General features: G+C 40.8%; 1 pseudogene and 1 gene segment (V, D, J or C); both read right to left on the bottom strand.

The window, feature by feature from the left end:
* Positions 1-28469: 28469 nt before the first annotated feature.
* Positions 28470-45928, bottom strand: LOC140456856 (Ig heavy chain C region-like; annotated as a pseudogene).
* Positions 45929-46357: 429 nt separating this feature from the next.
* Positions 46358-46900, bottom strand: LOC140456797 (Ig heavy chain V region-like). The segment is given in 2 exon segments: positions 46358-46664; positions 46793-46900. Coding segments are annotated over 2 exon segments (351 nt in total).
* Positions 46901-72089: the final 25189 nt, after the last annotated feature.

Here is a 72089-nt window from a genome sequence, read left to right as displayed (position 1 = left end):
AGACCTCACCTCATTTTCTACTTATATCGTTGGTGTCCATAAGCACCAAGACATTTGGTTGTTCACCTTCCCCTTTTAGATCGCTCTACAGCTGATCGGTGGCATACCTGACCTGAGCACCTGTGAGGCAACATACCATCCAGAAGTCCCATTCCGGCCACAGAACCGCCTATCTACTCCCTTCACAAGAGAATTCCCTGTGACAATGGTCCTACGAGTCGTTTTACCGCCCTTCTGAACAACAGTGCCTGCCACGATGCCATGAACCATGCAACTGCTGCCCTCCCCTGGTAAGTAATCTCCCCCAACAGCATGCAAAACGGGATACCTGTATTGGAGGGAGATGATGGCAGGGGACACCTGCACTGTCTTCTTACTCTTTTTCTGTCCATTGGTCACCCATTCACTGTCTCCCTCAGCAATTCTAAACTGTGTTGTGACCAACTCACTAAACGTGCTTTCCATGGCATCCTCAGCATTACAGATGCTCCACAGTGAGTCCGTCCCCAGCTCCAGAGACGTCATGCGATTAAACAAGAGCTGCAGCTGGACGCACTTCCTGCAAGTGTAAGAGTCAGGAGCATCAGCCACGTTCCTAAACTCCCACATCAAGCAAGAGGCACAGGTCACGGGTCTGAGTCAACCATTGTTGTTTTGCTAAAAGGTTGACATAGTACAGTGGAAGTTTATAGTATCCATTTGCCTTACAGACATCTTACATTTCATGATTTTCACATATCCATGTTGTGTGTGTGTGTGTGTGTGACAGAGAGAGAGAGTGACAGAGAGAGAGGGGGGCTGACAAGAATCTTATTGTTATTTTCGTATACTCTGATTATATTCAGGGGTTCAGCCTTTTTTACATGAATGTTCATTACTTCGGTGTTTGGAACTGAGAATGAACCGGAGTTCAGAATGGTTAGTATCATATAACTTGAGCAGCTATTTAAAACAAATCTGAATCTGCTCAAATCTTCCAAGTATTGCCTCACAGTCCATGACTCACAAAGGAATTAATATAAAGCTGACATGACAAAAGAAAGGTTAAAAAATAACTTCAGAGGACATTGGAGTGCTATAGAGAAATATGGAGTGCTAAAGAGAAAGTGAGTAGTCAAAGGCCTGACAAATAGAGCTTTACGGTGATAAAAGTGAAGTTGTCCATTTTGACTAGAAGAAAAGCATTTTTTAAAACTAGAGGGAGATTCCATAGCTGTGAGATGCAGTGGGATCAGAGTGTAACATTACCTGAATCACAAAGTGCTAGCAGTACGTAACTCGGAAAGTGAATAAATGTTTTCCTTTTATCGTGGGGCAATTTAAACACAAAAGTAGAGAGCACTGTTGAGCTTGTGTCTTGAATGCTCTAATTCTTATCGGTCACCCTGTTTATGGTAGGAAGTAAATACATTGGAGGCAATTCGGAGAATGCTTACCAGAATAATACTTCCAGAATGACTTGTCATACAAAGGGAATTCGGATAGGCTAGGCTTTTGTCAGTTTGTGAAGCAGAGGAAGAGACAAATTAATTGAAACAAGATGTTTCCTCTTACAGAAGAGACGAGAATGAAGGATTGCTGTCTAAATGTCAGTGGTTGCCCATTTGAAACACATCGAGATGATTTGTTTTCTCTCAAAATGTGGAAACTCTGACACTTTATTAAAGCAGAGCTATGGAATATTTTAAAGGCATAAATAAATAGTTTATTGTTGAGAGAGGGATGGTGAAAGGTTTTCAGGGTAGGCAGGAATGTGGATTTAACATTACAATTAATGAGACATACTCATGTTGAATATCTAATTCATCCCTGTTTGTATGGGATGTGGCAGGTTGATTAAACTGACAAATTGGAGTTTCAATGTAAAGATCCAACAAAGTTTATAATGCTGAAATCCTCCATCTTCAGAGCTTTTTCAATGGTTGAATTTTTCAAGTGTTTGTTTAAAATCACCTAATTTGTGCTGTAACACTAATTGCCGATATGGAAACTGTGAAGAGATTCCAGTAATGAATGCAGTGATCACAAAGAAAGTTTTAGTCCAATGTGTGACTTAATTAAGATTCATCTAGAACACAACAATGTGAAAGAAAATTAATGTCACTTCCCATAAGTTCTATGGAGGGGCTTCTGTCTGAGAACATGCCACAGCAATGCAACAAACGCCAGCTTATGTCAGTCACATTAACAAAGTTGCTTTAATATGTCTATAATGATTGCATTTTTTCTGAGAGATTAGAGATTTTGTTTGCTAAAAAAAAGTTACATCAATAAAAAACCTTCAAAAGTGGTCAGTGGAAAATTGCTTGCCCATTGAATATTGAGATCTCAATTTGTTTTCAAATATTTAGATCGGTGAACTCTGAAGAAAGAATAAATATATTGAACGATTAGGGTTCCTATATCCTCTGATCCCCTCATTCTGCCTGTGGTGTCTTTCAAAGCCCCTAAGAAAGTTTTAAAGAAAAAACTTACTGTTTTCTATTGTCCCACTACCTCTGGAAGTTCATCTACTTAATAAATCCAGTTGATCAAAGAATATACTACAGAATCCCTGAGCATCCAGTAATTTTATACCAGCCATCAGCCAATTGCACCATCAAGACCTAGCTTAAGATGTCTTCTTTCATGACTAATTTCAGCTGCGTATACTGTGGAGAACCAGGAAATCTATATTCTCCAGGGTTTTGAGCTAATAAATCTTGAACCAGTTTTATAAAACCAGCTGTCAATCGCTTGAAATATTTACTCAATTCTTCAGGTTTATTATGATGATTTTATTGTGGATGTAGATGTACGCTTAAAATGCCTGCATAGCACTTTTCTGACTATTTGCAGATCATCTGACAGTCCAAAGTACAAGGTCGATGAAAAACTGTACACTCCAAAATCTATCATGAAAAAAGTAAGTTTGAAAACAATATGTGATTAATGTTTTGCTTCATTCAGAGGACACAAAATAGAAAGTAAATCACTTTCTCTGGACTTTTCAGGAAACATCACACAGCAGCGCAGGGAACACCACTGCAGGCAAGAGCATTTGCATAACTGCCTCTCTGTTATCTGCATTATAATGAGGGATTCAGAATTTTGTTTTAAAAATATTGTATCAGGAGAGAACATCGAAGACACTTCATTGTAAGTTTGCTTACATTTTATTATTGAAATTTCTAAACTCTTAATATGAATACATTCAAGAACTTGCTATCCCATTTTTGTCTCTAATCATTATCACCAGCAACAAAGGTTTTGAAGAACAAATTCATCATTTATTGCTAAACATCACACAACACCAGGTTATAGTCCAACAGGTTTATTTGGAAGCACACTAGCTTTCGCAGTGTCGCTCCTTCATCAGGTGATAGTGGAGGGCTCAATCCTAACACACAGAATTTATAGCAAACGTTTACAGTGTGATGTAACTGAATCATGAACATTTCTTGCAGTCACCCATCTGGAGTGTGGCCAGTTTCACTCAAACGGCTGAATGCAAGCTGCAGTCCTGAATCCCGAATCTTCAGTCTTCCAAACAGCTGGCACACAATTGTAATGGAGGCAAATGCTCATTTAAATAACTTCATGTATCTTTTATCATCAATTGCAGGCATAGTAAGTGTAACAAGCCAAACTGCAATGGAAATGAAACCTATAGTTGTCAGGAACAACTGAAGAAATTGAAGTGTCAGTTTGATCCAAAGTGCAATTTAACTCCTGAATAATATTGTATTTTGAATAAAGGCTATTGCTGCAGAACCAGCAATTCTTGTGAAGTTATGTAGGTATTTCCTTCTGCATACATGCAAGAACAATTTCAAATACGCTGTTCCAGGCCACAGTTAGCACATTGTGGAAACTGCTGGGCTCTGCCTCCCAAGTGTGTATTTTTCCGAGAAGTTGGATTGTGGTGTTTTTTTTAAAATTAAACAAGACTTTTGCAGTAATAATGTTGTGAATTGTGGTGGAGTCCTGCTGCTTGGACTGAGAGCTGGAGCCAGCGCTGCTGTGGTGGATGGCACCACCAAGGGCAGCATGCTGCTGATGTGTCCTGACCAAGAAGATATTGCTGGGTCACTATCCCAAGAATGAAATGTCCCAATCCAAACAGCTGATGGTGAAATCGGAACGATAACAGAGTGACAAATATTTCTGTGCCACCATTAATGTTTGCAATTGCTGAGCCAATACCCATTGATGAGAAAAAGTCAATTCTGTATTAGAACCAGTATCCAAAGCTCTTCACTGGAGAAATTGGACAGTTAGTTGCCCTTCTATAATTGCCCCTAAGCTCTTTATATGAGACTTTTCTGGACTGTGCAACTGTGAAGAAATAGGTTTGTAACATCATTCATTTCCATGTTCCAGCCTGCCTGTCAGTGGCTTGAAATCCTGACACTCCTATTCAAGTTTCTAAAAATGTTTTTATTCTGAATGTAAATGTTTGCGAAACTTGACTTAATGGCACTTGATGACCATTTGCAGCACTGAAAACATCAACTGCTGAAAGTGCAAGGAAGCTGGTGATTCTGGTTCTCCAGAAACTAAGAAGGTCATTGAAAAATAAGCTGAATACAATGTGTGACTGTCTACTAATAGCTAGCAGGTCTGGCTGCATCTGTGGAGTGAAAGCAGAGTTAATGTTTTTAGTTGAATGACTCATGTTCAGAACTTCAGACCTCTCTGAAGAAGAGTCACTTGACTCAAGGTGAACTCTGCTTTCTCTCCACAGATGCTGCAAAATATGTTGAGTTTCTCCAGCAACTTTTGTATTTTTTTCAGATTGTCAACTTCCACAGTTTGTTTTTTTACATTAAAGAAATTATTGACTGTCATATAAACTTTGCTCTATCATTAATCTTGTAAAAAGACATTTTAGGTGGAAGTTTGCAGTGAATGCTGCAGACCTAATGCTGGGACTGAAACCTAGAGTTTTGGCGTATGCTCAGGATGGTATATTGCCAGCGGTGACCAATGAAGAGATTCTTCATTGATGAAGGGCTTTTGCCCGAAATGGTGATTTTCCTGCTCCTCAGATGCTGCCTGACCTGCTGTGCTTTTCCAGCTCCATTCTAATCTGAAATGAAGAGATTCCTGCCAGGGTTACTCATCAGTTGACAGTGCAGCTTAGTTTCAAGAGTTGCTACTCCAGTTAGAGGGACACATTTCTGAGCCCTACTGTTCATACTGATCATTGCTGAGGCTGCAAAGGTGGGCACAATCAGGGATATGAGGGAGGCAGGACTGAGAGATCATGCAGAGTCAAGATGTCAAAGAGAACTGGTCTATGTCAGCATGGCTTAGCAATGAGAAGGTGCCAGACTCCCCACTGTCATTTTCCAAATTCGACCACCTCCCAGTTAAAAGCTCGTGAATAATTGAGTGAATAATGCATTAATACAAAGTCTTTCAATAATCATTTCCAGCCCTTCAATGTTCAGGCCTTCAGTTGTTCACTTCAAAGCACTGGACTGTAGAATGAGGCTAAACATATTGAAAACACATTGACTACCTAACTCACTGCTTCCTGATACGATTACATTGGCCACCTCCCCTCACCCCATCTCCAAAAAGAACAGACTAAGGTGTCCTGCAAACCTCTGTGGAAGTTGAAAAAAAGTCAGCATATATTGCAGTCATATCTTTTGAAAGTGGCCTTTTTTTAACAGAATATATTAGAACATAGAACAACACAGCACAGAACAGGCCCTTTGGTCCACGATGTTGTGCCGAACATTTGCCCTAGCTTAAGTACCTATCCATGTACCTATCCAATTACCGCTTAAAGATCACCAATGATTCTGACTCTGTCGCTCCCACAGGCAGCGCACTCCATGCCCCCACCACTCTCTGGGTAAAGAACCTACCCCTGACATCCCCCCTATACCTTCCACCATTCACCTTAAATTTATGTCCCCACGTAACACTCTTTTGCATCCGGGGAAAAAGTCTCTGACTGTCTACACTATCTATTCTAATGTAAACCGGAATTTCTGAAGAGCATTACCTTCTGTAAGATTTATGGAGGAACATCCTCTTGACAACATCTCCCAATGTTATAGCAAACCCCACCATTCCAGACCACAGCCCCTCCCAATATTTACATTACTCCTGGTTATTAGAGTGATTCCTCTCTTTTTTAAAAATATGCTGTATCAGCTCAATAGAGCCTTTTGATCTTCAGGGTTTATTTTCAAATGTTTGCAAGTCATTGATAAGTGTAAATCCTTTGTTTAATTTGTGCTTCACGATGACTTGTGGCTGGGGCCATTTTGACAGACCAGATTGTCAGGAAGATGGGAATCAAAGTTTGCCAGACATGAAGAAGCAAGTTTGATTTGATCTGATTTTGATGTGGTTTAATTATGCTTCATTTGGAATACAAGAATGTGAAAAGGGAATGTTGGAGAACCATTAATTCCTTCAAAATGTTTTGTGCAATGCAACGAATGCCAGTTCAGACAACAGCAGCTACATTAAAGAGGCTGCTAGACTGCCTCCCAAGGAATTTAAGGTTAGTGACAGAGTTGTCTTAAACAGTAGTACCACCACCCTAAATGCTGAGACGGGAAATTGCTTGCTGACCAATATTGAAGTTCTGTTTCTGGACATCGGAACTATAGTGAAAACACTGAAGAATTGTGTTCCTTTCCTTCACCCCACCTCATCGCTTCTTTTTGTTTCTCTTTCCTCCTCATCCTCACTCCCCACCCTCGATTCCACTCTACCTCCAAAATCATCACCATGGTCTCCAGAATTCGGTGACATTTGATGAAATATGGCTGCATATTTGAAGAAATATGGCTATGGATTGGGACTAGCTCCTGGTCTCCTCACCTTGGTCTATCTCCCATACAATGTTGCGATTGAATGCTTCGCACTTTTTATAATTTAAGTTGGCCAGAGGCCATGTGTATCCACAGAGTCAGGCACATTCCCTAGTAATAGTCATTTGTTTGAATCAAGCTTCTAAAGTGCTTTCATGGTGAATTTAATACATACAGCATCACATCCACACCGTTTCACTGACATCATCAATGAATAGAAGACTAAATACTGAGGTCATTACAGTGCTTTGGGTCAGAGATCTGTAATTACTCCCCGGTTTATTATAGTCAGGTCTTTCAGTAAACTCCAAACGGATGAAGGAGCAGGAAAGGAAAAGGAATAAAATTCTCTTTTCAACAAAACAGCCAATACTGACTAATATGACATGAACATTCAGTGAATTTGAATAATGAGAAATTACTATATTCGGATTCTGAATCAAACATTGAGCTACAAATTGTGCTTGTAAGGGTTAAATTAGCAATAGTGTATAAAGGGCTGGAGTTACTTTTTCAGAGATAAGGAAGTTAAACTTGAAACCTTGCATTTGGGATGTTGTCCCTCTGTCCAAGTGCAGACAAGTCTTGATTTGACCTCTTTACTCCCCACCCACCAACTCCTACCCTCACAGCCAAAACTTTCGATGTTAATAAGAAGTGCCAAACATTAATTTTGTGATCATTCACATATTTAAAATGATTTAACTGGTAATTTATAACCAGTTGCAGCTGGGAAAATGTTGACACCTCACACTGTGAATTAGGTGGAAACCTATGTTTGTCAGAAACTAAAGGGAACAAATTGGCAAGTAAGTTTGGTCTATTGTAAGATTTAAATCTGCTATATTAGGGATCCAATAATGTGAAAAGGAAGTGCTGGCAGTTGTTGCAAGATTATGTCAGGATTGCCTCACGAAGGCATCCCATGGCAGCGTGGTGAACACCAACACAGATGAGAACAATCACAGAAAACAGCTGCTTGACTGGTTCAGAAATGCTTGGTTATTTTGAAAGACCAATCTTGAATCAGCATAAAATATCCAAAGTTTTTCAATGGTCAGTTGAATTTTGCTTGTCTTTCAGTATGAAGGTCTTGCATAGACCAGAAATAGCTATAAACAATGGTGACATACAAAATAAATGGTTTTCTCTTCTTTTCACTCTGTACTGTCTCTTCCACACCCCAACCCCAGCATTCCCTCATTGTATTGTACTGTAGAGATCCTGTGGAAGTCAAAAGAACCCCATAACAACAGGACCAAGATGGTTTATGATGCATCTTGAAAACAAATAAAGTTGCAGCACCATTTTTTAGACCATAGGACAGCATTGTCAATACACTCCAGGGGGATGGGTGGTGAAGGCAGCAATAACTAGTTACATGAGCAAGATTACAAGACTGGGATTCAAGGTATACTGGTCTGTCATTACCCCCTCATTAACTTCACCATTACAAGGCTAAAATCGGGAGCATTGGAATCTTCACTGCTCACCTGGTGATTGGTTTATTTGCAATAATAGTCAAGAAGCTTAATATGATCAAAGAGAGAGCAGTTTGATTGACTGGCAAAAGAACTAATGAACCTAATCTCCACTCCCTTCACCATCACTGAGCTACGATGTTGGGCTACCTAGTACTTACACTCTACGGAATGAACTGCAGCAACTTATTCGCCTCACACTGAAAGGACCTTTCCTGTCTATAATCTCTATTTCTGAACAGAACAACAATCAGCTAAAGGTCTGTTTCACCAGATTCTGACTTTGTATGGATATCTCTGTTCTGTTATTATCGCTATGGCAAAATTATGTGATTTATTAAAATTGCAGTCATTAACTAACTTAAGAAAACTAATCGATCAGGCTTGGAATATTGAATCGCAAGTCTGCGATGTTTTTTGTTAAATTGCTTTGGACTTAATTCTGAATAAGTTTACTGATAGCAAATTACTTAATTTGTGCTCTTCGATGAATTGCAGTTCTGGAAACATTGTCAGTGCAAACAGTGAGGAAAATGGGAATGCAGGTTCTCCTGGATCAAGTGAAGTAATTGCAAAGTCAGTTTAGTTTCATGCATGACTGACGAAGTCAATATTTCAGAAGATGACAAACCATTAGGGAATAACTGGGGAGCTGGGAGTTTGTGTAATGTTATACAACGATCAGTGGGAAGAACTCGGAGGCAATGATTTGATGAGCTCTCAAAGAGGAAATTGCCTATGTTCACTCCCAAGTCCTTTTAGTATGTGATACTGCAAAACCTCTCCGTATGAAAATCGTAGATTCCCTTTGAAGACCTCAGTTGAAGCTGCCTCCACCACTACACTATTAGGCAGAACATTCCAGTTTCCGAACTATGCTGTTTTTTTAAAAAAAAGATTCCTTGTAACCGTTGTTTTATTTTGCTGATCATCTTAAATCGGTGTCCTTTTCTTCTCAAGCCTTTTTAAAATAGAATCCGTACAGTATGGAAACAGGTCACTTGGCCCAACAAGTCCACACCAACCCTCCACAGAGTAACCAATCCAAATGTATTCTCCTCCCCTTTTACTCTACTCTATCCAAATCTCTCATGATTTTGAACACGTGTAAAATGTCTTCTTCATCTTCTGTTCTCCACAAAGAGCAGCCCGAGCTTCTTCAAACTATCCACATAAGTGTCCAGTTGCTCATCTCTGGTACCATTTTTGTGTACCTTTTGTGCACATTCTCAAATCCCTTCCTGAAGCGTGCTGCATAAATACTATACATGTGGGAAAAGCAGAACTGTTTATAACTATTGGTCATAATTTCCTTATTTTGCATGTGACGGTCCTATTTCTAATGTTCAGAATCCTAATGATATCTTCAATCTGCACTGCCAACTTCATAATTTGTGTGCATACACACAATATGTATAAAATGCATTAAATATTAGACAGGAATCATTTCAGAAAGCATTGATCATTGTATCAAAAGATTTTAGCTTGTGTATAAAATGAACAAAGAACAATCCAGAATAATTCTGAGTTGGAGGAGGGCTGAGTTCAATGGGGCAAGAGGGCATTTGTGCAAGGACATTTGAGCACAAATCTGGGCAATGTTCAGCTTCAGCTGTACAGTACAGCTTAACATTTCCACAAGCAGGAAATGGTGGCAAAAACAGTACTCTAATTCCCTGCATGATGTTGTAAAGGACATGGATTATTGTTAACCCCAGTGAGGACCATGCTAAATATAGACTGTTCAGAGGGGAAATAAAGAGTAAGGGAGACTGGCAGCTAACTTTAAAAGGGAACCCAAAAGTCATCATTAGTCACAAACAGTGAAAGGGTAGCAAAGGAATGAGTGGGGCCAATTATCATTCATCTCCTGTTTAAACGTCATAGGGGCAGGGGCCTGACTGAGGTATTATGAAGAGGAAGTTGATGTCCAGTTCATGGTGAAACAAAATGTAGTTGAGACTTGGATGAGATGAAGTTTGACAGAATTTTAGAAAGGCTAAAATAAAACAAAATTGCAGATGCTGGAAATCTGAAACAAAAATGAAACTGCTGGAGAATCTCAGCAGGTCTGCCAGCATCTGTGGAGGGAAAGCAGAGTTTTAGTTTTCGAGTCCTGTGACCCATTGAGTATATCCAGCTCTTTCTTCTTCAATGAGAAAGGCTGATCATCATTGAGTGTTGTAACTGATAACAGCTAAATTGGAGATACCTGAGGATACAGAGGAATGTAACATTGAAGCTGCAGTGGGAATATCCATAACAAACTGAATCCTGTTCAACTAGAGGCATGGAATCAGAGACACCAGAATCACATTTAAAATACTTTTGTTCAAAATTGTCAGGATAAATCCAGCAACCAGATTCATCTTAGTGGTGGGAAAGTTTCTAATGAAGTGTAATCACAGCTCAAGCAACAATACTGGGAGATCATATGGACTAAATTTATATGCTGACTAAAAATCTAATATGTAACCTGTTTACCTAAATCAACTGATGAAGGCTCATAATTCTGAATGTTCAGTTTTCTTGGGTATTTAATCCAGTTTAGAAACGTAGAAAATAGGGCAGGAGCAGGCCATGCAATCCTTCGAGCCTGCTCTGTCATTCATCATGACCATGGCTGATTGGAGTATGATCTTGTTTCATTAAATTAGTTGATCAAGGCTTGAAATGCAGGATTGTGAGACTTCTGCTTTTTTTAATGTCTGGCAATAAATTATAGACCCAGACACCATTTTAGTTTGCTTTTAATTTTGATCAATTGCAAGTTAACAGACAGAGCATTCAAAAAAATTATAGACTCAATTCTACAGAAAAAAAAGTGACGAAAAAGTAAGTTTGATTTGTCACGTGGCTAAATTGTATTTTTAATGTGGAATCTAACACCATGAGAGAAATTGCTGGAGAGTCAGAATATCCTGCAAAATAATGTAGAGACTTTCTCATGAAGACATGCCCCGAAAACCAGTCTATATTGTTTGTCCTTGAATTTTTCCAAAAAACTTTCAAGGATTATGATCAATATGTATGGTTGTCTCAGATACATTACTGGCAAATGTTGTAACGCCAATACCAAACTCAAGGTCTCTTTCTCAACTTTAAACATTCCTCGGAGAAATTGAGGACGGCAGAGTCTGGAGATCAGAGATGAAAAATGTGTTGCTGCAAAAGCACAGCAGGTCAGGCAGCATCCAAGGAGCAGGGGAATCGACGTTTCGGGCATAAGCAATTGTCAGTAATTTCTATCAGTGTCCACCGTTACAGCTACAAAAAATTCTCTAATATCTCTCCTCAATGGGTCATTCTTCCCCCTTGAATGTGGGCAGTGAGCACTCAGCTGTATCTTTTTTTTGGCAGCAAATGGTTGCCCAGGTCATTTCCTCTGCTCTGAAGCTCTTATGCTACTCTCTCCCCACCCCACCCTCCTCTAGCTTATCTCTCCACGCTTCAGGCTCACTGCCTTTATTCCTGATGAAGGGCTTTTGCCCGAAACGTTGATTTCGCTGCTCGTTGGATGCTGCCTGAACTGCTGTGCTCTTCCAGCACCACTAATCCAGTATTTGATTTTCAGCATCTGCAGTCATTGTTTTTACCTTCCTTGCTTCCAGCCTGCTCTCAACAACAGGTTAACTTGCACTGTCAAAGTGTGACAATACTGAGAACAATCCTCCCCATACATGACCCATGCTATGATCTCAAGAGCGGGGCTTATGCCCGAAACGTCGACTCTCCTGCTCCTTGGATGTTGCCTGACCTGTCAAATATTCCTGTTGATGAATGTTTAGCTTCCTTATCCTGAGAAACAATTGATAAGTCTTTTTATCTTCTCGATGCTTTCTGTAAGAGTATAGCACCAACACTTCTATCACTTGCATCGAAAACTACGTTGAATAGCTTTGGGTTATTAGTTGTCGCTAATATTGGGGCAGTAGTTAACACAACTTTCAGGCTGACAAATGCCTTCTGACAGTTTTCCATCCATTGAAACTTCCTGCATTTCTACACAATTCAGTGAGTGAAGCAGCCACACTGCTAAGACTCCCTACAACTTTCTGATAAAACCCACTTGTAGTACTACCAAATTCAGAACAACCTCTGTTATACGAACATCCAAATACGAACATACAATTATCCAAATTTCAGATTATCTGAACAAGATCTCAAGGTCCTTTGTTTGCAATCTGATCAGTTATCTGAGCAATACGTTATCTGAACAATTAGTTATCCGAACAATTAGTTATCCCCACCCGTCTAATGTCGATAATCAAGATTGTTTTGTTGTCATACTGCTCTTTTGGTCGATGAGGACACCTGTCCATGTTCAATAACATGGTCCAGGAGAGTGATTTGTGTTTTCTTGAGTTCGCTGTCAGCCAGGTTTATCACCAAGCCTGCCTCTCAAAGTCGAGTGAATAATTTTGAGAAATTCTGCAAATTTTCCATCCATGTGTTACTAAAAACCAGGTCATCAATGTGTACCACGCAATTGGGGAATGAAGAAATTGCGTCATTGGTTAGTCTTTAAAATGTAGCTGGCACATTCTTCATACCACATGACAGGGCTGTAAACTGTACAGTGCATTTTGGTGTCACGAAAGCCGAAATTGTCTTCACCTTTTTGAATAGAAGTAGCTGAAGGGATCCTTTGAGTAAATCGTACAGAGAAATATAAATTGCTAGTCCCATCTTCTCAATATGGTCTTCCAAACTTGATTTAGGACATGGATCAGATTTAGTAACTGCATGGATTATGCATAGGTCCACACATAATCATTGGATATTATCTGGCTTTGGTACCACTGATGTAGGTGAGCTCTATTCACTACGACAGATTTTGATTATATTGTCTTTCAGCACGTGTTCAGTCTCTTTCTGAAACTGTGCCAACCTTCAAAGGTTAAATCTGTAGGATGTTATTTGATTGGAACTGCATTTCCTCAATCAATATTATGTGTAGTGAGATTAGTAATTCCTAGGTTATTCCCACATATCTCCCCATGTGATTATACTATTTATTTTGGGTCATTTCGATTTTCATCTGGAAGGGAACTCAGCAGTTTATCCCAGTTTCCCAGAACTTCTTCATTGTTCAATTTAATTTGAGGAGACCAATTCACAATCATCTGAAATTATTTCATCACTCTGTGTTGTAACCAGTACCACATTCTCTTTTGTTTTCCTATCAAAATAGCTTTTGAACAAAACACATCTCTTCAAGCCACAGAATGGTCACAGAAGTAAGTGGAGCAGTAAGCCATTCAGCCCCTTAAGCATGCACTGTTGTTCAAAATGACGAGGCTGATTATTCAACTCAGTACCCTGTTCCATCATTCTTTCTGTAAGCTTTGATCACTTTAGCCTGAAAAAAAACTATTACGTTTTGGACTCAGTCAATTTCTATGACAGTGAATTCCAAAGAGTCACCACTGTCAGGGTGAAGAAAGGTTTCCTTATCTCAGTCCAAAATACCCGAGCCAGTATCCTTAGACGGTGAGCCCTGGTTCTGGACTCCCCAGCCGTGGAGAACATCCGTCCTGATTATCTAATTCTGGACATAAACACTGACTTGTGCTACATGTTGTGATCTTAGCCTGGGTCAATATGGGGAGGGTTGTTCTCAGTATTGCCACACTTTGACAGTGCAAGTTAACCTCTTGCTGATAGCAGGTTGGAAGCAAGGTAGCCATTTGTTGCTAAGGAAGAGATAGGACTGAGTGCTCACTGCCCATATTCAAAAGGGAAGAATTACCTATTGAGGAGAGATATTAGAGGACTTTTGTAGCTGTAAGGGTGGACAGTGATAGAAATTACTGACTCCCGTAGAACACACAGGGAATCAGCAAAGGTGACCCAAAGTGCTGATTCCTAATTACACATGTTGCACTTTCCAAATGACAACAGCCCATTGTTTGAAGAAGTTTTCCTTTATTTAAAATTAAAATGCCCATCGATGTATGATACACTTCTGGAGTAGGTGGGACAGGAAGATAAGCCTACTCAGTCTAACCTAGGAACTTAAGCTACTGATCTAGGGTAGGGAGACTACCATTCGACGATAAGAGACCTGTTTGGCATCTCATACAGAATCGATGCAATTGCCCTTAATTGCTTCATTAATCCCTGGGGATGTAAGTAATAAGCCACTTGACAGAGTGTTGTGTTTTGCTCAGGTGTCACTGAGTAGTGTGCTTATCTTTCAGTCGGAACGTTCAGGGTTCAAGATCTACCCTCGGGGTTAAAATAGACTAATTGATACTGCCACAGCAGTGCTGTCCTGAGATAATCCTACACATCAGACATATTTGAGGCATTAAACCAAAGCCACTCTGCCCGCTAAAGGGACTCTTATTGTTTTGAACTAACGTGAGGAGATGATATTTGGTGTCCCGGCCAATATTTATTGCTCAATCCCGATGAGCAGATGATCCAGTCATCATCTCCTTCCTGGTTTTCTCATGGCACACAAATTAAATATCACTTTTCTGACATGTGACGACATGATCAAAAGTACTTCGGTTGTTGTATAGAATGTCTCTGATTTAAAATTGATTTGTCAGAACCTGGATGTATTGTTACTCAACTTTGCTGTTCATTTTTTATTCTCTTCACTCTATGCTGTAAGAAAAAACTCCTTTCCAACTTCCACCAAAGGAGAATGAGACAAAGCTCAGTTCTGTAATATTTCACTTTGTACTAACATATGGATGAATCTAAAATACCATTCAATGCAAATATAAAACGAATTGAACCAGTTTTAAACGTTTAAAGCAAATTATATATTTCACCAAAGGAGTGTATTGAAATATTTCAATAGTTCTCATTGTGTCAAGTACCAGCAAACAGTGGAGTCTGTCCCAATCTATTTTATCTTGTCCAAAGAATAGGCTGAGGAAAAGAACAGTGCATTATGGGCTCCTTCAATTTGGGAACGAGGAAAGGAGTACAGTGTGGATCAGTGATTAACAGCAGGAACAGTATTCTCCAGGTTAGAATAGATGTGCAGTGGAATATACTAAAATGATAGAATGAGAGAAGCTGAAGTGGGATATTGTCAGCTGAATGTTTTATAAGCCTGTTCAAATCGGGTCAGTCAGGATCTTATTGAATGGTGGAGCAGGCTCGAAGAGCCAAGTGACCTATCCTCGTTCATTGTTCATACCTCGAAACAATTTTGTTAGTTACTCAAGTGGAAGTATTAAACACACATTTTAAACTGTTACATGGACACATGCTGATATTTCCATCTATGACACCCTGGGTTTGATAACATGTAGTTGACAGTGGCCCCAGGGGTTCTGCACTTCTTTCAGAGATCTGGAAATAGATGTTTAGGATACTCTGAGGTTGCAGTAAGATGTTATATAAATGCACAACTTTTCTACTTGTCTTCCTGCGAGGGTAGAGAGGGTTTTGTTCTTCATCAAACCTGTGCATCATTTGACTTCAATCTGCTTTTCTTTTTTGCATTATTGTGTGGAGTTTATTCTCTTAAGTCAATAGCCTGGGTTTTGCCCAAAGTTTAAGAGGTTTTTACTCACATTGGTGAGTTTCTGTATCCCATGAGGTAGATTCATTGCAATCAGTAATGGGAAATATAGCAGATCAAATATAATGTTGTTAACTGTTATTAGGTCATTTAACAGGGATAACTATGTGCTGTTCTATGCCCCTCAGGAATTAAAAGCCTTTTCAGTGGGGCCACTGCTGATTTACCCCAGGCGCTATACTGGTGAACTCACTGAGACTGAAACCTTTATTATCTGGGACAATGATGAAATAAACACTGACTGGAACTGCAACTTATCAGAAAAACTAGGGAACAGGGAGAGATTGGGGCCGAAACTCAGAACACAGAGGCACTGTAAACCCAAGCGCCCATTAACACAGCTTCTCGAGATGAGTTATGATGTGGTTCTGCACTATTCGGGTCTAATCTCTGATCAGAACCAATGCTTCTCTGTCAAACCTATGTGGTTTGTGGAAACAAATAATGTCTGCGAGGAGGCAACTACAAAGCTCTCCTGCAATAATGTGACACAGAATCAAGTGAAATTTGGAGTATCCCCTTTTGGGTCTTCTTGCATCCTTTCAAGTGGCAGCTGAATTTGTTAATCAGGTATCAGTTACCATCGAATTGGATGAAATATTCTTAGTGGTTCATTTATTTACATTTCCCTATCACTGAGGTTTGCCCCATTTCTTTATTAAAGAGCCAATGGGTGTGAGATCTCTTTATTGCTGTCCATAGGATAGCCGTGCTCCTGCCACTGTGCAACTTCATATTGATATCTGCCTTTAAAAACAATCTGAATCTATGGTCACATACTGGTTTCGGAACTGAGTAAGGCTCATAATAGAATGACCAACTCGACAACTGCTACAAACCAATGTGGGCTAGATTTTCCAACTGTCATTATCACAAGGGTGCTTTTGTTGCCACATTCTCTATTCAGAATAATAATTGGTTTTTCTGCTCGTGCAGAATTTCTCTCTATTAATTTAAATAATAGTGTACTGTGTGTGGTTTGTTTCTATTTATTTCTGTTCCTCAATGACTTTGAAATTCTTAGTGTAAAAGGATCAAAGGCAAAGTAATGCCATTCTTCTCTCTCCAGAAGTACATTGTTGCTGGTTTTCCTCTAAGGCCAGTGCAGAACTCTACCAGTTCATTGTAGGCCTGATACATGAAAGTTAAGTTTCACCTCTGCCAGCTGGTACAACATGGAAATTTGAGTATTGATGAAAATAAAGATTTTTTAAAATTTAAGTCTTTAGTATTGTACTTATGAGGACACGCTCAAGAATACCAATGGGAAGGGAGAAGACATTTAATCTGTCTGGGTAATGAGTGCTGATTGGTAAAGGCATGGAGAATGGACCAGGTGATGAGTGGCAGTTAACTACCAATGCTGGTTGTGATTCGACTAAATTGGTGATGGCCATTCTCTGATTCATTTGTCAAAGCAATACCTTGACCACTCAGGCAACCTGCCAATTGAAAACTTAACAAAGTTTAGCTGTTCACTGTCCGTCACCATCTGACCCGCCTATTTCCATTGGGGACATCTCGATCAATCATTGTGCACTTTCCAAAGCAGCAGAACTCTTTTCCTGTTCAGTGTAAACTGTTGTTTCCCTTTCCATTAAAATCCTTGCAGCTATGCTGATGTATGCAAGACAGAAAAAAGAGTATGTCCTATTTTACCGCAATACCCAATTTCTGTATTTGCAAACAACTGTTTGAAAATGGGAACCTTTTGCGAATGGAGGATCCAACATCCGGCTGATATGATTAAAATGGAGGAGAATGTGAGGACTGCAGATGCTGGAAATCAGAGCTGAAAATGTGTTGCTGGAAAAGCGCAGCAGGTCAGGCAGCATCCAAGGAACAGGAGAATCGACGTTTCGGGCATAAGCCCTTCTTCATATGCCCGAAACATCGATTCCCATGATTAAAATGGAATCTAGTTTTCGAATTTGAAATAATTTAACCCCCTGACAAGCCCACTTTGTACATGCAGATCCTCTTTGAATATTGTATCAGTCTGGCTGTTGAAAGACAGCTTTGGAAAGTTGTTTATTTATGTTAACTTCAATTTAATGAATTGCTGAACCGGTGGAAAATACATTCTATTGCATTTACAAAACTAAGACATCTTGTGAAATCAGGAGATGTGCACAATGCAAATGAACATCCCATTTACTGCTGGCCTGGACAAGACTGGTAAATTTAAACTGGTGCTTATAGAGAAAAGACTGAGGACTTAACTGGCTCATTATCATCTAATATATTGAGTTTAAACTTATGTCTGTCTGTAAATTCTTCAAGGCCTTGATCCATGCTGTCTCTTGTACCCCTAATATACACACTCTGTTCTTTTGGTTCTCTGATTGCTTTATATCTTTTTGTCCACGAGTATGGTCAAGTCCCCTTAATTAGCTGTACTTTACTGATAAACATCCTCAGATGCCCTCTTTACTCATTCTCTCTTTGAAAGCTTGCTTAAAAGGCAGTTTCATGTTTCTGGTCATTGGTCCAAACTCCAATGATACATGCCAACAACCTTCTCCTGTTTCGATTTCGGTGCATCCTTTTCCAGTTTGGAAGGTCGAACTCAGATGCTGAATATAGGGTTAAAGACAGGATTCTTGGCAGTGTGGAGGAACAGAGGGATCTGGGTGTGCAAGTACATAGATCCCTCAAAGTTGCCACCCAAGTGGATAGGGTTGTTAAGAAAGCATATGATGTTTAGGCTTTCATTTACAGGGAAATCGAGTTTGAGAGCCGCGAGGTTTTGCTACAGCTCTACATGTCCCTGGTGAGACCACGATTGGAATATTGTGTCCAGTTCTGGTCAACCTGCTATAAGAAGTATATAGAGGCTTTGGAGAGGTTGCAAAGAAGGCTTGCCAGGATGCTGCCTGGACTGGAGGGCTTGCCTTATGAAGAAAGGTTGAATAAGCTTAGACTTTTCTCTCGGGAGAGAAGGAGGAAGCGAGGAGACCTGATTGAGGAATACGAAATAATGAGAGGAATAGATAAAATCAAAGCTAGAGAATTTTCCGAATGGCAGGATTGACAGGTACGAGGGGGTCATAGTTTTAAGATATTAGGAGAAAGGTGTAGTAGAGACGTTAGAGTAGGTTATTTACACAGAGACGTGTGAATGCATGGAATACATTGCCAGCAGTGGTGGCGGAAGCAGAGTCATTAGGGACATTTAAGTGACTGCTGGACATGCACATGGTTAGCAGGGAGTTGAGGGATGTGTAGGTTGTTATTATATTTTACATTAGGATTAAAACTCGGCACACTGTCGTGGGTCTGAGGGCCTGTTCTGCGCTGTACTTTTCTATGTTCTACGTTAAAGCATCTCATAAATGTGAGTAATAATGTCCACTTTTGGCAAATTTAATTGGAATGTATCTGCCAAACCTTTAGCAAAACTGAATCAGCAAACAGCTTCAAACTGTGCGCACATCCATCACATCACATTGCTGCTCCTCATTAACTCTTCAAATACACTGCTCCATTCCAAATAGCGGACCACCCCGTTCCCATTCATAGGAATTTGTTTCTGATGGATGGAAGCGGTTGTTTCTGTACTTCTGCCATTTTTATTGAACTCATCTCAAGCTACACTTTAGAATTTGACAGTCAGGCCAAGACTGTTTGTGTTAAGCTTTATCAATTTTGACCAGTTTTCCAGCTCTTCATGTTCTTGAATATTGGAATGGGACTGGGGTCTATCAGGCCTCAAGGGACAGGCAGCAAGGTCATTAGGTGGATAATACAGTGGAAGAAGACAAGGGAAGGGAGGAGTTTCAGTGGCTCTCATATTTCCACCTCCCTAGTATTTTATTGATCCCAAATTAGGGAAAAGATGACCACTCAGGTGGTCAATGTAGAGTCTGTTCACGCCAGTGCTGGCAGTTTATTAGCAGTAGGTGGGTCCTCTATTGCGTGGGAGACCTCCTCCTGCATCCTAGAGACACGCCTGCAGGATGTCCCTCCTAATGAAGTACCTCATGGCTCACAACAGGGTATCCCATCTGCATACTGGAACAGTCTCCTGTCCATGGTAGCGATCATTACGGGAACTGGAAATCAGAGTATGTGAGTGAAAGAAGCCGTGAGGGCTAGAGTGTTCACAACATTCCCAGGACCAGGTTGTCAGGTCCTACTGAAGCCATTAAGATCCCCCAATTGGTGCATGAACAATGGGTTACTCCTACTCCTCGTAAGAGTATTGTGATTAATGCTTTTTAGTGCTATTTAGCAAATAGTGAAGTGTGGCCACGTGATAAAATCATTTCCATTCAATGCTGAGTACTCGAGACTTTTTTGTGAGAAACTTTATAATTTGTCTAGCTGTTCTGAATACACTTTTTATTTCATACAATGGTGATTTTCTACATAGGGTTACAGAGGAAAAACAGACCATTTGGCACAATCAGTCCATGCCAGTGCTTATGTTCCAATCAAGGTGTTTCACATCTTTCCTCATCTAAATCGCCCATTGTAATTCACTATTCCCATCCCTTCCAAGTGCTCGCCTAGTTTCCTTGAAATACATCTAAACTATTGATTTCAACTATTCCGTCTGGTCACATATTCCCCGTTCTCATCATTCTTTCAGTGAAGAGGTTTCTTCTGAATTCCCTTTTGGATTTCTTGAAGTACTGCCTTATATTGACAGCCTCTAGTTATGTTCTAACCCAAAGTGGAATGTTTTCTCTGTACGTTCTCCTTCAAAACCTTTCATAATTTTAGAACTGTCAGCCTTCTTTTCAAGAGAGAAGTGAACAGCACAACAATTCTTCTTTGATATGCACAGCCAGAAACTTGTGTAGCATTTTTATAAATCTTCTCTTCACTCTTTCTCATACATTCTATAATATGTCAACTGGAACTGCAGGCAATACTCTTAATTATAGTCAACCAAATTTTTATAGGGACCCTACTTTCAAATCTATCCCTTTCGAGATAAAGCTTAGAGCTTTGTTTGCATTTTTATGGCCTTTAGAACCTGTGGTGAAATTGTTAGTGACTGATGTAATTGTCTGAAATCTCTTTGTTTGTCTCCCTCACTTAGACGTGCATTTTTCAATAAGTGACCTGCACATTATTCCTACCAAGATGTAACACCTTACGTTTATCTGTGTGGATTTTCATTTGCTAATTATTTGAACATACCGTAAATTAATTAACAATCGCTTGCAACCTCTTGTAGTCTTCAGAATTGGTTACATTTCAACATTGCTTTCCAATTTAGCATCATTGAATTGCTAACATTTCTTATCGTAATTAGATACAATATTTAATTTGCAGTTTTACTTTATTTTGTTTTGAATTTTTAGAGAGGTGCAGTAATCCACACGGTAACTATAACAACTAAATGTAGAATGACAGATAGATGAAAATTATTACAAACACAGGACTAATTAATAGACTCTATTAACTGCAAGTTCAAAACAGGAAATTATTTTTTACATGAATGATATCGTGAGATTATCCGTAGTGCAATAACTTTTTCTCCATTTTTTTGTTGCAGTTTATTTCCCCAGGTCTTTCTGTGCTCCTGGTATGAAATTGAAAAGGCACCCATCCTCCATTTTAAGCTAAATGATAATTTTAAAAAAACAGCATTTATATAAAATGTAACATGATTTATGAAGCCATCCCTCTAGGCTTATACATATTCACAGCCATGTAGAGTTATATAGGGAGAGGCTGAATAGGCTGGGGCTGATTTCTCTGGAGCGTTGGAGACTGAGGTGTGACTTTATAAATGTTTATAAAATCATCAGAGATATGGATACGGTGAATAGACAAGGTTTTTTTCCCTGAGGCAGGTGGAGTCTCACCTAAACCTATACTCGTGAGTATAGGTTTAGAGTGAGAGGGGAAAAAGTTGAAAGTACCTAAGGAGTAACATGTTCATGCAGAGGATGGTGTGTATAGAATGAACTGCCAGAGGAAGCGGTGGAGGCTGGTGCAATTTCAACATATAAAAGGCATCTGAGTGTGTATACGAATAGGAAGGGTTTAGAGGGAAATGGGCCAAGTACTGGCAAATGGGACTAGATTAGTTTAGAATATCTGGTCAGCATGGGCAAGTGAGACTAAAAGATCTGTTTCCAAGTTGTAAATCTCTATGACTCTATGATATACCCCTTTGCTCTTAATGTAGGAGTCGAATCTCTTTGGATTATCTTGAACATTATCTCCCAAGGCTATCTCATTTTCCTTTCTTGCCCTCCTCATTTCCCTCTTTAGAATGTCCCTGCACCTCTTGGACTCTTCGAGATTCACTTGATCTCATTTATCTATATCTAATATATGATTCATTCTTAATCTGACCCAGAGCCTCAATATCTTTATTCCTCCAGTGTTCCCTCCTCTTACCAGCCTTATCTTCACACTAACAGGAACATCACGCCTCTGAACTCACGTTATCTCACTTCTGAAAGCTTCACTCTTGCCGGCCGTCCCTTGAGCTGCAAACAGTCTACTCCAATCAACCCTTGAAAGTTTTTTTGTCTCATACTATCAAAATTTGCTCCAGTCCAATTAAGAACTTTAACTTATATATAATGCCAATCCTTTCCATAGATATTTTACAACTAATCGAATTATGACCCCGGCCCCAAAAAGCTCCCCTACTAACCATTCAGTCACTTGCCCTGTGTTGTATCACAAGAGTAGGTCAGGTTTGCTCCTTCTGTGATAGTTACATCTGCATATTAATGAAGAAAATTGACTTTAGCACTTACCAAATTCCTCACCATCCAAGCTCTTAAGACCATGGCTGTCCCACTTTATGTTTGGAAGTTTAAAATTTGCGATTGTTACAATCCAATTATTTTTACATATAAATAAGATCTTTCAACATATTTGTTGCTCAATTTCACTCTGACTACTGGGGGGTCTATTACAATTGCATCAAAGTAATCATGCCCTTCTTATTTATAAGTTCCATCCACATAGCTTCACTGGACCATCCCTCAGAATTACCTTGTGTTAGAACAGCACTTATATTTCACCACAAGAAAAATTGACTCCAATCTCCTTCTAGCTCTTCCTATTTCTGCCGAACCTTTGATGGTGGGATGGGCTTTGAACAGAAATTATTCAATTTACTGGTGATGGTTCGTAGCTGAAAATAAAGATATCATGGATGATTTGGGTGATGGGAAATAAAAGGTTACATTGTGTGGAAGGAAAATTCTGGATATAAACAAGATTTTTACAAACCGATCTCCATTCTGTCTGCCCAGGTCTTGCCTACACCGCTGTACCTCCAGAGGAATTTCCTTTTATTTTGATCAGTTCATGTTAATCTCAGCCGCTGTTTTGTACTTGTCAACTATTTGTTAACGGGGGTTTGCCGTTTCAGAATGTAGGTTACCTTATTGTGTACGTTCTCAGAGTTCAGTGTTTGGAGTCCTTGTTGGTTCACCCTGTGCTTTGGTATATAATGCAAAATTACAGAAAAATATTAATAGCAATTTAAGGTAAAATGTTAGGATATTGGAAGAACAGCTAAGAGCATCAAGTTTGACAGAGGGTTGTGGGAAAGGACATGGAAAGCAGCAGGGTTTCCAAAACTTCTCATCTCTGCCTTCCCTGATAGAAATCAACCTGTGATTTATCATTTTTGAGGATTGTTATTCATTAATATCGGTGTGTCAGATAGATCTCAGTCTCAGGGAGGTGTGGCGTGCTTCTTTGTTTTGTGATGAACTCAGAGGAACATACAATAGTAAAGGAGTAAACCCAAAGGGGTGAAGGAGCAGAGGATCCCCCGTGTGTATGTGCACAAATCAGGGAATGTACCATGACACGTGGACAGAAGAGCAAATAAACCCAACTTCATCAATAACGCTGTAGAGAACAAACACAAAGCAATTATATTAAACACAAATAAAACAGTCTCTTGTCTCACCTGGAATGTTGCATCTTGTTTCCGATGCCACGTTTTTGAAAAGATGCGAAGTTATGAGATTGGGTGCGTGACTGATTCACAACACTATTCCCGGAATGATACACCTCACCAACCCTGAGACGTTGGGACTGTTCTCCTCTGCTGATAGTTTCCAGACTCTGTGAACAGTTGCTCTGATTGGTTCTCAATTCCGTCTTGCGTCACATAGATCCCAATGGCTGAATATTTCAAGTACTCATGAGCTCTGCCTGATCAACATCGACCTCTGATTTATTATTTATGAGGGTTGCTGTTCAGTAATATCCCTGTCTCAGATAGATCTCAGTCTCATTCCCTGGGATTTGACAGATGCGGTGTGTCAAATAGACCCCAGGAATTGTGCTCCATGAGATTTAGGTGTGAGAAAAACTCCAGTCCTGAGAATCTGCCCTTGGATTGTGCACGTGTTGTGTCTGAATACCTGACTGAACGTTGACATTTTTGGCTGATGAATGTTTCGTTGGGCGCTTTAGGTGGTGATTTCTGCATTACTAACCCAGGCTGTCCCCACATTGGGAGTACTTTTAGTTTAGACAGTGTAGAGTAAAGTTTCAAACTCCTTTGCCTGCCTTTTATAGGCTTCTGGTGGAGCAAAGCTCCTCATTTGTATCATTAGATGACCCAAAGTCGTGACCCTTTGTGCATAAGAGGAAATGTTCTCTAATCATTCTGCCTCTGAAGTGTTCCATCAGGCATATCGTGTGATAGATGTATTTACATTATTGGGCTGCATGGTAGCGCAGCATTAAACTAAATGACTGGATGAAACACAACCAAACAGAACAAGTGAAAGCATTTGGCTGGGAAAGGAGTAGGATGTGGGAAAATCTATTATTACTGACTGGTCTTGAAGAAAGAATTAAGTAAACTCAAGGTTAGTGCATATTCATTCGAGATTTATTAACCATTTCAGAAAGCATTTTTATCCAAAAAGTTGATGTAAAAGCTAACAGAAGTGAATATAATGGCTGGATGCCACATTGAGATGAGAACACATGCGCTGTGAGCTGGGAGTTTTCTGTACATCAGTAACAGTCACAAGAAAGGGAATACAAAGGCTCATCAGAAAGGGTTACATCAGTAACAGTCACAAGAAAGGGAGTACTAAGGCTCATCAGAAAGGGTTACATCAGTAACAGTCACAAGAAAGGGAGTACTAAGGCTCATCAGAAAGGGTGACATCAGTAACAGTCACAAGAAAGGGAGTACAAAGGCCCATCAGAAAGGGTTACATCAGTAACAGTCACAAGAAAGGGAATACAAAGGCCCATCAGAAAGGGTTACATCAGTAACAGTCACAAGAAAGGGTGTACAAAGGCCCATCAGAAAGGGTTACATCAGTAACAGTCACAAGAAAGGGAGTACAAAGGCTCATCAGAAAGGGTAGGTAACCATTCTGAGTAAGAAACTAATAAAAGCAAAACAAATGGGGCTTCAAACAAATGGGAAGCTACAAATTCTTCCAACCACAACTATCTCAAAGATATCAAAGTAAAAAGGAAAATCCATCAATAATTGTCTCAGTAACACGCTGTTAAACTGAAGTAATCTCACTGTTAGAGTCAGCAACAGGACAGATTGTAGATTGGGAATTCAGAGACCTTGATAAGCAGATCAGGAAAATCAAGGGGGTCCACAATTCATTCACTTAACCTGGAAAAGAGAGAAAAAGCAATGACGCAGATATTTATGATCAGGGACTTTCAGACTTAATGTTTATTCAATGGCACACTTAGAGATTTCACAAAACATATTGGGCTGCTTGGCGTGAGAAAGATGTGATTATTCTCACCTTCACCAGAGTGACGGCAGCGCTGTAGAAAATACTCAGGAAGAACAAGGTGATGAACGTGGAAGCAGTTGTCCAGATGTTGCTGTTATCATCATCATAGTCTTCAATCCAAGTGCGATCTATTGAATCTATGAATATAAAGCCGAGAGAACGCATTTAGATTGTTTATTGATCCAGATCGATCTATCTGCATCCAAGTCATGTAATTAGAGACCATTACATCTTCATAAAGCAGTCAGGTATTTCTCAAGTGTGACTCTTATCTGTATCTATTAGTGCATCATTGACTCTCAGCAAGAAATTACAAATACTAACTGCACATGTTCTTTCTTCATTGTCCATGTCAGAACGCTTTAAATTATTTTTCTTTTAATCTATTATTTAAGGATATTATTATTTGAGGAATGCTGATAACTAATGATTATTTTAATTGAATCATTATATTTTAAATATAGGCTGTGACAGCACTTTAGTTGAAAATTGTGGCCATCACTGAATAAAAGTTCAAATGTGATTCTCATCTTTATGTATTGGTGACCAATTGCTTGGCAAATCATGAATATAAGTGACATCACAGTCAGGACATTGCTTCATATTTTTGTTTGTAGGATCTGTACATTTAGGAATAAGTGTTTGTACATGTGTCCCTTAATTTATTTGATCTACTGCTTGGTGTGTTTGGTTTTCCTTTAATGTTTGTGTATGTGGTTATGAGAGTCTCTTACTTCACTCTTGCCCATGTTGGAGTTTGTGCGTGAATAAACAAATTCCTGTTCCTTTACTGCTGGTGTGCTCATGTGTTTGTGTACCTAAATTTTGGTCTTTTCACATTGTGTAAGCATCATCACGCTAATATGCCACCTCGTTGCTGCCCCTATGCTTATCTTGTAATTTCTTTGTGAGTGTTCACTTTTCATTAGTGCTATCTAAAATGTGTGCTTTTAGATAGATCCTACCTACATTAGGTTATTTTCATGTTTATGCTTAATAAATGTTAGCATGCAATGATATATTTTTATGGATGTTTATATTTATATGATGATGTTTGCTGTGTGACAATCTTTCCCAAACCATCTCCTGAGAAGCTTGTTTGTGTTATTGTTTGTGGATGCTTGCTGATGCTTGTGCCCATTATCCTTATTTAATAAACACCCCTCTATTTGTTGATCTATGCACTTGTGTGTCTGCATGTGAGACTCTGAATTTGTGTGTACGTGTGATATTGTATCCATGCTGATCAATGTGGTTTAAAAATAACTAATTAAGCTGCCTCTGTCATTGTATGTTTGTGATTCTGAAAATGGGAAAATTATGATATTAATATTTATCTCTGTGCACTTACATGCCTGTGTGAGTTGACAAGTGGGAGGACATTTTTCAGAATTTGAATCTGTGTTCATGCGTGTATGTCTGTACGCATTGTGCTGTATGAATGTAAATGTATTTGTGTGTTACCGTGTGTCTTTGTTTCTCATGGTTATGTGTGAGTACCCCTGTTCATTTGTGCAAATGATTTTCATTCAGTGTATGTGAGTTTTTGTATGAGCTTAGAGAGTGTTCAAGTGCCACTTGCATCTGTGGCTCTGTGTGAGTATGCATGTGTGACATCTTATCTATATGCACATTTGAGTGTGCACATAAATGCGTGTCTTTAGGTGAGAGCTCGTATATGTGTCATTACGAGTGTATTTGTGATCATCTCTTTGTATCTGTTCTTATACCAGACTGCAATTTTTATTATTCTAATTTATTGTTCGAATTTTAATGGATTGCCCATAATTAGATCTGACCTTGGTGTTGTAGGAAACATTTCCCATCGTCATGGAGAGATAATTGTTTTATGAGCAACACTTCTGTTGCAGTGATAGAATTTCTGTCTCTGAGAGAAAAGTCTTGAGTTCAAATCCCCACTGCCCCAGAGATAACATTTCTGAATATGTTTATTAGAAAATGTCCACTTGTGTTCTGTATGTGAAACAAAATGATATCAGGTATTCGAATACCAGAATTGACCCCATGTGCTCCAGAAAACTGAGACAAACCTATGGAATACAAACCGGGACGATGCAAACACCAGTTTTGGATTATGGGAATCAATGTTAATCATTTGTTAACAGAGCCAAGCATGTCCAACATGCTTCAAAGGTATTATTTTGCATGGAAATGTTAAATCTTTGGACAGTAAGCAAGAAGCTGACTGTTCCTGTTCGTAACTGGGTTACATTACAGAGGACATCTTCCATGAAAACTCTTCACAGGGAGCAAGAGGACAGACCATTCATGGTTCTCCTCCCCTCTGCTTCACGACAACTTATCTGTTGATTCTCTTTGGTGTGAAAGTGAAGATACATTCTGTCAACTCATGAACTGGTGCAAGATCCCTGGCAATTCCCCAGAAACAAAGGTTACATTCAAACTCTTCTGCACTATTTACGATTGGTATGTTCCAATCAAATTTAATTTTAAAGTGTCTTAAATTTACATTTCCAATTGGTGCAATGTGGCAGTTTAAAACTGACATGAATTTTGTAAGAGTGTCCAGTCGGGGGAATCAAGAACACCAAGTTCATAACTCGTGCTCTACCCTTGACATAAAATGGGCATTGTCAGATTTTGTCACAGAGGGATTTAGGATGGATAAGGTATTTGGCGGAATCCAGCAATGAGTGAGCTTTACTCTGTCTCTGACCCAGTGTGTATCTGAGCAGAGAACATTAACTGCACAAGACACTCGTCCTAGACCTGTTAATAATCCACTTTAACGACACAGATGGAATGGAAGTCAGGGTGGGAAACAATTAATTCAGTATTTAACTCACAACTGGAGGAAAAAAAAAACTCTTCAATTACTTCTATTGAATTATTAAATTCAACTTTGAAATTTTTATTGACATGAATTAAGTGTCCATCAGTGCAAGCGAAATGTTTACAAAACTTGGTTTACCGCTGGATTTATCGACTGTTCTGTTGATGATCTTCAGTGGAATCGCTTCATGTCCCACCACACAGGAGTAAGAAGCACCGCTGGCCCACTCCTCCGCTGTAATGGATAACAGGCTGTACATGAAGAAGGAGATGTTGTCACTCTCCGCCATCACCTCAGTGTTCTTGTAGTTACTGGGATTCACCGGCTTGTCATTGTTTGTCCACTTGACGAAGATCTCTCGGGGGGAGAAACCTCTCACTAAACAGGTGAGGGAGAGAAACCTCTGAGCGGAGATTTCTTCTGTTAGGGGCAGGAGGACCGACACTGATGGCTTCAGCGGATTAATCACTGCAGAATATGTGAGACAAATATAAATCAACCAAAGAATCCTGAACCAAGATCACAATTTCACTAAATATTAAACTATGCCATGTTTAATTTGGGATTTATTCACTTCCGTTTACTAAAGGAGCAGAATGGTACACATTCTGTTCAGTAAAAAAAGTCGAGTTTAATGTGAAAGTTGCCTCCATGTTTCCAGCCCACAACAAGGACATTCTGTCCAACTGTCATTGCTGATGGTGACGTCACAACCCAGGCTTCTTCCCACTTTATCTGACTGAATCAGAATACAATATCCTTTGGTCAATCTTTATCTTAATCAGCTACCCAGCTATCCTGCCTTCAGATGCACCATTAATACTCCCAATGGTGTTTGTTCATACCAATCAAACCCTGACATTGATGTAACTGCATCTGGATTACACATGGGATCCTTTGTGTTTTAATCTCACCGCTCACCTTTCTCCTTGTGGATGGAGTCTCTCCGCGGAGTCGGTAGATTCTGATGGTACACCACACATTCAAAAGTAACGCCACTCAGCCAGGCTTCAGTAGAAATGTCTAATTTGCTGATCACGCTGTCGGGATTCTGTCCAGGCTGGTCAGCAATCTCTGTTTTCAGAGGCTTCTTTTCTTGTTTCCAGGTCACGTTGACTCCAGAAGGAAAATTGGACACAACGCAGGTTAACGTCACCGTCGCCTCCAGTAAGACTTGTTCTACTGGCGGTGGGAGGATTTTAACGGTGTTATGGTGGCACTCGGTATCTTCTATGAAAGAAAAATCAAAGTCAATGAAAAATGCCCCTTTATGATAAAAACAGCCAATCTTCAGATTACTTCTTCACAGGGTGAAGACACCACCTTCAAAATGGCAACTCCAACTATTGCTGAAACGATGCTTCATGTTGTTGATGTATTTTGATTTGTGAAAGCATTTGTGATTACCTATAACATACCCTGTGTAATTACTCCTAAAGAACACTGGCTTTGTAACAAGTGAAACCTGAAAAAAAATAAAATAATCGAAGATACCATCATGTAACCCATGGAATTACCTTTCTTTCAGAGTCTGTCTCTCACTTAACACCATCTATTGATACTTGTGACAAGATTAATCTCAATATAATGAGTTCATTTCCATATTCATAACCCTTTGTTGCAAATGCTGCTGGTCATGCTGACTGCCAAATCACATCCTACATTTTAGACAAATTATAATAAATAATAATTATTCTCTTTGCAGAGTTCTAAAGTGTTACAGGAGCGGTGAACAGCCATGGAAATTCTGTTCATTATATTTAACGTGATCAAAAATACTTTGCGTTATTGGTGTGATGTCATTCTCTAATTTATGTCATTGTTCCTCGTGAGCTGTGTTTGGAGTAGATCAGAAAACAAGACATTGAGTACAGCATTGGATATCGAGAAGGACACCCATCTCCTTAAGTCTTTCCCTCCATTCAGTTTGTTCGTAACTGGTCTGTACTTTCACTTTATTTACTAAGGTGCGTTTTTTAATTTCTTCATAGAGCAGGGGAGAAAAAAACAAACAAAAGCGTCTTAAATTAATCTACAAACGCGATGGAAATGTGCACTAATTTTATAGACATCCACTACTCACTGTGTAAACATCGCTACCCCAAACCAGGCTAAATCAGCCTGTCTCGAGTTCCTAGTTCATTCATCCCTATTGGACCGTTCTTACCAGAATTTATTCTCCTGCCTCATCCACTAATTACAGAGACCATCTTAAAGAAGCTCATTGAGATCACGTTTTTCCCAGTTGATGTGATACCCACTTGGTCTGGAGTCTGATCCCATAAATGAAGTTAAAGAGCTCAGTACCAGATAAAAATCGATGTCATAAAATGTCCAAGGCCAACAGGTCATTCCTGAGCAGGGGATGATGCACTGAACGCATTTTGATTTATTTTCAAGTAAGGGTCACTGCATATTTTAACCACGTCATTTTGAGACCACAACATCATAAGATAGAGGATCAGAATAAGGCTGTACGGCCAACCCAGAGTTTAGATCAGAATGATGCTGGAAAAGCACAGCAGGTCAGGCAGCATCCGACGAGCAGGAACATCGACGTTTCGGGCTACAGCCATTTTACTGTCTTCTCTAAACAAGAGCCAATCTATCTCGGCTTGAATACACACAATGGCCTGGCCTCCACAGCCCTCTGCAGCAACAAGTTCCACAGCCTCATCACCCTCTGGCTGAAGACATTTCTCCCCACATCTCAGTTCTAAACGGTGCCCCTTTGACCCTGAGACTGTGCCCTTGGGTCCTAGTCTGGCCGACGAGTCAAAACATCTATTCCACGTTCACTCGACCTCAGTCTCTCAGTATTTTCTTTGTTTCAATCAGATATCTCTCCAATATCCCCCCTCCACCCCCAAACTTATCCTTGAAGGGGCCCTCTGAACGCCTCTCCCAGCATGGTCAGGCAATAAACTATTTAACAAAGCTCACTGTCTATATATCTATCTTCAACAGAGAGGAAACATGCTTTTCTGACTTGCCAAAATGTTGAGTCATGAGCGATGCTAATGTCACACTCAAACTAAAATGCGATATGTTGCATGTTGGGAAACGAGAAGCTGTACCTTACTGTTTACTACGCTTGATAAATGAGCGTGTTTGATTCACATCAGAGTTTAGAAGTATTTGTAGCTCTCTCAGTGTGTGTCTCTAACCCTGGAGTGCGGTGATGTTTTGACTTTGAATGTTCTCTCCATGATTGACCTGGCAGGTATAGACTGCGCTGTTGAACCATTCACCATAAGGGACCATCAGCCGACTCATCACCGAGAAGTTCCCGTTTGCCTCACACACGGGAGATGTGAAGAAGCCAGAATCCAAGGGTCGGCCATTTTTCAACCAACTCACGGAGATTGACTTCGGATGGAAATCGATGATTGAACAGACGACGGTTGCAAACTTGCTGCTTGCGATTTCTTCACTGGAGCTCACAGTTAGGAGAAGAGTTGGTGGGAGAATATCTAGATCATTAGGAAACACATCGCATAAATTATCTGATGAATTTCAGAACAAATACAATCAGTTCTCATATATCAAGGTTTCTTGTGGTTAATGGATACAAGAATCATAATTGTGCAGAGTGCTGGAGAAGTTGGGATCCACACAGAAAGATCAGCAGGACAATGTGAAAAGCTAAAATTATAGGACACAGCAAGGGAGTCAAGGAGGCATAGAAACTATAGGCCGGTAACATCAAAAGGGAGATAGCAATGTTGGATGGTATTCGTTTTAATGACAGAGTCTGATGAACAAGGCAGACAAATTACTGGCATAAATGAGGAAATGATGCGGATGCTATCACAGAGACATATTGAGAGCCAGGCAGGAGTGGCTATTCAACATTCCAGGATTTAGTGCCTTCAGGCGAGACAGGGAAAGATGGAAAAGGATGAGGGCTGGGGGTGTACAGTGCAGAATGTTGCTTCTGTCGCAATTCTGACAAGAGTATTTTAGGCTTTAAAGAGAAATGAAACCATGGATACCTCCTCGAACAAAGGCAAATGGACAGTACTTCAAAACCAAAATACAGCAAACATAACTACTGGGAGAGCACGATAGACCTTACAATAGGTCCAAAAGAGCAAGTGAACATACATGGACAAATTTCAGAGAAATGTAAATTAAATAGGGGAATGAGAAAAGAGGTTTTTAACTTCCTCAGCATAGGCTTGGATATCATTTTGTCAAAAATTTAGAGGGAGCAGAATTCTGAAAATGCCCCCAGGAGAATATTTTAACAAAGTATGTGTTTAATACTGAGAATTTTAATCCAGACCTTGCAAGAGAGGGGTGAACCTCGACTTAACTTTAGGGAATGAAGTCGACCCTGTGGGTAAAACCTCAATGGTGGAGCACTTTGCAGACAGTGATCGTAAATCAGTTGGATTTCAGATTGTACTGCAAAGGAATAGAAATTGGCCCAAAGTTCTGAAAAAGGGAAGGACAATTTTAGTAAGATCAGGTAATGACTTGACCAGAGTGGACTGGAAGCTGACACTTATTGGTAAATCTGAGTCAGAGCAGTGTCACACATTTAAGAGAGAGATAAGAAAATCACAGGGAAGACATTTCCCAGGAAGCCACTGAGTGGGACCAAGAATGCAGTGGGCTCTGGACACCAAAGGGCATGGAGGGGGAGATAAAGAGAAACAAGGGAGGCTTCCGGTCTAAACTGAAATCTCAAAACAATCGGAATTAGTATGGAGTACAGAATGTGCAAGGGGGAGTTTGAAAGACAGAGGAATTAGAAGAGCAAAAGAGACCATGAGAAAATAATAGCAGTCAAAATAAAGGAAAATATTTTTAAAAGTTACACGCTCATTCAAAATAAAATAATTATTCGGGAAACAGTAATGCTCATTAAGTGTATTATTGGAGTGGAACCGAAGGATGAGGTTGTGGTCAAAACGAACGTGTTCTGTCAGTGTTCACTAGTAAGAGGGACAATGTGGGGACAGAAAACATGGAGGGGTGTTGTGATGTAGTTTTCAGAAATTAGGACACATGACGTGATGTTCTGTGTTGTCTTGCTGAATGAAAAGTGGTTATATTTCCAGGGCAGATGAAAAGTCTACCGAGCTGTTGAGTGATGCAAAGGATGAAACAGTTGGGTCGCTGACAATAATTTAGAATTCCTGTCTGGCCACAGCACTTGTGCCAAGTGAGTGTAGATCAGCCAACGTTGCACTGTCATGCAGGACGAAGGAAGGTATAAATAATGAAAACACAGATCTGTCAAGCTCATCTCAGTGGTAGGGAAACTATTGTGAAGTGAAGTTAGTCTTCATTTGGAAGATAAATCAACAATTTTCATCACGGTTTTATTGAGAGGAAGTCATGTGTAAGAATTTGATCGTAGTTTTCAGAGAGATAACTCGATGTCCAGATGATAGAAATAATCAGAGCCAATGGGATCGGAGTTAATTTGACAGATTGGATCGAGAACTGGCTGAGTGGTGGGAGCAGGGGATAATAGTCATCGGGTGTCTGCGTGACTGGAAATCTATGTCTCCTGGTGCTCTGTAGGGATTGGTTTGATTTCCTTGTTATTTCTCTTACATACTAATGATTAAGACTCAAATTTAGGAGGATTAACCAGTGAATTCACAGATGAAATGAAAACTGTCATGTTGGTAAGTCATGAGCATAATGGCTTTAGATTGCAGGAGGATATAAAAGGGTTGGTTGGATGTGAAGAGAAGTTGCAAATGGAAATTATTCTGCATAAATGTAAGGTGATGTAATTCGGCAGAAGAATCTGTGAGGTATGACGTTTTGAATGGTGGAACCCTGGAAAGGCCTGAGGATCTTTGGTGCATGTACCCACCGATCCCCTATAGTACTGTGTCGTCTGGATAAAGAGGCTAAGAAGGTGAGAGGATATTTTCTTTTATGAGCAGAGACATTGACAATGAAGAGTAGGGAGATGATACTGGAACTTAATAGAACACTGGTTAGGCCATACTGAAGCGTTGTATGAATGTTATCGAAGGAATGTGATTACACTGAAGGCAGTATTGATGAGATTTGCCAGGATCTTGCCTGGGTTGGAGGGTTTTAGTTATGAAACTAGTTTAGATAGACAGGCGTTTCCTTGGGGCAGAGGAGAATTAGGGAGAAGATTATCATGATGTCTACAATTATTTTAGGCATATACAGGGTAAACTGGATGAAACCTTTCCCCTTGATGGAGAGAGAAGGTAGGCCAGGAGCTTCCAAGTAGATCTCAGGGGAAAACAAAATCAAACAGAGGGTGGTGTTAGCCTGGAGCTCAGCACCGAAAAGTCATGTAGAGACTGAGCCCCTCATAATAAGTATGAAGTATTGTGATGCATCCTTGCAAGGGCAAGTCACACAAGGCAATGGATCAGCTGCTGGCACATGAGATGGAATAGTTAGGTGGCTGTTATTGATAGGCGTGAACTGGATGGATCAAAGGGCCTTGTTCCTGTGCTGTATAATGTGATTCTGTGAAAACGGTTATAAATAATGCCTTCTTCATATTAATCTCAGATGCTCTGTTTATCTCAGTTCCCACAACACATACCTGAACATGGCATTTCTTTGCTCTTGTGTGACCCGCTGTGTTGAACCTCACAGTAGATTTTGCTGGGGCAATCTGCCACTGACTCGGGCAGGGTTAACTGGCTGCTCAGGGTGTAGGTTCCCTTCTTGTTTCTCACTGATGGGTAAGTCTTAAATCCAGTCGTGATTAACTCCCCACCTTTCTTCCAGGTTACTTTGGTGACGTCAGGGGAACAGTCCATCGCCAAACAACCAAAGGTCGCAGAACCGGTGTCATGCTCCTGACAGGAGGAGACCAGGCCATAAAGCGTGGGGGGAGATGGTGTCTCTACAATAGAATGACCAATTGAGCAAGTTAGTTTCTGTTCATTTGACCGTACCAGTTACTCAAATGTATCCTCAGCTGTAAACGTTTGCCAGTATGCTCCCACTGAGTCTACAGCATAACTGGAGTTTATTTTTGTTTCCTACCAGTTGCTGATCATGATCATTGGTTCCTTCTTTAGAAACATGCCCTCGACCTTGACCATTGCCATATAATTTAGGAAGAAGAACATCCTGATCCCACCCCAGTAACTTTGAAGATCTCACCAACTGATACTTTCACTGGATTGCTGTGAAGAGCAAAGAAGTTTCACAAAATACAAACCAAGGAAATGCAGATTCATCAAAATTCTACAGTGTATGAAAACAGGCCATTTGGCCCAACAAGTCCACACCCACCCTCTGAAAAGTAACCGATCCAGACCTATTCCCCTCCCCTATTATGCTACAGTTAACCCTGACTAATGCACCTAACCTCCCAATCACTGAACACAACATTTTCAATTCCCCCAGCTTGCACATCTTTGGACTGTGGGAGGAAACGCACACAGACATGGGGAGAAAGTGCCAACTCCATACAGACAGTCACCGAGGCTGGAATGGAACCCGATTCCCTAGCACTGTGAGGCAGCAGCGCGAACCACGGAACCAGCGTGCTGTCCCACTAGGTACCGTGCTGCTGGAAATACCCAACCGCTGGCAGTACCCCCGGAGAGAAATCAGAGTGAATCATAGCACATAGAACATTACAGTGCAATACAGGCCCTCCGGCCCTCGATGTTTCGCCACCCTGTCATACTAATCTGAAGCCCATCCCACCTACGTCTATATGCCGAGGTAAAAACAATGACTACAGATGCTGGAAATCCGATTCTGGATTAGTGGTGCTGGAAGAGCACAGCAGTTCAGGCAGCATCCAAGCCTGTCCAATGATGACTTAATCTTGGCGAATCTACTACCGTTGCAGGCAAAGCATTCCATTCCCTTACTACTCAATGAGTAAAGAAACTACCTCTGACATCTGTCTTATACCTATCTCCCCTCACTTTAAAGTTGTGTCCCCTCGTGTTTGCTGTCCCCATACTTGGAAATCAGGTCCAGTGAGCCTTCCTCACTTATCAATGCAAGGCAGAATGTTCTCTCTGGGAGGAAGGTCACTGCAGCAGCAGCACAGGCAGGAGCTGAGCACTGGGACTGGGAGGAGGGCTGTCACAGCTGAACTCCTGCCAATTGTCTGGAAGTTGAAACATCTAATTTACAATTATCTGAATTCTGGAGGCCTCTGAAAAATGGAGGACCATTAAGGTTCAGAGACTTTGGAGTGTTACAGCTGAGTATTTACGTAAATATGATTTGAGAAATGAACTGGTAATCTTTAACTTTAATAACTATCAAATTGACACGCAGTTCACCACCAAACCTCATCTTTCAGACTAACCACTGCACTTACTCTGTCTGGACCTAAATGTCCACTCACATTGACAAACCCTACCCATTCATGCCCGGAACACACAACCCCTATCACACAAAACACATCCAAGGCAATCCATATTGGTAGTATAGCTGAGAAGAGAGATCTCGGTGTCCATGTACATAGATCCCTAAAAGTTGCCAGCCAGTTTGATAAGAGTTATTTAGAAGGCATACTTTCTGTTGGCTTTCATCAATAGAGGGACTGAGTTTCAGAACCACGAGGTTCGGCTGCAGCTGTACAAAACTCTGGTGCGGCCGTACTTGGGAGTATTGTGTACTGTTCTGGTCACCACATTATAGAGAGAATGTGGAAGCTTTGGAAGAGATCAGAGGAGGTTTACCAGGATGTTGTTTGGGATGGAGGGAAGGTTTAATGAGGAAAGGATGAGGGTCTTGAGGCTGTTTTTGTTTGAGAGAAGAAGGTTGAGAGGTGACTTAATTGAGACATAAAAGATAAACAGAGGGTGGACAGTGAAAGTCTTTTTCCATGAATAGTGATGGCTAGCAGGAGAGGACATAGATGATAGATGTCAGAGGTCGTTTCTTTACTCAGAGAGGAGTAGGGGCATGGAGCGCACTGCCTGCAACAATAGTACACTCGCCAACTTTAAGGGCATTTAAAAGGTCATTGGATAAATATATGGATGAAAATGGAATAGTGTAGGACAGATCGGCTTCAGATTGGTCAGCGCAACATCGAGGGCTGAAGGGCCTGTACTGCACTGTAATGTTCTATATTCTATATTCCAGATGGACATATGATCTCAATTCCTTTCACTCATTTACACTCCTGCCGCCCTGCACCTGGCCCATGGTGAATCTGGCCCTGACTGGACATGGCACCATCATTTTCACAACCTCTGACAAAAGCCCACTACCCAAGACATGACCTCAGCCCTTGATCACTGACCTTACATCTTACCCAAGTCAACCTGTGCACATTACATCCTCACTCCTTTCACATCTGTGCTTTACAACCTACCATTTTGCCAGACTCCGAGCTTTGCATTTTGACAACACGTCCACCTGTCACTTCATTACAGTGACCTTCCACCCTGAAACATCCTGGCACTCTGCCCACCGCTACACTAACCAGCCTGGCATCCTGCCCACCTCTCTATAAACCTGTCTGGCAAAGACAGACCTCCTGCATTTCAGCTCAAACTACCCCTCATCTACCAAGCACAATTTGAACAAATTATCCTGTGACCATTACCATTTACCTTGATGCCACCTTGCCAGACAGAGTGCATGCAAGCTTACCCAGCAGCCAGCGAACACCTCACAGCCTGCCAGCCCAAATTCTCCCACATACCCAATCTAGCCCCTCACTTGCTCACCACCTTCCAACTTTGAGCCTATTCCAATATAAAGTCAGTGAGTCATAAAGTCGTACAGCACAGAAACAGTTCCTTTCGTCCAGCTCATCCATGCTGACCAGAGTTCCCAAATTAAACTAATTCAACTTGCCTGCCTTTGACCCATATCCATCCAGACCTATCCTGTTCCTGTAGCTGTTCAAATATCTTCTAAATGTTCGACCTATCTCTGCATTTACCACTTCCTCTGGCAGTTCATTCCAATGTTTTGGACAGTTACAACATGAAGCCCTCACTCCTGCACTCAGTGCTCTGACCAATGAACGTACATGTGCAAAACACTTTCGACACACTAGGTACTTGAGACAACGCTTTCAAGAATCTATGAGTCTGAACCCTCAGGTTCCTCAGTGTTCAACATCACTATCCAAAGTCGAACCATTAACTCTGTAAGTTGTGACCTGATTTATCTTCTCAAAATGCACCACGTCGTATTCATTTAAATTAAACTCCTTCTGCCACTCCTCAGCCCATTGGCCCGTGGGCGGCACGGTGGCACAGTGGTTAGCACTGCTGCCTCACAGCGCCAGAGACCCGGGTTCAGTTCCCGCCTCAGGCGACTGACTGTGTGGAGTTTACACGTTCTCCCCGTGTCTGCGTGGGTTTGCTCCGGTTTCTTCCCACAGTCCAAAGATGGGCAGGTCAGGTGAATTAACCATCCTAAATTGCCCGTAGTGTAGGTAAGGGGTAGATGTAGGGGTATGGGTGGGTTGAGCTTCGGCGGGGCGGTGTGGACATGTAGGGACTGTTTCCACACTTTAAGTAATCTAATCTAAAAGATCTCATTGTACGTTTAGATAACTTTCACTGCCAATTATACCACCAATGTTGGCATTACATGCAAACTTACAAACCGACAAACCATGTCCCATTCAATGTTTTCATGGCTTTCAATCAATATTGTAGCCTGTTTCCCTTTCTCCTACATATCTGTAGCATTTTTTTAAGGATTGAAGGAACTATCTCCTTATTGAAATCATTTAATGTTTTGTCCTCAATCAATTTCTGTGGTGAAGAATTCCAAAGGTTAACCATTCTTTTGCTGAATAGTAAACAATCAGGTTCAATGTGATCGAGTGTTGGGAAAATTGGTGAGCAGCAAAATTAATGATGATCGCATGAATGGAATAGCCTTCTCGAGGGGCCAAGGTGCCTTCTTCAGCTTCCATTTTGCATGCTGTCATGTCCCTTCGGCAGCATATTCCAAAACTGTGACCCTTGAGGATAAGGGAGCACATGTATGTAAATACTTCTCCTGAAAGCTTTCCTCCAAATCAGACTTCAACTTGACTCACAACTATTTCCCTGCCCGTTTCCTCTTCCTCAATCACAGCCATGGGACTCACTTCCTACCAGCGCTGTGAATGTGCTAATACCACACCAACTTCAGCAATTCAAATAGACTGATGACAACTGGTTTCTCAAGGCAATATAAAAAGTCTGACACTTCCACACCGGTCTAGAGATTCAAACAACCACTGGAAAAATTGTAAATTATTTGAGGCACTTGTGTGTCTACACAAGATGACATGGTTTCCTTTTGTGTGATTTGACTGTGTTTTCACTGAAGGAACAGAGCTATTTCTTAATCATATAATAGGAATCAAGCATCCCTCATTTTTAGCAAGGCAATCACACATTATATTTCTTTATTCCAGGGAAGTATAGTGTTAAATTTATGAAATATGATGATTGGGATGTTTCAATTGGAAATAGTCAGAGATTTAAAGTTTACTTTCATGAGCAATTAATTCCAGCCTCATTGTTTCACAGTACTCACAGGAATGTCTTTCAAAAATGGTGTCTCCCTTTGTTTACTGAATCAGTAAATCTAGGATAGTTTTTGCTTGTTAATCAAAGGTGTTAAAGAATTTTAGCCAAAGGGAGACCTGCGGATTTAGCTCACTGATGCTCCATGATCTAAGTAAGTGGTGGAACAGCTCGAGGGGCTGAGTGCCCTCCTCTTGCTCCTACCTTCCTATCATTGTGTCATTCGTTAAGCTAGCACTGGCGGTGAACACTTTTTATTAAAATATTTGAACAAATTAATTGTTTCACACATGCTTTAAAAAAATTCTGTTGATTATTTGGAACGAGATCATTGACATTCTCTATTTGAGTGATCAAAATAACTTTCACCCAATTACAGCAGCCACTGCACTCTGGAGTGGGTTGTTACTTCATAATAGTTTCTTGTGAAACTCCAGCTCGAGATCAGGGCGCTCAAATTCAATGATTCTCTGATATTTAATATCTCTGAACATTCGCAATTTGTTCAAATGCATCTTTTCTCTGAAGAACGTGTTTAATCAAACAGAACTTTTTTTCAATGAAACAACAAACTTTAAATGCTAGAAAACCAAAATAAAAGACAGAAATTTCTGAAGAAACTCAGCAGGTCTAGCAGCTCCTGTGGAGAGAAGGCAAGGTTAACCTTTAACATCCAGAGACCCCCTCTTCACCAAATTGTTTTCATGTTTTTGGCACAAGAGCTCACACCTGTTGAGATAAACAGTGATTACGTTGGCTTGACTCCTGTTGGAAGAAGGATTCTTAGCAAAGGTACTGGATGGTCGGAGATAGCAATTGAAGACCAACTGAAAAGCTATTTCCATCTGCTGCAAGTGTTGGGTTCAGCGGAACTCCCACCGTACTGAACAATCAAATTCAGCTACAGCACTGGTTTAATATAAAGGTGAGCACTTACTCCATTAACACCATCTAGCGAAGTCCAAACGCTTGTGGACAAATATTGATCTGGAAAAAGCTGCTAACTGCCAAAATTCTGTTTAATATCTAAGACACACAAGTCAGGACAGCGATTGAATAGATTTCACTGGCCTCTGTGAGTGGAATTCCAACAAACACCCAAACATCTCAATCTGCTTTCTTGCACTGAAGTAAACTGATAAGAGATGGTGTTACATACCTCTCTAACAGGTTGGAAGTGAACACAGGCCACCTGGCACAGAATCAGGAACACTACTACAACATCACAACAGACCTGAACACAATGAGCTCGACACTATCACAGAGAACACAGCCCATCTGTTTTGACAGTACATAAACCATGTTAGTTATTAACACCTTCCAACAACCAGGAATTGTTCCAGAATGTTTGTACAATGAAAGTAACATTTCAACATTTATCCAAGAATACTTTGATAGCAGATCCGAATTGTTCAAACTCTATAGGAACTACAGAGGAATAAAACTAGGAATTGCATTGCCATCAAATCACTGTCACTGGATTCCAACCTCGAACTCCCTTCCTCTTTCCCCTGTGAATGTTGCTGCACCAGACGGTCTACTTAGTCTGAAAAAGATTAAAATGTTTTGAAGTGTAATATGACCGTTGCCAGTGACATTAAAAGTTGATAATAGGTTTTCAAATAATAACATGCAAAAACATTCTGATTCAACATTGTGCCACGAAACATGTCCTGCATAACTGAGGCACAAAGAAAGTATACAGCATATTTCCATCTGCCTCGCTCAATCAAATATCTCTTGTTGCCAACAACCAATTTCAAAACTGTTGCTGTCTCCCTTTTAGATTAGATTAGATTACTTACAGTGTGGAAACAGGCCCTTTGGCCCAACAAGTCCACACCGCCCCGCCGAAGCGTAACCCACCCATACCCCTACATCTATATCTACCCCTTACCTAACACTACGGGCAATTTAGCATGGCCAATTCACCTGACCTGTACATCTTTGGAGTGTGGGAGGAAACCGGAGCACCCGGAGGAAACCCACGCAGACACGGGGAGAATGTGCAAACTCCACACAGTCAGTCGCCTGAGGCAGGAATTGAACCCGGGTCTCTGGCGCTGTGAGGCAGCAGTGCTAACCACTGTGCCACCGTGCCGCCCACGGTGTTCCTGAAACGTTCGTTCTGATTGGAACAACATGGTCAGGGCTCTCAATTCTGAGGCACCTAATCGAATATTGTATTTCTGGCTGATAAAAATGGTTTTGAAGCGCGAGATGGAATTGAACTGTCTGAGATTCAGGGATCCGAATTGGACAATTTACAAATGGTCAGGACCGTTGACAAGTTAGTCAGAGATAGCACTGAAACAAACTGTACAACAGACTTAATCCTAGAGGATACATTGCTCAACTCCTCACGTCAAATATATTCACTGTACTTGAACATTCATCAGAGGAACTAACCAGTGGATTAATGTGAACGAGAATGTGTTCGCAATGAACATAAATAACCACTGAGTTAATAAACTTAATAAGTCATTGTATTTAATAAAATGATTGAGGTGGGAAATATCGCCAATTAAAGCACAGATCCGGAGGCAATGGATTATTCTCCAAATTATTTTTACATATTCTTAAAACGTTCCTTGAACTGGGGAGATTTTGCATGCACTGCTAAAGTCAATACTGCATTCCAGTGTGGAAAGCATTTCTGTTGAAGGAATCAGGGCAAGGTCATTTTCTTGTTTACTGCTTTTAATGAACGAAAATGTTTAAAAAGCTATGAATTGAAAACATGCTTCTGTCTGGAGTTGCCCGCTTTAACAGATGTCTAAGTAAATGTGGGCACTGCTGCCTCACAGATCCAGGTACCCAGGCTCGGTTCCAGCCTTGGGTGACTGCCTGTGTGGAGTTTATACAATCTCCCCTGTGTCTGTGTGGATTTCATCCCACAATCCAAAGATGTGCATGTCAAGTGAACTGGTCATGCTATATTGTCCATAGTGTTAGGTGCATTAGTCAAGGGTAAATATAGGGTAGGGGAATGGGTCTGGGTGGGTTACTCTGCAGACCGTCGGTGTGGACTTGTTGGGCCAAATGGCCCGATACATACTGCAGGAAATCTAATCTAAACGATTGTCACACTTAACAAATGTGAGCAGATTCCTTCAGATCGCTACATTGCAATAAATCGGTCAAGTATATTAATTAAAATAAATATTACTCTATTTTCAGTGTCTGAATAAACAATGTGCTCCTTTATCCTCTAGTTCATGTCTTCTGCAAATTTGTGAACTCTGCATATGTCTGAACACATCGATGTAAAATGAATTCTCTGCGTTTGTAGCAAGTACTCCCATGGTTTTAAGAATAGAGTTCCTACTTTATGGAAAGAGGTCATTTGGCCCAACAATTCCACACTGACCCTCTGAACAGTAAGTAGCCCAACCAGACCCATTCCCCATAATTTATATTTATCCCTGACTAATGCACTCTAACCTCGACATCCCTGAACACTATGGCTGTGCTAAATTGCACAAATCACCTGACCTGCGCATCTTTTGGACTGTGGTAGGCAACCAGAGCGCCCGAAGGAAACCCACACAGACACAGGGAGAATGTGCAAACTCTACACAGGCAGTCACCAGAGGGTGGAATCAAATTTGGGATCCTGGCGCTGTGAGGCAGCAGTGCCAACCACTGAGACACCATGCTGCCCTGCGATTTCATGAGTGAATTATTTTAATTAATTGAAAATTTGTCCTTGGTCACATAATTCACGAGAGCAGATGTTTCCGAAAGAATGACTCTTCAGTTGATTTTTTTGGTAAAATGTAACTATTTAATTAAAATGCACAGATTGGGAACACATAAAGCACTGTACAGATTAAATAATTCAGTTAATGTTTTATTTTTATCCTGCAAATCCAGTTTAATCAGGGACAAAACAATGAATTAACTCAAGTTACGTATGAAACGGATCAAAGCAGTGAAACTGATCTGTTCTTCATAGAATTGTGCAGAATTTCCAAATGGTCTTTGTCAATGATCTTTTCCAGTCAGAAAAATATGTATGTAGTGTACAGCGGAATTGAAAGGTGTTTCTTGATCAATTATAACACAGTCATGGCATTTTTGCTCAAGAGTAAGAACTATTAGAACATTAGACTTTTGAAATGCTATTTATATTTCTCTATGACATGTAAACTGTTTAAAGACAGACCTTGTGATTGAACTAGATAGTGGAGTTCTGAATTTGGATTGGAATGCATGGATTAGATTAATCCTTAATTATTACTTTTAAGTAAAAATGGCACCCGAAGGTATCTGTTTTCCCTTCATTTCTAAAACCTTTGCGATTTGCCTTTCACTTAATAATAGGCTTTATGAAATTTCAACTCGCATGCTGATTGCATTGAATGAGGAACCTGGAGCGGTTCACTGTCACCAACCATGTTAACATTGCAAAACAATGTCGAAACCAGAAACGGTTTCCCAAATATAACACATTTAATGTTACCCAAGCACAGTCCTTCCTCAACAGATGAACGATCACCAGATCACAACATGGTGTGTTTGCAGCAGAACTGGCTCTGGAAACATTTTCAACAGAACCAAGAACATGATATAACCTCACAAAAAAAACAAATTGAAATCTAACAAAGCTGCTCAGAATCCAGCAAACTAATGATTATATTGGATGGAAATAACAAGTCATAACAACAACCTTGTTTGTGAGGGGACTTAAACTTAAAGCTGTAATGTTTCTGGCAACAGTTCAATTTATTTCCAACCTGCACACTCTTCTTGATCATGACAATCCTGTGCAGCACACAGTAGAGCGGTTGAAGGCATATATTGATTAATCACTTCATGGTCAAAACAAAATTACTTGAATGGACAAATATTACCACATTATAATTTTAAGTTAGTTTCAATTACATAATCTGATCAATTCTGCAGTTTCAGATTTTAGTCCCAAATTTTATTTTGAATGAGGCTACTCAAAACAAAATTCAGTTATTTTACAATTAGAAATGAGTTTTTTTAAAAAAAAACGTCAATACATTAAAAACTCGTTTTTTTCATTTCTCACACTTCTTTCTTCCTTAAGTTGGTTTTCAGTTACAAATGGATGTAATGTTTTCAATCAAGCAGAGAAAAATGTGTCATATAAGTTTAACAAATGCAGAAATGATTAATGAAAAACAAAAGAACTTCACAAATATTGGTAATGAACAGTAATCCAGAGAGTCAATCTCCTCACCAGAAAGAAAACACCAATTACAGAAAGCATGAAAACGCTGATCAATTTCACAAACTGAATAAGAATTCAATCAACTCAATTCAACAGAATCAAGGAAAATAAAATCAGAATCCAATCAACTCAAAACAACAGATTGAAATGAAAGATAATCAGATTCCAACCAATTCAATTCAACAGAATCAAATAAAACAATTTCAAAAGCCAATCAACACAATTCAACAAAACCGAGTAAAATCAAAATTCAGAATCCAATTAACACAGTTCAAACTGAATCAACGAAAGCAAAGCCAAACTCCAATCAACTCAATTCAACAGAATCAAGTAAAACAAACTCAATCTAATGCAATGTATCACCGCAAGAAAATTGTATGAGTTTCTAACCTGCTTGTCATCAACAAAAATAACAAAATAAATGAGATAATATAATCATGGTAAGAACATATATTCAAGAAATGAATAATGATATTTTAGCATATTTTAATCATGTTTGGTAATATCTTGAACATCTTTGAATTCTTAGCATTTGTTGTTGATAATAAAACTCACAGTCAGGGTGTCACTAACATTAAACATTATTTATAGCTGACAGATTAAGAGACAGAATGCCCATCTGATCAAAAAAAGAGACACACTGAGCAACTGACTCTATCATCACCATTTTAACTATTTGCTGAGCCTTAACTGAAGTCTATAATCAGTCTGAACCAAAATCAATCCGAACTAAACCAAACTCAGCACAGAATCTGAGTTTCATTTAATTCAGAAATTAGTCACATGAATAGAAAGTTTTTAAAAAGTCACTAAGAAAGTTCAAAGTTCTTACCTGAAGTCACTGTCAACATGGTCCCTTGGCCCCAGTATTCAAGACCATATCACAGTGTTACATTCTCTGGACTGGGTCACACAATAACTAGCTCTACATAAAACAAATAAAAAATCTACCATCATTTTAAATTTTCAGAACCACAGGCAAAATAAAGTCACGATAAATCTTCATCGCATAATTGCGCAAGTGAATTCTGATCATTCTTGATAAACTTTAATACTGTTTTATCCTTCACAGAATAACACATGAGCTGATTCTCAAAATTCACAACGGTGTATTGATAATTACCCAACACTTTTACAAATTAAATAATGATACTGGCATTAAACCGCACAGAACTAATACTGAACTGCAAGTTAAGGCAGTTTGTAGAAGTAATCACTGACTAGTTTCAAACAGTGGAGGCTGAATAGGTTTTTGTATTGATCAGAATTGCAGTGCTCCAGCTATTCAAGCACAGTAATAGATGGCGGTGTCTTCGATCTTCAGGTTCCCCATATCCAACGCGAAAATGTTGTTTGAATTGTCTTTGGACGCAGTAAATCGATTCTTAATCGCTGGTGCATAGTTACTGTCGGATGAACTATAGTAGGACAGCAGCCACTCCAGACCCTGTCCGGGAACCTGTCGGACCCAGTACATGTAGCTGCTGCTAAGATCGAAGCCGCTGGTTTTACAGGTCAGTTTCAGGCTGCCTCCGGGACGGCCAGTCTCTGCCTCTGGCTGAGTCAAAACAACCTCCGACTGGACACCTTTAAAAAAGAAAACAAATAAACCATGAGCATTAATGCTGATGAAATGGTGGCTGAGTCTTTTACATTCCTGTGGTAGACTAACATTGAGACAGTCACAAAGACAGACTTGAACAAAAAACACTCACATGATAAGAAAGTAAGGAATAAACTGAGAAAAATTGTCGACACAATCATTCTGATAACTTGTGGGAAGCGGTTCTGTCAAGATCTTTCTAAACAGAGCCGACCCAGGAGTGTTGAATTACGGTCGAGTGCCCAGGATTTATATGGCCATCGGAAAGGGCAGGCTTACAGCTTCCGCCTGTTGGTTTCCTGCTGGAGGCTCAGACTGGATCCTGGTCTCAGCTTGTACAGCCTGAACACATGGGATCATGTATTTACGAGGTTACGCTGAAACATGGACATATACACATTTTGGGATATTTATTTTGCTGAATAGCTTCTTTGGGAGTGTTTTTATTTAAATGGTGGAAGTAAAATTGAGTAGCTTCAGGTCTGTTTCACATGATAGTTCCAAGTATTTTGTTTAAAAAAAAACAAATTCATTCGGATGTTAGCTCCCTTTATTTCTACATTCATTCGCAAGCAGATAAAACTAAAATCAAAGTTCAAACATATTACCAGCTAGTAAAACAATTGAGCTTGTTTTCCCAGGACACTGCCAGTCTCTGTCCCACTACAAAATAACATGTAATTCATAATAAACATTTCAAAATTCAATTTAGACAACTGAACACAGAGCTTGTCCAAAGTGATTATATTTAGAATATTCAATGAGAAGTTAACTCCCTTTAATTCTACATTCCACCACAAGCAGATAAAGCTAAAAAGAACTTCAATAATATTATTAACCAACAAAATTAGTGACTTTATTTTTGCTGTCACTCAAAGTCTCTCTCACATTACAAAATAACATACCATTTCTAATCTGCGTTTCTAAATTCAGTTTAGGCAACCTAATATGGAGCATGTCTAAAGTGATTATATTCAGAATGTGAGTGTGTGTCCATTAACAGTTTGGACTCGGAGATTAGAAGCACCTCCTTACATTGCAGAATGTCTCTCCCTGCATCTTTTTTTTTCAAATTGCTCCGACCCTAAAATGCATAGTAAAGGAAAGCTGTGTGCCTGAGAAACAAAAAGTGAGTTGGCAGTGATACATAACACCTAGGTAAACTTTTGAAAGAGCATCTAATGAACTAGAACAGCACAGTCCATAATCCATATCTAATAGTCTGGGTACATCAGGAATGTTTGGTTAAATTAGAGAGTATTACAATAATCATTACCACGGATGTAGGTTATAAACAGTACATGTCTCTGCTCACTGATAGCTCTGACAGGGGCAGATAACTCATAAAAATCAGTAAAAATTCGCTGTTACACTCAGTTTTAATGAGATGCATGAATCAGAGAATGGTGTAACAAGTGATGTGAGTTTGAACCAATTCAATTTTGTTAATTTACTTTGAGATGATAACAAATGTTACTGCAATGCGGGATTTTGGATCCATTAACTTCATATTCAGGAGCTTTAAAGATACTCAATAAACAGGCTGAACTAACCAGAACGTCATTGCATTCAATGTCCTGTTTTCTGACAGTCACACAGTGAATGCTGTATTTAGTGAGTTTCCTTTTTAAAGAAGAAATGCCAAGTGAAATGTATCCATTGTGAGTAAATGGGAAAATATCGTTTGTTTGGTAGGATTTTACTTTAGTTGATTCATTTTCCCTTTAATAGGCCAGATACAATAGTTGGCAGCAATTAAACTGACTGCAGAAAAGGTCCTTGAGTTCCCAGTTTCATTTACTGGAAGCAGGTGGAGTTTCTGCAGTGGATCAAAGATATTTTGTCTCACTGTTGACCAGTTGGTTGAAAGCAAACTGCAAACCATAACCACCGCCTCCTCAGAAACAAATCGACTCAGCAGCAATGCTGGAGGAAAGTTTATTTTTCAGTTATGTAACTTGGAGAACTAGTCACTACTCTCATTGAAGGAAATATTCGCAGAGTCTCAGACACAACCTTAACATCAACAGTTCATTCGAGGATCACTACAGCACTGTTTAATATTGAGAAAAATTGATAAATAGTCAGAGAGTCATGTAGTGATACAGCATGGTTATAGACCCTTCGGTCCAACCAGTCCATGCCAGTCATAATCCCAAACCAAACTAATCCCACCTGTGTGTACTTGGCCCATATCCTTCCAAACATTTGATATTCATTTACTTATCCAAATGTCTTCTTAAGGTTGTAAGATCATCCCACACAAAAACCATTCTCTGTCTAAAAAGTTGTCTCTGATATGTTCTTTTTTATTTTTCTCCTCTCATTGTAAAAACATGTTCCCTATTGTTGAAATCCCCCACCATAGGGAAAATTCGCCAATGTCTTCGTCAAAAATTGAAAACAATCCCAGCTCCAAACATTTACAAAATATCACTATGGATCTTCCTCGAATCCAAAAAAGATTGTCCCCTTTGATCAGTGATTTGTAAAATTTATTCGTGTATCTACTGTGATAGACGTTTTCAAATAACTTCTTAAATGCAAATGGTTCACATCAATCGGATTAAAGTAACATTTCGTGCACTACCCCACACACAAAAAAAAACTAGTTTGTTAACATGATTTGCTCTGAGGAAGTCTACGATGGATTCTTTTATCGAACAAAATCATTTCCAATGTTGTGAGCGCTCGTCTATCTTCTGTGCAATGGTCTGAATTTTAAGTTGTGTCTGACTGCAGATGAAACTGGCTGATGTGGGTAAAAGTACAGTTTGTGCCTTTCACATTGTTGATGTATATTGCTGACTTTAGTTGAATAAAGAGGTGTTGTCCCAGGCATCGTCTGGCACCATTAATTAGACCATTAATTTCCACATCACTAGCCACATTATCAGGTGGAGTTTATTGATATGTGATATTTTTTAAACGATAGCTTTGTACATTACCAGTATGAATCATGTCAATTAGAGCCATTCACCTTTCCACTCATGGCTTGATAAACTTATATGATGTCGCCCCCCCGAACTCTCACCCTCCAGTGATAAAGGTTCCAGTCTATCTGGATTTCCAACGGTAGTTCTCTTCCCTCACATTCTGCTGTTTAAGATCCTCCTGCCACCCCAGGTCCACAGACAGTGTCCCTTGATACCAGTTCAAAGAAATGAAAGAAACTTGTCCTACCATATTTTTCATTTTTCTTTGGCTTCAAACACCATCAAAAATAAATGTTTGTGTCATTGCTGATTTATGGGAGAATGCCGTGTACACAATATCTGCTGAAATACCTGCCATACCATCCTGAATCTGGTTCGCAGGTTCATCTGTTGCTCACAAATGCAACCAGACATCAGGGAACAATGAACATCGCCCACACCCAACCCTCCACTATTCCCCTCTGTACTTTGCACTTTGTGAAAACCGTGTTGTCGATAATCAGTTAAAAGAAAGGTTTTTTTTAAAAAAATTCTTAATTCATGTTGCTGATCTTGGCTGAGTAAAGGTATGTTGCTGTCAGCATTTCTGGGGAACATGTCTGCATTTTTTTCATGTCAGTTTACAATGATATTAAGTCAAGAATTGTCAAAATGTCCTGAGAAACAGCGTTTAGAAATGGGCCTATTAGCTCCTCAGGTCTGTACCAACTGTTTGAATATTGATACAATTCTGCCCCTACTTTTTCCCCATAAGCCAGGATTTACAGCATTGGACATCATATCTATGTTGATAATGGATTAAACCCTACACAATGTTCCCGAATGTTTACAGTGCTATCACCTGCAGGGTAATGGACAACATGCGATAAATTGGCTGTTGGCTGGAAGGCTCTGTCTTCACGTGATACAGGTGCGATGGGCGAAGTGATCTCTCTCTGTCGTGAAAACTTTCTACTACTCGAAATTCATCTTTCCAACTTTGTCTCGTTCAGAGGTTCTTCATACCAGAAATATTCCAAACATTCGTTTCAATGAGATCAATACACTCCATCTGAAAGTCTGGCTCATGATGTGGAAATTAATGGTCTAATTAATGGTGCCAGACGATGCCTGGGACAACATCACTTAATTCAACTAAAGTCAGCAATATACATTAACAATGTAAAAGGCACAAACTGTACTTTTACCCAGAGCCGCCAGCAACATCTGCAGTCAGACACAAAATTCAGACCATTGCACAGAAGATAGACGAGCCCTCACAACATTGGAAATGATTTTGTTTGATAAAACAGTCCATCATAGACTTGCTTAGAGCAACTCGTGAATATTGCTTGATTTCTTTTTGTGTGGGGTAACACATGAAATGTTACTGTATTCCGACTGATGGGAACCATTTGCACTTCAAGTTATTTGAAAACGTCCTTCATAACAGATATGTGAGTAAATTTCAGAAATCATTGATCAAAGGGATAATTTTTTTTTTGGATTCAAGGAAGATCCATAGTGATATTTTGTAAATGTTTGGAGCTGTGATTGCTTATATTTTTAACGAAGACATTGGCATCCAGTGGACAACTTCACAATTTGCTGTAACATGAAATTCGCAAACACTGTGAACCTGGAAGGTGATGGTCAGAATTTAACAAGGACCTAACAAGGTTCGTGAATGGACCAACGAATGATTCATGAAATTTAACAAAGGCATTTCTGAAATGATTAATAGAGCTAGAAAGAATGTAGAGACACAAATTCACATCTCTGTTTGCATTTCAATATACTATAAATCACTTTTCTATTATATCCTAAAATTCTTGCGTCTTCGTTCATATTTAATAAACTCTATCTTGTTCCGGTGTTATGAAAGTTTCTTTATTTACTTCACTCAAAACTGTATGCTGTATTCTTGCCTCAGTATTGACCAAACTCAGTTTGGTGCCAGCTTATATCACTTGAGCTGCTTTTTCAGGAAGTGAATCTCTCCACCTGTTATGTCAAAATAATCTGTTCATGCTTAGTTCGAAATGAATCCTGTTAATATCATCCCAAATTCAGGCTCGGTTATTTTGTATTTATTCATTGGAAATGAACAGAATATGACTGATCTGTTCTTGGTGGAGTGGGAGAGGGAGTTAAAGTGTTCAGCCACGGGGCCGTGGGGTTGGTTGGCATGGGTGTCCCAGAGATGTTCTCTGAAATGATCAGCAAGTTAGTGTCCTGTCTCCCTGATGTAGAGGAGACCACATCAGGTGGAACAGACACAGCAGATGACATTTGTGGAAGTATAGACAAATTTCTCTGGATCATTTGGGGCCTTGTCGGAGGTCAGGGGGAGGTGTGGGCGCAGATTTTGCACTTCCTGTTGTGGCAAGGGAAGGTGTTAGGGGTGGGGAGTGGGCTGGTGGAGGGGCATGGACCTGACGAGGGAGTCGTGGAGGGAATGGTGCCACCGGAATGCAGATAGGGGTAGGGAGCGAAATATACCCGAGTGATGGGGTCTGTTTACAGGCGGTGGAAGCAGCGGAGGATGATATGATGTATGCAAGGTCGGTGCATTGGAAGTTGAGGACCAGGAGGGCTCCCTGTTGAGATTGGAGGAACGGGGTTGAAGGGCATCGTCGACCACGTGGGAGGGGAAATTGCAATTTTTGAAAAAGGAGGTTATCTGGGATGTTTTATGGTGGAACTGGTCCTCCTGGGAGCAGGTGCGGTGGAGGCAGAGGAATTGACAAGAAAGGGATGGCATTTTAAGGGAGGTCAGGTGGGAGGAGTGGAGGCCAGGTAGCTGTGGGAGTCAGAAGGCTTGTAGTAAATGTTTAGTTGGTCACTGGAGATAGAGGTGGAGAGGTCGAGGAAAGGGAGGGAGGTGTCGAGATGGTCCCTCTGAAGTTTAGGTCAGGGTGGAAGGTCTTATTGAAGTTGATGAACTGTTCAACCTCCTCGTGGTAGCATGAGGTGGCATTGACACAGTCATCAATGTAGCGGTGGTAAAGGTGGGCAATGGTACCAGTGTAGCCGTGGAAGATTGACTGTTCCGCATATCTGACGAAGAGGCAGGCATAGCTGGGGTCCATATAGGGGTCCATGGCTACTCCTTTGGTTTGGAGGAAGTGGGAGGATTGAAAGGAAATGTAGTTGAGGTTGAGCATGTACTGCTTGGGTTGGCGTGACAGGAAGAAACGGAGATCCTCGAGGCCGACATCATGGCGTTTGGACGTGTACAGGGCCTAGACATTCTGTTCATTCTGGGGCTTATCAATTGCTTGCAGTTATTATGGAACTGCAAGTGCAATGGCTGGGAACTCGGAGAAACCAATGATTAGGTCTTCTGCTTGAAGCAAATTTTGACCAGAACATTTAAACACCATAAAGCTCGCTGTAGGAAATGCCAGTGCTGCAACTTTTAATAATATTTGAAACTTTGTTAAAAATAGGGATTTTTCGTCATAGTTTCTGAAATAATCAAGAAAATAATTAACCGTTAGAACAAGCTCTTTCAAAGAGAGAGGATTTGCAAAGTTTGAAACCATACAGTGCTGTGGTTTATTTGAATTCAATGTCGGTCAGAGTTAGATACTGACAAGGTGATCTCTTCATATATTGATTCTGTTCATCTGACAGACCGACATTCCTGTCTGTACAAAACTGTATTGTTTGTTTAGTTGATCAAAATTTAGGAAACAGATCAAACAGAATGTATTCGGCTGTGGAGGTGATGGATACAGAAGGCAGAATCAAAAACTGGGAACATTAAATCTGAAGAGAGAGTAACAAGGTGTACAAGATCAAAGACATGACAAGGTGCATGTCGATATGTTCCAGATGTTAGTGAATCGAATGAGATTGTTCGATGGTCGAGAGACGAGTCCAATGACGTCCTGGAATCAGACCATGAAACAGAGATCGAAATGTCGATTTGCAAATGTCACTTCGATGTGATCGCTTCACACTCTGTGTCCTGATATAGGCCACATTGACAGATGTTTCCGCCAGATTGCATCCCCTGGGTTTATTTTCTGATCAGAAGTGAGATGTGTGGCTTGCTGCTGGCACATAGAAACAGGAAGTTGCGCGCCAGCTGAGAATGATCCATCAGGCGCTACTTTCCGTATTATCAGCACAAACAGTCTTCCTACCTCTGAGGGTGAACACACACTGACAGGGTCAAGAACAAACGGACAGATTGCTGTAGGTCTCAACATTGTATTCAATTCCATTCCCATTTCCCAGAATGAAACAGAAGAGACACAAGATTATTTCAGCTAGAGTAAATTATCTGTCAGAGAGATAAGAAGAGTTACCATCGGGTGAAAGGAGCTAAATGACAATATGGAGTTTCGCTCATAAACCTATGTTTAAAAGTAGAAAGCTTGAGGGAAGTTAATAAGTAAATCTAAGAGACAGCATCAATTAAAAGTTGGGAAAGTAAAGTTTAAGCAATAAAATTCAGCATGGTAACTCTTCTTATTTCTCTGACAGATAATTTACTCGAGCTGAAATAATCTTGTGTCTCTTCTGTTTCATTCTGGAAAATGGGAATGGAATTAAATACAATGTTGAGACCTACAGCAATCTTTCCGTTTGTTCTTGACACTGTGGAAGTGATATCATATCGGAAGTGGTTGATTCTGTTTTCCGGAGAGGCAATGAGATGTGACATCGGGTGTAAAAAGTTGATGTAATGCTTCTTGACTTCAATCAGGTTTTTTGACCAGATCTTGCATCTTCAATAAGGTAAGGGTTCATGGGATCTGGTGCAGTTTGGCAAATGCATCGAAAGTTTATTTGTTGGCAGAAGGTAATGGTCGAATGTAGTCATTATGAAGATATCTTGTGTCCAGTGGCTTACTATATGACTTGGTGCTGGATCCTTTGATGTTTGCAGAGTATATGAAAGGTCTAGTCAAGAATGGAGTGATTTTGATCAGTAAGTTAATAGATGAGGTGAAAAACATTTGGTTTTGCAATTAGTGAGGAGGAAAGCCAGTGTGACATCAATGACCTTGCCTGTCGGAGAGAAGAATTGAAAACAGAACATTATATCCTAAAGTCTGTGAAGTAAAGCCGTTTCGAGACTAACAATTTAAGCGAATATATGATGTATTGTTGGAATCTACAAAATACAAATGATAAGCGATCTACAGGAATCCTGAAGAAGGGCTCATGCCCGAAACGTCGATTCTCCTGCTCCTTGGATGCTGCCTGACCTGCTGCGCTTTTCCAGCAACACGTTTTCAGCTCTGATCTCCAGCATCTTCAGTCCTCACTTTCTCCTCGATATTGTGGCTAGACCATTAATTCAGGAAGCTGGGGTCTGAGCCCACAGTGCTGCCACATCAAGTCGTGAATTAAGGTTGATAATTAAACAACTCATTGAAGGAATAAGCTCCACAGATATTCCCTTGCTCTGCTTTGGAAAGAACAACCCATCAGCGCAAAAGTTAAGGTAGAAGCATTCACAGCAACCTTCAGCCAGATGTGCCAATTGTCTGATCCATCTCAGCATCTTCCATAGATCACCAATATTACAGATACCTGTCAGCAGGGAATTCGCTTCGCTCCACGTGAAATCAAGACACTGTTGGGCGAGTGGCACTGGTTACTGCAAATGCTATGGAGCCTGACAAAATTCTGGCAATAATACTGATGACTTGTGCTAGCCAAGCACTCCCGGTACAGCTACAACACTGGCATGGACAATGTGGAAAATAGGCCAGGCATATCCTGGGCACAGAAAACAGGTCAAACCACCCTGGTGAATTACTGCCCCATCAGTCCATGCTCAATCATGAGTTAGGTGTCGGAAAGTGCTTTCCACAGTGCTATCAAGCAGCACTAGCTCAGCAATAACCTGCGTAAATGTGGGTCATGCAAGGCCTACTCAGCTCATATCTGAATTACAGACTTGATTTAAACATGGACAAAGAACTGAATTCCAGAAATGAGGGGAGAGTGACAGCCCTTCACATTAAAGTCACATTCGACAGAGTGTGATATTATGGAGTCCTAGCAAAACTCGATTCAATGGGTATCAGTTGACAACCTCCCTGCTGCCTGCAGTCAGACCTCCCACATTGGAAGATGGCTCTGCTTGTTAGAGGTCAGTCGTCTCAGCCAAAGCAAATCTCTGTTGGAGTTCCTAAAGAAAGTGTTCTTGGCCCAATCATGTTCAGCTGCTTCAGCAATGACCTTCCCTCCATCAGAAGGTCAGAAGTGAAATCTGCATTTATCTCGCACTTTTTCTGTGACTACTCAGTCCACATTCAAACACAACAAAATCTGGACAATATCCAGACTTGAGCTGACAAGTGACAAATAGCATTCACACCACAAAACTGCGAGACAAAGACCATTGACAATAGGAGTGAATCTAACCAAAACCCCTTGACATTCAATAGTGTTACCATCACTGAATCCCTCACCATCGACATCCTGGGTTTTATTGTTCATTAGAAATTGAGCTGGACACTCCATATAAATACAATGGTTGTAACAACAGGACAGAGGTGAGGAATACTGCAGCGAGTAACTCACCTTTCTGACTTGCAAAGCCAATTGACTATTTAAGAGACAGAAGTCAGGAGAGTAATAGCACAGCTCACCCCTTGATTGGATAGGAGCACCTTCAACTGCACTCAAGAAGTTAGGCATTGTCCAGGACAAAGCATCCCACTTGATCAGCAGCACATCCACAAGCGTCCATTGCCTCCATATCTGATGCTTAGTACCAGCCGTATGCTGAAAAATGAGTTGCTGGAAAAGCGCAGCAGGTTAGGCAGCATCCAAGGAGCAGAAGAATCAACGTTTCGGGCCTAAGCCTTTCTTCCGGCATACCTGCCATATGCATTATTTAAAATACTGCATTGCAGAAACTTAGCCACTTCCTGAGACAGTATCTTCCCACTACCACTTGCATCTCGATGGACAAGAATAGCAGATACTTGGGAACAGCACCACTTGAAGCTCCTCTCTAAACCACTCCTGACATGGAAATATATCAACGATCCTTTACTGTAACTGGGTAAAAATCTGGAACTCCCTTCCTCAGGCCATTTTGGAACATGTTATTTCAGAAAGGCAGCTTACTGCCATCGTCTGAAGGACACCTACAGACAACTGAAAACAACCACCGTGTTCCATGAGTAAATAAAAAAAAATCATTGAAGCTAACATGACAGTTTGAGAAAGTGGTTGAGGAGGCATTATGGGTATGTAATAAGCAATCGAAAGGTTTGGAGCAAAGTTCCAGAATCAATCTCTACCATGGTCGCTTCAATTAATGAAAGAGTATGAAATGAAAATGCTGGGGTAATGAATGATAATCACAGACCTACCAAAGTTTTGAAACATGTTACATGGTTCAGTATTGTCCTTCAGAGGAGGATGTGTGACTTTCCTACCTGGCCTGCCTACCTGTTCAACAAAAAGGCGATGGTTCCTTTCCTGTGCCGAACCTGACTAAGAAAGTGAGGACTGCAGATGCTGGAGACCAGAGTTGAGAGTATATTGCTGGAAAAGCACGGCAGGTCAGGCAGCATCCAACGAGCAGGAGAATCAACGTTCCAGACATAACATCTTCATCAGGTATCTTAATGAAGGCCTCATGCCCGAAACGCCGATTCTCCTGTTCCGGATGCTGCCTGACTTGCTGTACTTTTCCAGCACTACAGTCTCGACTGAGAAGCCATTTGGTTGTAATAAAGCTTAAGAAAGATCAACCATAATTAGCCGAGCAAGATGGCAGACCTTCAAAAAGGTAGCTGATGACCACCTTCTTGGGATATGTGACTAACTTTTTCATAAGTCAGTGCAGAATTCAAAAATGCAAATTATGGTGAGTCAGGCTGTTCAGAGAGAGTCCTTTACACATTTAAGATTGATGATTGGATGCAAACTCTCCTGTGGTGTTGCTGTGAACAGCAAGAGAGTTCTTGCCAGTATTGCACTCCAATATTTGTTCATGAAGTAAAGTGTCAGATTTATTGCATTTCTGTGCTTTCTGTGCATTTCCCACATTAGGATCACAGTGGAGATATCATGAGACCAGGATTCTCGAACTCCAGTTTGATGTTGAATGGCCAGGGTTTGGAATACCATCGTTCTTTAAATTTGAATTTAAAGAAATCCTGGAATCAGAAAGAAAGCCAAATGGTGACGATGTAGCCAGAGTCAATGGAAAAATACAAAAACAGCTGCTGCACGAATGCCAAGGCATCTGTCACCTTTTTATGGTCTGGCCGACATGAGATTCCAGACCCACTGGGAAGTAATTGACTGTGTTCTGAAGTGGCTTTAGCAAGTTATTCAATGGGCAATTGGGGATAGGGACTCATCGCTGACCCGAACCAGAGAGTAATACGTGTAACAAAACCTCACAACAACTATATCAATTATTGTCATTTCAAGTATTGCATGTGAATGTTCTAACACACACTTTGAGTGATGTTGCACCGTCTAAAAAGACTACAATATAAATCATTGGTCATTCAGAGTAGATCCAGTTCAACATTTAAGTTTAATTGCAGAATTTTCAGCACTGAATTTTGAACCTAAATAAAAGTTTTCAATAAATAAAATCTGTTGCAATTCGTCTTCATAAATTTGTATTCACTTCTACAAATGGTCAATATTCTTAAAACATACTTGTTTCGATTTGAATCTTACCAACAAATCACTTTGTTCATCTGGCTTTGCTGTCATCATCACTTCCTTGAAGCCAATTAAGCATTTATGTAAATAAACACCGAAATAGAAATCTCAGAATAGATTACAGAACCACAAAACCCTAATTTATATTTCCCCACAAGCACAGCACACGAATTGTGGAAAAAAATGCAAATAACTCAATGGATTCCAATACTAATTGATGTTAGGACTTTTAATACATAAGTTGTATGATTGTTGAATGACAGAGGTATCAGTTCTCATATTTAGTCAAAAATCTATAATTCAGACATACGTTGGCACAGCTAATATTTCTGTCTCTATTTTTCTCTCTTCCCCTCCTGCCTTCCCCCCTTTTTTCTTTATATCTGATGCCGTGTTTTGCCTCTCCACAATCGGACGATGTTTTCCTTAATAACCTGAAGCCAACACCTCACCAACATATCCTCTCAGCCACATTCATCCATTTCATTAGAGAGATTTGAGTCAAGATTTTCTCAAAAATCTGTCTGAGTATTGAGTGATCTGGAAATGCTTGATTGGAATGAGGCTGCAAGACTGGGATAGCGTTTTCATTGTATCTCAGCAGTATTATTCTTGGCTGAGGAATGTTTAATGGTTCAGGGCAATGCTTATTTAGACTATAATTAACCTTTACTGCACATCTCGTGGAATGTTTAATATTGTAGAGGTCGATTTATTCTGTATCGACTCTGTGTTGTACCTACTCTGGGAGGGTTTTTTTTAGGGAATCCTGGACGCAGCTCTACTCTATGTCTAAACCAAAATATATTTGTCATGATTGCATTGGACAGCACAATAGAGAGGGAGATTTACCCAGCCCATTACATGAGCTGTACAATCACAGAAAACATTTGATGTAGCCGTGTAAAGGGGCTTGGACTCCTACCCACTGTCTTTCTGATTTTGAAATGCTTGATACCAGAATAAAAAGGGAACAACACTATGCACCGAAACTTTGTTATACAAGCAGATTATCATCTACAGGCACATACGCAAACCATCTATGAACAACCCTTGCAGTGTTTAATGGATGAGTGCTGAGAGAGCTTTAATATGCAATACGTGTCTATTCCATGCAACACGTGCCGACCGTGTGCTTGATATGGTAGTTTAAATGTAGTTTTGATTTGTCTTTAACCTTTTCTGTGACAGTCGTGGTTGTGTTTGACAAATATTCAACAGAACTGGAGGACTCTATGACTATAAATGCAGTCACTGCATTCGAGGCAGAATGCAATGCCATCAAACAGGGAGAAAGATGATCCCTGTCATTTTTCATGATGAGGAGAGATTGAAGCAGCTGGGCTTCAAACATGAAATTTAAGTGAGGCCTATATAATTCTGAAAAGAGTAACTTAGAGCAAAGGTCAATGATAGGGAACCAGAAGCAGCTTGTTCAGCCAATGGAGTTTGGTTTTACAAACAATGACATCATGGCTGAACTGATAATCCTCACCTCCTCTTCCCAGCGTTTTAAATGTGAGCATTGATTCAATTACCAAATCAAAATCTGTCCATTTCAGCCTTCGGAATACTGAATGACCCAACCTCGACAGTCTTCTGTGGAAATGAATTCCACAGATTCACTACATTCTGGGAGACAAAATTCTCTTCTGCCCGAAATTTGTGACCTCTAATTCAGAGATTCTACTCCCTGGTCCGAAACTCTCCCACAAGGGGAAACAACATTTCTGCATTTACACCATCAAGTTTCCTGAAAATAATAGATATTTCAGAATGTCACCACTGAATCTTCTATGTTCCATTGAGTATAGGCCCAAATGACTGAATCTCTACTCTCAAGACAGTCCCTGCATCCTCAGGATCAGTCGACTCAACCTCGTGTGGATTGTCTCACATTCCAGTGTATCTTTTCTTTGATATCAGTCCAAAGAACAATTCACAGTATTCCAGCTGTGGTTAGAATAGAGGTTTTTTTCAGTTTTAACAAAGATTATAGTATACAGACATCCAGCAAAGAAACATATCCTTCGGTCCAACTGCACTGACCAGCCATCCCAATCTGACTGAGTACCATTTGCCAAACATTTGGCCTATCTTCCTCTAAATGTTACCTGTTCATACACCCAGCCAGGTGCCTTTTAAATGCAGTAAATGAACCTGCCTCCACCACTACCACTGGCAGCTTTAACCATACATACATGTGAAAAGGTTACCCCTCAGGTTCTTTTCAAACGTTTCTCCTCTCACCTTAATTCGCTGTCCTCTAGTTTTGGATTCTCCCACTCGAGGAAAAAGGCCTGGGCTATTCACCATATCAATGCCCCACATGATTTTATAGGTCTTGTTCAGGCCACTCCTCAGCCTCCTTTCCTCTCACTGCAGGGAAAAGAAAAGCCCCAGCCTATTCTGCCTCACCTTATACCTTAAACACTCCAGTTCCAGCATCATTCTTGGAAATCTTTTCTACACCCTCTCAAGTTTCACAAAACCCTTGATAGAAATGGTCAGCAGGATTTGTCTGTAATAATTCTAAATGTGGCCTCACAAACGTTCTGTAGAGCTGAGACATGACATCTCGACTCCTACACTTAATGTTATGACCAATGAAGGAAAGCATGCCAAACACCATCTTTCCCACCCTGTCTCCCTGCAACTCCACTTTCAAGGAATGATTCATCTGCACCCTTTGGTGTCTTTGCTCAGCAAAACTCCCCAAAGCCCAGCCATTAATTGTATAAGTCCTGCCCTTGTTTGCCTTACAAAAATGCAACACCTACATTTATTTAATGAAGCATGGGTTCATGAAAGGCAAGTCATCTTTAACTGATTTATTGGAATTCTTTGAGGTTACAATGAGCGTGGTAGACAATGGGGAACTGGTGAACATGGTGTATCTGGATTTCCAAAAGGCATTCAGCAAGGTGCTGCACAAAAGGCTGCTGCATAAGATAAAGATGCACAGTGTTACGGGCAATGCATTAGCAAGGACAGAAGAATGGTTAACTAACAGAACGCAAAAATTGGGGATAAATGGGTGTTTTTCTGTTTGACAATCAGTGGCTAGTGATGTGTCTCAGGGATCAGTGTTGAGACAGCAATTATTTACAATTGTTGGGACTGCAATTGTTTACAATTCAGATAGATTGCTTCGAGTTAGAGACCCAAGTGTAGAGTGTTGTAATTCACAGAAGCCACTTAAATGAGTGATAGGGCAAAATGTGCAGAAGGATATAGATAGACTAAGTGATTGGGCAAGGGTCTGGCAGATGGAGTACAATGTTAGTAAACGTGAGGTCATGCATTTTGGTAGGAACAATAACAAAGTGGACTACTTATAAATGGTGACAAATTAAAGAATGCTGCTGTGCAGGGGGACCTGGGTGTTCTTGTGCATGAAACACAAAAGTATGGTTTGCGAGTACAGCAGCTAATTAGGAAGGCAAATGGAATAATGTCCTTCATTGCTAGTGGATAGAGTTTAAAATTAGGAGCTGCAGCTGTATCGGGCGCTGGTGTGGCCACACTTGGAATACTCTGTACACTCTTAATCGCCTTACATGAGATGGCACTGGGGTTTGCTGAGGAGGTTGACTGTGTTGATTCTGGAAATGAGGGGGTTGGCTTACGAGGAGAGATTGAGCAGACTGGGATTATACTCATTGGAATTCAGAAGAATGGGGTACTGGGTTTGTAAAATTATAAATGGGATAGATAAGACAGAAGCAGGGAGGCTCAAAGTTTGGGAGAAGATTTGTAGCTCGGGTGCTCGTTGTTGTGGTTCTGTTTGCTGAGCTGGGAATTTGTGTTGCAAACGTTTCATCCCCTGTCTTGGTGACATCCTCAGTGCTTGGGAGCCTCCTGTGAAGCGCTTCTGTGACGTTTCCTCTGGTATTTATATTGATTTGTATCTGCTGCTTCCGGTTGCCAGTTCCAACTGTTCGTCGCAGTGGTCGGTATATTGGGTCCAGGTCGATGTGCTTATTGATTGAATCTGTGGATGAGTGCCACGCCTCTAGGAATTCCCTGGCTGTTCTCTGTTTGGCTTGTCCTATAATAGTAGTGTTGTCCCAGTCAAACTCATGTTGCTTGTCATCTGCGTGTGTGGCTACTAAGGATAGCTGATCAAGCCAAAGTCTTCACCCAAAGGGTTGTGAATCTCTGGAATCCCCTGCCTTGTGAAGCAGCTGAGTCTAACCTGTTGAATGTTTTTAAGGTGAATATAGATTTGTGAAGAGTAAAGGAATGAAGGGTTAGAGTGAGGGGTGAGTAAGTGGAGTCTCAGTCCATTGAAAGATGATCCACGATATTATTGAAAGGCAGAGCTGGCTCATGGAGTCAGATGGCCTACTCCTGATTGTATTTTTTTATGTTCGGATGTTGTTATGTTCTAACAGGCCTCCAATTCAAAACGTAATGCTCTCTGACTACTAAATAAAAACTGAAAGAACTGTGGATGCTGTGTATCAGAAACAAAATCAGAAACTGCTGGAAATGCTCAGAAGGTCTGGCAGCATCTCTGGGGTGAAAGGCTCATCAGTTTATGGTTCCGTGGCTTTTCCATCCAACTTTCTTCAATAATGCTGCCCCATTAGTCACTCTCCAGTCTTCTGGCATCTCATCTATGATTATCAACAATACAAATATCTCAGCAAAGTATCCAGGAATCTCTTCCCTAGCTTCCCACAAAGTTCTGGGAAATACCTAATCAGGTCTCTAGGATTTATTTCCATTTTTCTACTTTAGACCTCCAACACCTCCTTTTCTGCAAAATGAACTCATTTTAAGATCACATTATTTATTTCCCAAGTTTCTTAGCTTCCATGCTCCTGTCTACTGTAAATATTGATGCAAAATATTTGCTTAGAGTTTCTGCCATCCCCTGTGGTTCCATGCATGGAAAGCCATGTTGATCCTTAAGGGCTGTATTCTCTCCTTAGTTATTCTTTTAACATTAAAATAATTTTAGAATCTTTTCGGATTCTCCTTCATTCTATTTGCCACAGGAATTTTATGTCCTCTTTTTTACCTCATGATTTCCTGTTTAAGTATACTCCGACTGCCCTTATACCCTTTTCAGGATTCACTCAATCCCAGCTGTCCATATCTGATGAATGCCCCCTTTTTTTTCTGGACAGGAGTTACAATTTCCTTCATCATTGAGCTTTTCCCCATGCCTTGCCCTTCACACAAACAGAAACATACCATCACTGAACTCTCATTGTCTCATTCTTAAAGGCCTCCCACTTGTCAGCCGTCCCTTTACCTGTGAATAACCTCCCCCAACCAACTTCTCAAAGTCTAATACCATCGAAACTGGCCAGACTCTAATTTGAAACTTTTCATTTTTAAATCAATTCTATCCTTTCTCATCATTATTATTAAACCAATAGAATTATGATCACTTTCCCTGAAGCGTGCCCCTATGGACACCTCAGTCACTTGCCCTGCCTTGGTTCCCAACAGAAGGTCAAGTATTGTGAACTGTCTAGTAGGTGCATCCACATATTGAATAACAACATTTTCTTGTACACACTTAACCAATTTCTCCACATTCAAAGATCTTAACACTACCCCAAACTCTGTTTCGAAAGTTAAAATTCACTACCATTATCCATTTTTTCTTACAAATAGCATAATCGCTTGTAAATTTCCCACTAACTATTAGGAGGCCCATTTTACAATCCCAGCAAGGTCATCACCTCTTTCTTATTTTTAAGTTTCATCCATATAACTTCACTGGGCAGTCTCCAAGAAATAACCTCTCTACATCCAGCTTTAATGTTCTTTCTAACCAAAAACACCACTCCATCTCCTCTCTTGCTCCTCTGTCTATACATTCTATAGCATCTATATCCTGGAATATTAAGCTGCCAGTCCTGTTCATCCCTGAGCCACGTTTCTGTAATGGTAATGATATCCTTGTCCCACATTCCCATCTATGCCCTATGTTCATCTGTCTCACATGTTAGGCCTCTTGCATCAAAGTAAATGCAGTTTAGCAGTCTTCCCTCGCTCTTGCCAAACTGTTATCTGCCTTGACCCCTAGAACTGCTCACCATATCTCACCTCAAACATTTCTCTTTTCTCACGATCTTGTTGGTTCCCACCATCCCCCTTACTGGTTTAAAACCTTCAGCATACTGCTAGCAAATTTCCCCACAAGAATATCGGTCCCCTTCCAATTCAGATCCCTCTTATATAGGTCATTTCTATCCCTGAAGAGATCCCAATGATTGAAAAATGGGAATCCTAACACCTGCACCAGCTCCTCAGCTACACATTAGCTGCTCGATCTGACTGTTCCTAATCTCAATATTCCATTAGTTTTTAAACAAACCCCAACATGACATTTGCCATCTTTATTGACAGTTGAAATTTAAAGCTAACTTTTTGTGGTTCGGAGATGCAGACTCCCTGTAGATCTCTGAATTCAATCTCTATCTTGCCTGTTAAAATGCATAACTTCACTGTTTATGTCTGTTCTCATTTATTTCATCCACATTACATTATTATGCAAAGCTCCTTGTTCACTCTCTTGTCCTATCTGTATCCCTCCGCAAACTTCTTTTTGGGTCATACTCACCACTTGTCTCCGCTTCAATTTTTGAGTCATTCACAAACTTGCCTACAATATATTCACTTTCCTCATCTAAGTCATCAAAATACTTTGTAATTTTTTTTTGTCCCCAGAACAGACTTATGTGGTACTCCACAGGTTGACATTCTGTAAAATAAAACACTTCATCAAACTTTTCTGATTGGGATTTCAAAAACCCTCTCTCCATGTTAATACAGTACCTCCAAAGCCAATTCTCCTTTCTTATTCAGTAATCTTTTCCATGGGTGCTATCAAACACCTTCAGACAATCGGTTTCCTCCATTTTCTCCAAGAATTCCGATACTTTTCTCAGGCAAGATTTCCATTTTGTAAAGCCATTCTCAGTTTTCTGCTGTAACATCCTTTTTTAAAGACTCCACCTTTTTTTTTCAATAAATGATGTTAAACTAAGTAGCCTCAGTCAATCTTTTGTGTGCCTTAACTTTTTATGAGTGAAGGTGTTGGGTGAAGGATCTACTATCAGCCCTCACTTCCAACTGCTGGAGAAGCACTGTCATTGCATCTACTGTGAAAATCTCAACAAAATGTATCTGATGTTCATTTACTGAGAAAGCAATTCCACAAATGTTCTAGATCATCACCTTCTGCTGGCGGTCCCAGATTATACGAAGCAACTCATTGAAAGTCGACAAGGCTAATTAGCATCAAACCAACATCAATATTTGAGCAAAAATATCTCAATTCCTGGTCACATATTTTTGTTCATCTCTTTTTAGGACATTAGCTTCAACAATGTGGAGTCTGTGTGGGTGGAGCTGTGAAATACCAAGGGACAAAAAACATTAGTGGGTGTCATACAGAGACCCCCAGACTGCAGTGGTCATGTTGGAATAGTATTAAACACGAAATTCGACGATGCCCTCCACCGCATCTACTCCACTTCCCACTCCTCCGCCCTTGAGCCCCGCCCCTCCAATTGCCACCAGGACAGAACCCCACTGGTCCTCACCTACCACTCCGCCAACCTCCATCTACATCGTATCATCCGTCGTCATTTCCACCACCTCCAAACGGACCCCACCACCAGGGATATATTTCCTTCCCCTCCCCTATCAGCGTTTCGAAAAGACGACTCCCTCCGTGACTCCCTTGTCAGGTCCACTCCCCCCACCAACCCAACCTCCACTCCCGGCACCTTCCCCTGCAACTGCAAGAAATGCAAAACTTGCGCCAACACCTCTCCCCTCTCTTCCCTCCAAGTCCCCAAGGGATCCTTCCATATCCGCCACAAATTCACCTGCACCTCCACACACATCATTTACTGCATCCGCTGCACCCGGTGTGGCTTCCTCTATATTGGGGAGACAAGCCATCTACTTGCGGAACATTTCAGAGAACACCTCTGGGACACCCAGACCAACCAGCCCAACCACCCCGTAGCTCAACACTTCAACTCCCCCTCCCACTCCACCAAGGTCACGCAGGTCCTTGGACTCCTCCATCACCAGACCATAGCAACACGACAGCAGGAGGAAGAGCGCCTCATCTTCCACCTAGGAACCCTCCAATCACAAGGGATGAACTCAGATTTCTCCAGTTTCCTCATTTCCCCTCCCCCCACCTTGTCTCAGTCCCAACCCTTGAAATCAGCAAAGCCTTCCTAACCTGCAATCTTCTTCCTGACCTCTCCGCCCCCGCCCCCACCCCCACTCCGGCCTATCAGCCTCACCTTGACCTCCTTCCACCTATCGCATTTCCAACGACTCTCCCCCGAGTCCCTCCTCCCTACCTTTTATCTTAGCCTGCTGGACACAATTTCCTCATTCCTGAAGAAGGACTCATGTCCGAAACGTCGATTCTCCTGTTCCTTGGATGCTGCCTGACCTGCTGCGCTTTTCCAGCAACACATTTTCAGCTCTGATCTCAAGCATCTGCAGTCCTCACTTTCTCCTTAAACAGGAAATTAGCCAAGCTAATGAAATGGAGACATCTGTGATCATGGGTGGTTTTAATCTGCCTCCAGATTGGACAAATCAAATTATCCACAATGTCTACTAGGGGGAATTCCTGGCCTACATATGGGATGGTTTTCTTAACCAACATGTGGATGAACCAACTAGAGAGCAGGTCATCTTAGACTGGGTACTGTGTAATGAGAAAGGAATCATTGCCAATCCAGCTGCCTGAGCCTCCTTGGGGAAGAGTGACCATGACATGATAAACGTTTTTAGCAAGATGGAAAGTGAGCCAGCTGATTTGGAGACTAGGGTGCTGAATTTTAATAAAGGAAACTATGAAGATATAGAAGGCATGAGTTGGGGTTGATAGATTAGTGGAAGTTGCTTAAAGGTGTGACAGTAGATATGCATTGGCAAATATTCAAGGAAATCATGGGGGAACTGAAACAACTATTTATTCCTGTCTGAAACAAAAGCAAAATTGTGGGCGGCACGGTGGCACAGTGGTCAGCACTGCTGCCTCACAGACCCGGAGAGCCCGGTTCAATTCCCACCTCAGACTGTGTGGAGTTTGCACGTTCTCCCCGTGTCTGCGGGGCCTATAATCCATGGCCTATAAAGGAAATTAGATAGTATCTATTTGAAAGAAGAAGCATAGAGATTGGCCAAGAAAAATAATAGGTCTGATGGTTGAGGTGGGTATGTTAACAACATTTAACGGCATTTTGACAAATACACGGATAGGAAAGGGTTAGAAGGATGTGGACGAAATGCAGGGTAATGGGGTGAGCATGGGTGGACAATTTGGTCAGTATGGAACAGTTTGGTCCAAACGACCTCTCTCTGTGCTGTAGGACTCTCTGACTCAAAGATACAAATCAAGTACCAGAAATCCTGGAGAATGCAAGATTCAGTGAGAGGGAAGAACTGAGGGAGGTCAATATTAATAGAGAAATGCTGCTGGGAAATTGAGGGGATTGAACCTGATAAATCCTCAGGGCCTGATAAATCTGCATCCCAGAGCACTTAGGAAATGGTTCTAGAAATAGTGGATGCTTTGGTTGTCAGGATTCTTTAGATTTTGGGACAGTCCTTGCAGATTGGAGGGCAGCTACTGCCACTCCAACACTCAGAAAGAGAGATACAGAGAAAGGGAATTATTGACTAGTAACCTTCAGATCAGTCGTGGGGAAAATTCTCAAATCCTTTATCCTTTATGGCAGAGCATTGAGAAAGCCGTGGCAAGATCAAAGAGAGTCAGCATGGAGTTATGGAGGGAAAATCATGCTTGTCAAATCTATTGGAATTCTGTGAAGATGTAACTATCAGAGTCGACAAGGGGGAACTGTTCAATATGGTATATTTGTACTTGCAGAAAGCGTTTGACAATTCCCCATTTAAGAGGTCACTGTACAGGATTCAAGCACATGGGATTGGGGTAGGTAACTGAGATAAATAGAAAACTGATTGGCAGAGAAGAAACAGAGGAGGGCTGAAGGGTTCTGGGTAAAATAGGCAGACAGTAACGACTGGGATGCCACAGGGACTCCAGCTATTAACAATATATATTAATAATTAGGATGAAGGAATAAAATGTAACATCTCAAGGTTTGCAGATGATATCAAATTGGGTGGGAGGGTAAATTGTGACGAGGATGCAGAGATCCTATGGCATGGTCTGGACAGATTGGGTGAGCGGGCCAATCAATGGCAGACGCAGTTTATTTTGGATAAATGTCAGGTCATTCACTTTGGAAACAAAAGGAGGGTGGTGGATTACTACCTGACTGGCTGCAAATTGGGAGAGGGGAGTCTGCTGCAGGGTCCACATGTCCTTCTGCACCAGTCGCTGAAGGTACGCATGCAGGTGCAGCAGGCAGTAAAGAAGGCAAATGCTATATTGGCCTTCATTGTGAGATGCTTCAAGTACAGGAGCAGGCATGTGTTGTTACAGTTATACAGAGCCTTGGTGAGGCCACACCTCAAACACTGTGTGCAGTTTTGGTCTCATTTTCTGAGGAAGGATGCCCTTGCTCTGGAGGGAGTACAGCGAAGGTTTACCTGACTGATTCCGAGGATGGTGAAACTAACGTATGAGGACAGGTTGTCTAGCTTAGGATTGTTTTCGCTGGAGTTTAAACGAATGGGAGGGGACCTCATTCTAACAGGATGAGACAGGGTAGATACAGGGAGGATGCTCCTGATGGTGGGGGTGTCCAGAATCAGGGGACACAGACTGAGGTTTCGGATCATGTAGGATGGAGATGAGGAGTCATTTCTTCACCTAAAGAGTGATGAGCCTGTGGAAATCATTACCATAGGAACTTGTTAATGCCAAAGCATTGAATGTATTGAAGACGCGGCTACATGTAGCATTGAGGCCAAATGGGTTCAAAGGTAATGGGGAGTAAACAGGACGAGGCTATTGAGCTGGATGATGAGCCATGATTATAATGAATGGCAGAACAGGCTCAAAGGGCTGAGTGGCCTTCTCCTGCTCCTACCTTCAATGTTTAAGAGGATATAGCCCTGAGAAAACCATGGACAGTATTAGTGCTTTCCCATTTACCTCAAAATATCACTCATCAGCCCACCCGAAAAATAATGTGGAGACGTAACCTCTCAAATTTCAATGACACAGCTCCTCCCAAGAGTCAAGGTGTGATGGCTGAGGTGCAGCTTTGTTCATTCTTAACACAAGATGTCTTCTGTGATTGCTTCTGTGTGTCTGTATTTCTCTGTGTGTGTGTGTGTGTGTTTATTTGTGCTTGTGTCTGTGTGCGCGCGTGTGTGTGTGTGTCTGTGCATATCCATGGCTATGTGTCTGTCTCTGTGTAGGTGTGTGTGAGTGTGAGTATGAGTGTGTGTGTGTGTGTGTGTGTGTGTGTGCCACGCGTGTGCGGATGTACATTTCTGTATCTGTAGCCATATGAAGAACATCATTTTTCCTTGAAACTACTTTCTTTGTCAGAGGCCACCAGCATGCTCCAGTTGCTGGAAGGTGCTGGAATGTATTTCAGATTGCGTGCCTCCATGCAATGTAACTTTCCTGCTTGACGAAGATACTAATTCATAACAGACAGTTTTCATCACCGATTTCTCACTAACACTTACAGATTGTCATTTTATGTCTTTAGTTTTAGCGTCTAAGGTGAGGGTATCCCAGTGTTAGCTACGCCTAATTATACAAAGCTACTTGAGATGGCTATTAATGTGAGTGATATGAGTGTTGGTGTTTTATTCTTACAAGACGACGATGAGAAGATAGGAAGCCCCATTGGGTATTTCTTCAGTAAATTGAATATTCATCAGAAATATTCCACGATTGAGAAAGAGACCTAGAGCTTGGTGTTCCAACCTTTCAACATTTATATTGCCAGTAATGGGTCTTGGACAATTGTATGTCCTGATCATCACCAATTAAAGCTTTTGGAGAAATGTAAGGGGTTCACTTCCAGATGGTTTACATGGAGCTTATTACTGCAGCTATTCAATTTGAAAATGATACACGTGGCAGGATGAGAAAATGGATATGCTGATGTGTTGTCACAAATTGGATGATGTAAGATGGAGGGATTTGGTTACAGGAGTAAATGGACTGAAAGAGGATGCAGTAATGCATTATTACAATTGATGCATTTGGGGTATATTGTCACGTAATAATAGCTTCAGACTAAGGGCTTTAAAATGAAATCATCTTTTACTTTTATTAATGTTGCAGTACAATTACAGAACTGGTACCCAACCAACAATGCGGAAACTTGCCCAGGGATGTCCTGTGCATAAAAAAAGGACAAATTCCATCCAGCTAATTAATGCCCCACCAGTCTATTCTCGATTATCAGTAAAGTGATGGCAAGTGTCATAAACAGTGCTATAAAGCAGCACTTGCTCAGCAATAAGCTGCTCAGTGATGCCCAGTTTGGGTTCTGCCAGGGCCAGTAAGCCCCCGACATCATTAGAGCCTTGACTCAAATATGGACAAAACAGCTGGATGCTTGAGGGAAGGTGAGAGTGACAGTCCTTGACATTAAGGCTGCACTCGATTGAGTGGGGCTTCAAGGAATCATAGGAAAACTGGAATCAATGGGTGCAAACTCTCTGATGGTTGGAGTCATACTTGACACAGAGGAAGATGGTCGTGGTTGTTGGAGGTCAGTCACCTCAGATCCAGGATGTCTCTGCAGGAGTCCATCGGGGTAGTGTCCTCGGACCGACCATCTTCAGCTGCTTTGTCAATGACCTTCCCCTCCATCACAAGGTCAGAAGTGGGAATGTTCGCTGATGATAACACTATGTTCAGCACCATCACAACTCCTCAGATTCTGATGTCCATGTTCAAATGCTACAAGATCTGGACAATATCAAGGCATGGGCTGACAAGTGGCAAGTAACATTGCCATCAAAAATAAAAGACAATCCAACCACTGCCCCTTGGCATTCAATGGTATTACCATCACTGAATCCCATAACATCAACATCCTGTAGGTTATCATTGACCAGAGACTCAAATGCACTTACCACAAACACAGTAGCTACAACAGCAGGTCAGAAGCTAGGAATACTGCAGCAAGGAATACTGCAGCCTGTCCCCCATCTACAATGTACAAGTTGGAAGTGTGATGGAATTCCCCCAACTTGCCTGGATGGGTGCAGCCCCATCAACACTCAAGACGTTTGGCCCCATCCAGGAAAAGCAGCCCACTTGATTGGCACCACATCCACAAGAGTCAACTCCCTCCACCACACATGCTCAGTACACACTGCTGCTGCTACTATCTACAAGATTCACTGCAGAAATTCACCGAGGATCCTCAGACAGCACCTTCCAAACCCACAACCACTTCCATCTAGAAGAACAAGAGCAACAGATGTGTGGGAATTCCACTACCTTCAAGTTCCCTTCCAGGTCAAGCACCATCCTGACTTGAAAATATAACGCCGTTCATTCACTGTCAATGGGTCAAAGTCCGGGAATTCCCTCCCTCATGGCATTGGAGGTTAACCCACAGCAGGTGGACCACAGTAGTGAAAGGCGGCAGCTCACCCCCACCTTCTCAATGACAACTAGGGACAGGCATAAAATGCTGGCCAGCCAGCGACACCCATAACCCATAAAATGAATAAAAGATAATAGTTCATTGTGTGCGAGAGAGAGAGATAGAGAGAGAGAGAGAGACACAGAGAGAAAGACCATATCTGTGTGTGTGTTTGTGTGTGTGTATGAGAGAGAGAAACACTATGCCTGAGAGTGTGTGCGTGAAAGAGTGAGTGAGTGAGCGAGCGAGCGAGTGAGAGAGAGAGAGA

This window comes from Chiloscyllium punctatum, chromosome 31, assembly GCF_047496795.1.
Source record: "Chiloscyllium punctatum isolate Juve2018m chromosome 31, sChiPun1.3, whole genome shotgun sequence".
In the NCBI taxonomy this organism is placed as follows: Eukaryota; Metazoa; Chordata; class Chondrichthyes; order Orectolobiformes; family Hemiscylliidae; genus Chiloscyllium; species Chiloscyllium punctatum.
This window is presented reverse-complemented; position numbering and strand designations above follow the sequence as displayed.